General features: G+C 37.9%; 1 protein-coding gene across 1 annotated transcript; it reads left to right on the forward strand.

Annotated features, from left to right (window-relative positions):
* Positions 1–3,722: 3,722 nt before the first annotated feature.
* Positions 3,723–40,906, forward strand: TMEM26 (transmembrane protein 26; the record flags this gene model as incomplete). The annotated part of the gene is made up of 6 exons (XM_081104422.1): positions 3,723–3,913; positions 21,383–21,461; positions 26,120–26,233; positions 27,936–28,156; positions 37,212–37,288; positions 39,606–40,906. The coding sequence occupies 6 exons, from the start codon at positions 3,723–3,725 to the stop codon at positions 40,028–40,030; spliced, it is 1,107 nt and encodes a 368-aa protein (XP_080960548.1). The 3' UTR covers positions 40,031–40,906.
* Positions 40,907–72,089: the final 31,183 nt, after the last annotated feature.

A 72,089-nucleotide genomic window follows, 5' to 3' on the forward strand; every position in this document is an offset into this window, starting at 1 on the left:
AGACACTTGTGTCATCACCATGGTGATGGGTTCCACTTCTGTGCATCACCATGGTGATGACACAGGCATTCTGCACCGCCCCCAGCCGCTCTGGGCCTCTGGGCAGTGTGGGAAGGTGGAAAGGCAGCTCCAGTTGGAGCAAAGGCAGAACCAGAAACCAGGGGAAAGAAGTCCCATTCCTGCATGAATCTTCGTGCATCAGGCCTCTAGTATTATATAACTATACACACATATATGTAACACTAGAGGTCTGTGCACTCGTGGGGTCCCTTGGCCTGGCCTGTGGGGATTGGGCTGAAACTGGCTCTCCAACATCCCCCAAAGTGTCCTGGATTGTAAGAGGGCACAGGCCAGGCTGAGGGACCCCACTGGTGCATGATCAAGGCCGGGGAGGGACTGTGGGAGGGCTCCAGAATGTGTCCAGCCTGTCTCGCCTAGTCTCGATCAGCCGGACCCTAGCAGCAAGCAAACCTACTTGTCAGAGCATCTGCTCTCTGGTGGTCAGTGTGCATCATAGTGACTGGTCCAACGGTTGAACGGTTGGAGGGACAATTAGCACATTAGGCTTTTATATATAAAGATATGTACATGTGTATATATAAGAGTGATGTCTGAATAGGATCAAAATGGGGCTAAGATAAGAATGAACTTTACTAAGAGGCTGTGGCTTTTGAGACCAACCTGTGCTTGATTTCTGCAGGGTTCCATCTCCCTTGTTGGGCTATGTGTACCGTTTCAATAACTACTCCTTTTACTTGAGCTAGCTTGATAAGGACTTTTTGTGCAACCAAAATCACTCTAATTGAAGAGAATCCTGAAAACTATGTTTACTTTGCATTCAGAAAGGAAAAGGGGCCTGTGATTGCTGTCCCCTCAGACAACAGGATGAGTGGGTTCCACTTCTGTGCAAACCCAGCCTATAACACAGGAACTTGGTGCATGAGACTGAGATTACTTTAAGAAAATGTTCTAAAATAATTTTTTTTTAAAAAGAGTATATTTTTAAAAGTGGCTTAATTTATTTTCTTTTTATAAAATTCTTGGGTTATTGGATTAGAGGTTCAAGATATTTCTCAGAGACTTCAGTCTTCTAAAATGGGGTTAGGAGAAAAGAAAAAATAAATAACCTTAACATTCTCTTTAGTAACAGCTTTGTTTTTCTGATCCAGAGATAACAGAACCTAGACTGAATCTAAACCTTCAAAACATGGAACAGCAAAGCTGTGTGGAAGATGTCAGACTGACCCTTCTCCCAGAGAGCTCTCCTAGCAGGCTGAGAAAGAGAAAAGCTACCCGAGAGCAGGTAACTGGTCTGATACCTTCAATCAGGCATTGGTATCCTCCTGTTGAACCCCAAAATTTCACAGAACAGCAACACAGAAGGTCACTTTGTGAGTGTGATGGGTCAAGACAAAAAGAGGACAGGACCACTCTGCAATCATATCTAAATACATATCTAAATACATGATTATTGTCTAAATGACGAACATGAACAAACATTCCTCTACCTAAGAAGTTTTATTAAGACCCCAAATCACAGAATTAAACCCACTTCCTGAAATCAGCCCCACTTTGTTAAGCCCTCCCCAAAATCACCTAACACCAACCGAAATCCTTTCTATTCAGTCCTTGCTGAGCTTTCTCACACCTTTATCTGAGATGCCCCATGGTTCTCCTTGGAGTGTGCTCTTCTCTGGAAGAGTAATAACCCAATTTGCTCAGCAACAGATGTGTTCCTGGTGGTGCTCAGGTGGTGGGTTTTGACAGGCCTTAGGCCTGCCTCGTTTCTCGGCTCCACTCCTATTATTGTCTCAGGTCATCAAAGAGCAGCTTTCTTGGACTAGCTTTCTTGGTCCAGGCAATAATCACCAACATTTATTAAACACTTATTACCTACCAGGTGATTTATATGGATTAACTAATATGATCCCTACAGTGGCCCTATGAGTCCATAGGCTTAGTACCTCATTTATAGATGGGGAAACAGGTTACAAAAATATAAGTGGCTGAGCCAGGAGTCCAAGGCAGCAAGTTGGCCGGGTGCTATGGCTCCCATGTCCATGCCATGCTGCCTTCTGCTGGACTGGCGGTCTACTGTGCTCTAGCACTTCAGGGAACAGTGGGTGGTCATAGGCCACTGTGTCATCAGCCTACATTGAAGGGCACTATTACAAGCAACCCCAGGATATCACTGCCGGGTTTCCTGTAAGCTAGGAGAGAATGCAGACCCACAGGAAAAAGAAAAGTCCCTCCCTACTCACAGTACCAGAAATAAATGAACTTCTTTAAGCGGCTGTGTTATTTATTTATTTTACCTAAGAAGATATTAATCATCTATTTCAGAGTTTTCAACCTAACTTTAAGAAAGAAAGGTATGGTAGGATTTTAAGTTGAATAAACCTAACCAAGAAAGGATTTCCTTTGCATTTTTCTTTCAATTTTACTAATGTAGTCAAAAAAGCATTCTGGCTTGGTAGTAATATGAGTGGTTCTCTCCCTAGAAAATGGGACGCTGAAGCACAGAGCCCTGGAGAGCAATGATTAATGCCCAGGGAGATTTCATTTTATTTACTTTTGTAATTGCCTCTCATCTATAGCCTACCATACTGATTTTCCATTTACAAGTGGTATAAAGTTTCCTTTTAAAATTACTTCATTAAAAATCTGAGTTTGTTTAAAGGAAAATGTTAAGTAAATAGTGGTACAGGTGGTAGGAGACCAAACAGGGAACCAGAAGTCATTAAGGTATTTTGGGAAACCCTGACTTCAGTTTCCTCTTTGCCCCGGATGCTGGAAAGACCAGAGTTTAATTTATTGGTCATTGACCTCAAGGTGCAGTTCATTCGCTGCTCCACGAATTTCTCCTTCTATTCTAACTCCTGGCTCTCTGTTTCTATCTCCTTCCTCAAGTGCCCCTCTGCCCTCTTTTCCTCTACAACATGCTTTCAGAAAAAAGTGGTGGGGGTGGACGATGAAGAGTGGCAGATGACACAATAAAGACTATTTCTTTACTAGCACTGTGTCCAAAGAGTAGAAGTGACCGGTCACCCATGGATGAGGTTCAAGGAGCTCTCAGAAAGCCCGGGTGTCTCATTTCCTCTAGTCCCTGGAAGTTGTAGTTCTCCCTTCTGGGCAGAAACCGTGTTCCCAAAACTGCTGGGACAGCAGATTCTTTGGCTCTCCTACGTTCCAGCGGAGAGTCACCACGACAGCCTGTTCCTGTAAGAAGTGAGTGAATTCAAGCTCTGCAGAGGAAAGCAAGGGGGAGATGACCCAGATGCGTCCTCCTCCCCCTTGCTGGCTATGCAGCACCCTGTCCACCTCTCCTTCCGATCATTCTCCCTCGGAGTAAGGAAGTTCTTCTGGACTCCAGGGAGGCCGGGGTTGCTAGAGGGCAGGGATGGAGACTAGCTCCCGGGAATGGGAGCGGGGTGGGCAGCGCTGGAGAATAACGCCCAGGAGCCTGGGCTGGGAGCCCCAGACTCCCGGGAAAGTCCAGCAGTCTAGAGAAGCTGGGCTTAGAGGCGCCCCTCTTTGAAGAGTTCTCAGGAAGTTTGGGGGAGGGGCGAGTCGCTCTCTCCCGTAGAAAGCGAGCGGGAGGGTGAGGAGGGACCTCAGTGGCAGCAGGTCTCGGAGCTGTCACGTCCCTGCTCACGGGCGGGGCTGGTGCTCCTGGCGGGTCTGCGGGACCGGAGAGGACCGAGGGCAGAGCGCGCGCCGGCATGGAGGGACTGGTCCTGCTCAACGCCCTGGTCACCCGGCTGCTGTTCTTTCTGCACTCGCTCATTGGGGTCTGGCGAGTGGCCGTGGTGAAGAAGGAGCCGAGGTACTGGCTGCTGGCGCTGCTCAACCTCTTGCTCTTTCTGGAGACTGCGCTCACCCTCAAGTTCAAGCGCGGCAGAGGCTACAAATGGTGAGCTCACTCCGGAAGGGATGGGAGGGCGCGGAATCTCCGGGCACTGTCCCCCACGGTACTCGCGGGCAGCCCGAGAGCCTTCCTTCCGAAGCCCACTGACTCTTCACTGGGAATATGACCCCCTTTGTTCACGCTGGGAGCTTGGAAGGAGCGCGAGATGCGCGCGCGTCCCTTGGGCACCTCAGGGTCCCAGGGCATCACTGGGAGGAAGACTCCAATCACAGCCAGGCGTCACCCAGTCCCAGCTTTGGCAACTTGGAAAATGAGAAAAAAGAAAGGAATCGTCTGCAGAAAGTACTTCAAATGGGGGAGTTTGGGGGCAAGGGGATGTCTTGTGACCTGCTTTCTGAATTTGGTGTGTGTGTGTGTGTGTGTGTGTGTGTGTGTGTCTGTGCCTGTGTGCGCGGGTTACTCTGCATACATGCAAGTTTGGGAATGCCCTTCGCTGGCCATCAGGGACTTTGGCAAGAGCTTGTGTGCACGGGACAGCGATGAAGGGCGACAAGACCCTGACCGCACAACAGTCTGTGCTTTCAGCCGCTTAGTTTCCTTCCAGCCCTGGAGGTCAGACATGGCACCAGCTTCAGGTGTCTGGGTTTGGTTGCTTCGGAGCTTGGCTAATGGTCAGCTCATCTGGTCCAAGATGGGTAGCCACGCTGGTGGAGGGACCAGCAGGGGGTGGTTCAGCCTTAACCTCAGTGTCAAGAATTATAGGCTCAGCGTGATGCTCATTTCCTCCCCCAAAGACTTGAATACAATAGAAGAAATGAGAAAAGGATTCCCTTGCCATTTACAAAGAACCTCCACCTTCATCCCTCCATTCCCAGTAGATTTTCATCCCAAAACTTTTCCAAGATTGTTCTCTTCCTGTATTAATTTTTAAATACAGTGAGGCTGTGTTTTCACGTATGTCAATTGGGTAGTTTTATAACCACCCAATTCTATGAGAAAGAAAACATGGTATTAGCCAATTCAAGAATTACACACAGCATGCAAGTATAGTTAGCCACCATACTGAGGGGCTAAAAACAAAACAAAACAAAACAAAACAAAACCCCTCTCTATAGTTTTACCCATCAAACTACAAAAGACTATATTTCATGATAGTGCAGGGGATGAATGTGTTGTCTCTTAAAATGATGTAAATCTTGCTTAAATTTTTCACTGTTGAAAAATTTCTAAAATTACCAATGAAAAAAAGTATTTGAGTAGGATCTTAATTTAATACAATAAGAATTGGAATGTTGTTGCCCCTTCTCCCCCGCCCCACCCCCATTCCCCTCACCCTATGAACAGCTAATAAGGAGGGGGTAGTTAAGGTACTTTCCAGTGGGCCTTTTGGAATATCTCAAAGAAAAAATGGTGTTAGCTTCTCAATGGTATCAGTGTTAAAGAAACAAAAGGGGAGAAAAGTGTGCACCTTCCAGGTCATATGAAATTGATTTAGTTTTTACTGAGTCACTTTAAAATGCTAAGGTAGAAAATATCTTCAATAATAGGAAGAAGAAGTCTGAGATCTGAAAAATGTTCTACCACCAAGCATTAGAGCTTCTGGAAGAAATGTCAACCTCAGAAGAGGGATTAGCTCAGTCGGCTCTGAAATATACCTCCTCCCTCTCCAAGAGTAAACCAGAGTCCTTAGCTCACATTAAATCAAAATTTCCCTCCAGCTGTATAGAAACACTATAGCTAATGGACCTTCATGTCTCTATTATCACTGAGGGCTGATTCAGACTAACATGTAACTTACAACCAAGAGAGGGGAAGAAAGTTGAGGCAAAAATAATAGGTGATGGTCAATGTGTCAATGTCAAATAAGGGCCCAGGGACATATGCAGACAGATAATGGGGTAGAATCTGGGCTTTCCTATTTACTTTCTGTGGGGCATTGAGCAAGTTACTTGACCTCTCCAAGCCTCAGCTTTCTCAGCTATAAATACTTATCTTATAGATTGTTATGAATTAAATGAAATAACATGTTGATGATTAATGACTAAAAAAGGGTGTAAACTCGATCACTAACTCTACATGATGTTGCAGAAGTGAAAGGAACCAGGTTTGCTAAAGTAATTGTGGTGATAGAAATGTATTAGCCTCAGAAGCTACTGAGATGGTTCATTCTATCCTAGTATACTGTAACTAAAAAAATAAAAATGAAAAATAAAAAAGGAATGGTCTTTTCTAGATCCTAGGGTTTCTCTTTTTTTTTCTTCTTATTAAAAAGCATTCTGTGTTAACTGGACACCTATTCTGTCTGTACATCGTTATTTGAGGGACTGGTCAATAAACCATTGGTTCAGAGCCAAAAAGTAGAAAGAAAATTCTTACCTTTATTTTAGAATAGGCTCATGATGTAATTCACAAAATTTTTGCTGGCTCATTATCTAGATTAATACTTAAAAATAAGAAAAAAATTGATAGATTTGGCTTATTATAAAATTTCAGGGACAAATGAGTCTTTGTAAATGATCTAAATTGAAATGTGATTTGTAATACCTTATTCTACTGATGTTATAATTGAATCTGAAAATATGGTAATTTTTGTGGGCAAAGCACTCAGGCTATTCTGTCATCTGAGAAAAGAAATCGGAAGATGGAATGATAAAATATATAGAAAATTACCCCTGATGTAATATAGTAATCATTAAAATGTGTTTGACTTGGGACATATTTCATTCCTAGGCTGATGTTTTCTAGGTAAGGCAAGGCATAACGTTTTTTTGTTTTCTGAGTGTTAAAAGAAGTTTTCATCAGAAAACCAGGACTGATGGAATAAAAAAACACACAAAGTAAATATATGGCAGTACCTATTCATTTATATAGGAAAATGTCAATATAGATCTATACAGAGATCTATATTAGTATAGATATGTATCTTTTTATTTATTGGTCTTATATTTTGCAATTTACCCTGTAGAACCAAAAGTACCTATATGTGAATATATATGTAAAAAATAATAATTTCCAACTTGTTAGAGGAAAATTAACCTAAAAGCAACCCAATTATCCATCAGTAGACTGGTTGAAAATTGTAACATACCCAAATATAGAGTAGTTTGCTGATATTAAAAACAATGAGCTAGATTTGACTATTGACCTGGAGGGATGTCCATAATATGTTGTCAGGAAAATAATGTTACAGAGTTATGTCTATAAGGTCTGGTTTTTTTTGTAGAAATAGAAGTAGGTGAAACCTTCCCATACAGAATATCAATCAGTCAATCAAGTAATGCCTGAATGGTGGACTAAACTCTGTACAACACATGATGTGAAAATTTCTTTTCTAGAACATCAAATCTACAAACTTCCTTTAGATTACCCTGAGCTAGTTTGAACATTGCTCTTTTTACTATATTTGGCACCTAGCCCCAAATAAATCAAATCTACAGAAATCATGGAACAATAAACAGAGCTATAGAGGAAAATGTGAAGAAAATTTTTTGAAATGTAGCAAACATATTACACTGGTCCAAAGAATGTTTCTTTAGCTATTCTTTGGAAAGGAAAATGGAGCTAGAGCTGCTGAGCTCAGCTGTCCAGGGACAAGCAGCATTACATCAACACTGATAACTTGCCAGTTGGAGAAATTTAACTTGTTGGAATTCTATAGGAGAGGGTAAGCCAACAACACACCCCTTGTTAAGTGCAATAAATGTATGCTAGTGGAATTCGTTTCGTTTCACCTCATGTTTATTAATTTCACCTGCCCATTTACTTATATTTCTATAAGACAGAAATTAGTACCACTTTGCTTTATTTTGTTTTTCTATCATCTAGGCAACAGTCCAAAGGACCTGTGAATTACTATTTAGGCAAAAATCAAACAGAAGACAGTATTTCAGTTGCTTTCTAGCCAATAGTGATGACCAAGATTGTGACACATTTGAAGCCTGTTTGCTTGAGAGTAGACAACATTTGAGAATAAGTAGATATATAAGTTGAATTTATTGGCAAAAGTACATAGTTTTAAGCACTGAGCTTTCTTCATTGGAATTTCAAAAACACAAGGTAAATATAATTGAGTTAATAAAATACTTCACCTATTTGGGCACCTTTTGTCATTATCTCTCTTTCCCTCTTCCCTTATTAAGTGCAATCAGATAACTATTAGTTGAACCGTCTAATTAGTAAGCATGATACTATGTTAGACACTGCATGCGCAAGCAGAGGAAACAGAAAACAAAGACTCAAAATTTTAAAATAAAAGGAATCATTTTGATTAAGCACTCAAATGTGTGGGAAGAAGAATAATTATGACTATTTAGCATTTATTAATGTTGAGGTTCTTTCAAGGTTTTATACAGATTATCCCATTTGATACTGATAGAAGCTACAATTATTTTGTTCCTCTATTTTCACCCATTTTTAGATGAGAAAACAGAGGCACGGAGCTGTTAAAAATCATTTTTCTTAGGATCACTTAGTCGGAAATTGGGAGCGGAGGGATATTAAGACTCCAACAATTTAGAGGAGAAAGGATGTGATGGGTACTACTGTGGTGGGGAGGGGAAGGCGGACAAAGGAGACTTCACAGTATTTGACCTGTAGCAGGAAAAATAGGTGAGAGAGAGGAGTGCAAAGACTGTGTAGATACGGGATATCCTGAGGTTGGTGAGTGTAGGGACAGTTGAGCAGATTTCTCTGGAGCAAGTACAGAGCCTTATCATTCTTCATTCAACAAAAATATCTGGAACATCTAATATGTGTTAAACATTGTTTGAGTGCCAAGAATACACAAGTGAATAACACAGGTAAAATCCTGTCCTGAAAGAACTCACATTTTAATCAGGGGAGCCAGGAAATGCCAACGTAAATAAATAAGTGAGTGAATTAATAACATTAAGCAAATAAATAAATGAATTATTAAAACTATGAAGGCCTTAGGGGCATGGCTTACAGAGGGAAGGAGAACCAGGGGGAAGGTTCCACTGGGTGGTCAGAGAGGCTTCTCTGGGAAGCCATTTGAGCTGAGTCCGTTAAAGCAGAGAGGGAGCTAGACATGGAAGAGCCAAGGAGATGAAAATTCGAGGGAGGGACGAGCTAGCTGTGCCTTGGGACATTTCTGACATATCTCCAGAAGACAGACAAACACTGACTTCCTTTTCTACTTTTCCTTATCTCTTCTCCTCCTCATGCATCCTACCTCCAAGGGGAAATTTTCTTCTAAATTTTATATCTTTAGCACATCTCATTTGAACATCATGTGTTATAAATGTCTAGGTGTCTCCCAACTGAAAAACAAAAAGATAAATTAGGAATAAGAAGAGATTCTATCCTAAATGGATTTCAATTCAAACAAATTCTGTAAAAAACAAACAAAAAACCAACAACAATGAACACTCCTCAATGAAATTTGTTTTGATTACTTAATTGTATTTAGACAGTTCAAGAGCAGAAATAAAAAAACCTAGATTTGATGGAAAATATATGAATTCTGATCTTGAACAAGTTTTGTGTAGTGTGGAACTCAATATGATGTAATTCTGTAGTATTTGACACATGTATCTTCCTGATCAAAATTGTTTATAAAAAAGCCAGAGAGGAAGTTGGGAAGTAAAAGCAGTCTTCTCCTGATGACCTTTTTGGGTATCAGGGAAGATGAAATGAAAGGATCGGGAAGAAGACCCTGTGATTGCCAGATGGCCAGCTTGGGTGCTGGAAAGTCTCTCAGCAGATAGACTATTTCTCTCCTTGTTCACACTTGCTGTCCATACTTCCTGAAATATCTCCTTAGTATTTCAGTTATTCCAGTAACACTTTCCACTGTCCACTGAATTTATCCACGCCACCTACTATGTGATTCCAGAGTTGCAATATTCAAAGTTGTATGTGCACATTTTACCTCCTGAGCCTTGAGCTCAATGCAAAAGGGTGTCTTAACTTTGCATCCTTTTGGGAAGCATATGTTGAATGTTATCAGCAAATGACTTTGTTTTTCGTGATCTGAGTCATGGGTTTAGAAAGAAGAGTCTTACGCTACCTTGAATGAGTACTATGCTTCACTCTCAAGAAAAAGTCATATTTTTCTATTTCACAATGGACTTGGGAGGGATCAAAACAATAATTAAGTCTGCTTAATGAGACCCCTGAGAAACTAAACCTTTGAATAATGTCCTTGCTTAGTATGTTCAACTGAGACATTTTGAACTGAAAATTAAGCTTATAATATTCTTTAGCTTCTTTTACCAGACTGGGAGAAAAACTAAGTGTGGGCAGCTCCCATAAACCACTGCTAAATTTCATGCACTTCCCCTTCTCTTGGTGGTGGCATTATTATGCATACAGCATCAGGACAAATCTAAATAGTTTAACTTCTTTACTAACAATGGGAAATTAATCTTTACATCAAAGGTTATTCTCCCCCTGTGCATGTCCCTCACTACTCTGGAAGTACTGGTATGACAGTTAAACCTGGGGGGCATAAACCATTTGTTCAAACCAGTTTTTAAAATAGTTTTTTATATACTGGTATCAAAAAACGCACTTTTTTTGAAACTCATATTCGAATAATACTAAAAGACATCAAGATTGTTAATATAAAATGCCAGGTGGAGACATATTTTCTTTTTTTCTGAATATAAGCCTACTTATTCATAGTTGTTTAGGAGAAGGGGGATTATATTTTATCTTCAGTTTGTCTGACTGACCTTAAAGAGGTTGCTGGGGGTGCAACTGCCTTAATGTTGTTTGTTTATTAGAGTAAGTGTTAGTAATTCTTCATGAATAAAAATGTCCTCTCACCATCAGCGCTGCTGTCAGCCCTCCTCATGCTTTGCAGTATTTCTTTGTTTCTTTTTTATTTCCCTGATTGAGCCTCCTGTCCCACACACCTATTTGATACACCTGAAATAACCTCTTAATAAAATGGCGGTGCCATTTTCTGACAGCCTGTTGATAATAGATATGAGAATGATGATGAAGTTGATGGTGATAATGGAGATGGTAACAGGTATCAGTTATTGAGTACTGACAATGCTCCCAGCCTGCTCTACATTCATTTTCTCACGTAATCCTCACAATGACCCTAGGAGTTAGTTTACATCTTTATCATTGTTTTATGATGAGGACATTGTTACACAGCAAGGCAAGATTGTTTATCTAAGATCACAACTAGTAATAATAAATCACAAATATAATTCCTAGCTTCCGGTGAGCACTCATATTTATTGAATCAGGCATTGGCATTGCACGCATATTACCTCATTTATTCTCCACAATAGCCCTGGTGGAGCTATTCCTGCTCTTACTGACAAATGAGAAAGCTGAGGCTTAGTGAAGGATTCCCCACCCCAGGATCAAATTCCATCAGCCTAATTATTATCCTCTGCTTTTAATAAACAAATTAGATTTTGCCTGTGGATAGTACAACTACATATATTTTTAGGGACAAGGATTCCCTATACTACATAAGGGGTTGCAATATATTTTTCTTTTTCAAAGTTAGGTAGGTTAATCCCAGGTAACCTGCTAATGAGCACTGGGATAGTTCTGCTTTTAAAACAAAATGTAGAAAAGTTCAGACTGCATAGGGACATGGCTCAAAGACACTCTTGCAGGAGCAGACATCTTTTTATAAACCAAAACAGAATGTAAAAGGAAACAGAAGAGGGGAAAAATTCTAGGTTGTCTTTATTTTGGTCCTGAGGTGGAAAGCCAATTTCTTTTATAGGCCAGAAATAAATACCATTGTCTTTTATAGAATAAAATAAATTAAAGTTTTACATACATAATGCCAGCAATGCATTTTGTCCTCCAAAGACCATTAAAATTCCTGTTCACTTATTCATCTATAATACTAAAAGCATAATATGCTAATTAGACTGAACAGCCGAACAACCTTCCAGATGACCTTCCGGATGAAGCCACGGCTGCGAGGGCCGAGACCCTTGCACAAATTTCATGAATTGGGCCTCTAGTTAGACAATAATGTATTGTACTAGGTGCTATGCAGTTGTATGAGAACAGGACAATATATGCAGTTACATGAGAACAACACTCTGAGAACCAAACACTTTTCCACAAATTAAGTTCAGGAGTGCAGAAAGACTGCAGAATAAAGATACACTCAGTATGGTAGAACTTGTTAGACAGAGAAAATTTCTTGTGATTTATTCACTGGCTTTGAAGTAGCTGGTGGTTTTACAAGAGTGGAGAGAAGAAAGAAGGGCTTTTCCGGTTGAGGGACTATGATGATGGCAGTACTTAGGGTTTCAGTTGGAACCAAATCATTTAGGAAGATGTCATGATTTGCTTTGCCTCAGAAATTTTATGAGAAAAATAGTACATGCATCCTAAAACTGATGCATATTTTGTTCCTATAACTAGTTTGCTCATAGCGAAGCATACTGCTGAGGTTTGAATGTGGGCAACTTCAATTTTAATAACGCTTGTTCTTGTTTTAGATATCTTCTTGGGGCATTTGAGGTTAAGTGAAGTCTATAGTACTGCTGCTACTGGTTTATATCATAATTTGGGATTATGATTTTATTTTTAAAATGGGCAACAACAATGACAATTATTATTAATATTCACCTTCAGAAGTAGTTTTCCCTTAACAAAACATAAATGTAGGTATTTTAAAAGAGTGTTGGAAGTATAAAAAATGATTTCATTGCAATGAGTATTCCCAACCCATTTAAAATTCCTCCTCGTCTCTTCTGTTCCTTTTTTTTAAAAAAGATCTGCTTTTATTGATTTTTAGAGATAGCGGAAGGGAGAGGGAGAAAAACACTGATATGAGAGCACATCATCAATACAACTCTATCATCTGATGTCAGCACCTGTTAAAACATACGTACTCCATATTTAATTCTCCATTTGGGTGTAGTTTTCAGGAGCTTATGGCCATTTAAGTCTGGCTTCCCTCCCTCTTTAGCGCCAGATACAGACAGAGTGCTCTGGGAGAGAGGTGGTTGTGAGGGGGCTCTAATTAGGAAGACAAGTGGGTGGTGGAATCAGATTTGTGACTTTGCAAGTATGCAAGGGTTGTGTGTTCTGCAAGAGCATGGAGTGAGTTTTGAGGGAATGAGAGAAGTAGGTCATATGTTGAGGCTGTCTTATTGGCCACTTTTGCCCCTGCATTAACAGAACGGCCTAACTGAGCAGCCCCGGTGGCACGGGTGGGTGTTAAGGCCCCCTTAGAAAAGCACTCTACAGTACATGTACGAAGGACAGATAATTCTTAAATTGTTAAACAGGGTTTAGGGGCCCACAAAAGGGTATCTTGACCTACTTTTTTTATTTCCATGAAAGTAGGTCTATTATTATAAAGTGCTCCAGAAATTTTATTGAGGACACTCAAGGCAGTTTAATGTGAGATTTTGAAACGTAGGTCTAGTATTCTTACAAGTCCACTCCTATTTGTAGAGTAGGAAATACTGAGAAGTTGAAATCACAATTTGCACAGAAATAATTTTGGAACATTATTTTTGCCTCACTTAAATCTTATCTATTTTCAGGTTTATGCATATTATTGGAAGACTAGGATCCTCATTGTTTGCAGAGAACAAAGCTGAACAGGCTAGTCAGTGATATTATGGTTAATTTTTCTCCTATTTGTTTTTTTATATTGTTATATGCTTCTAAAATGAATACATGTTACTTTTCAATAAGAAAACAACAATAATTGTCATATTTAGAAGGATGAAAACGGAATCCTAATTCTAGACTAATGGTGAGTTGAAGTAAATATAATTCATTGTAGGGCTAAATTGCTAAATGTCATGACATAATCATTTTGTGAAAAACATTATAATTTGCTGAAATGACAACTTTGTGTGGTAAATAATATTTTATTTTTGGGTGAAATGAACTGAAAAGAAATACAATGAATATAGCTCTTTAAGAGCTCAGAGCAGTATCTAGCATGTAGCAAGACCTATAAATATATTTTATTAGTAAATTGGTCCATAAAAAAAAGAGAAAAAATCCTTTAAGATGGTGCTCCAGCTGGGTACTTTAGAGAGAACTGGTATGCTGGCTAAGGGCTGTGAAATAAGAAACAAGCAAACAAACAAAAATGTCTGTGGAGAGAAAAAATATATTTAGAAAGGTTTTAATTGAGAAAAAAATGTCTGAGCAAAGGCAAAGTAATTGGGCATTAAAGTATTAATGCTGGGTATCTCTTGTATTCTCATAAGATAGTGGTAATTGGTATTGTAATAAATCTGAGTTTCTAAGGGCAAGATAGCTTATTAGCAATAGAGCATTCCCAATTCTGTGAATATTTTCCACTTGGATGTGTTTTATTCATTTACTCATACATTTATCAGTTTTTGTTAGTGTATGAATAGTATGTCTTCTTTTCATAAACCAGTATCCAGAAACCTAATTTAAGTTACTTTTGAGTTAGTTAGATTCATCTATGGCAGTGGTCGGCAAACTGCGGCTTGTGAGCCACATGCGGCTCTTTGGCCCCTTGAGTGTGGCTCTTCCACAAAATACCACGTGTGGGCGCGCATGTACAGTGCGATTGAAACTTTGTGGCCCATGTGCAGAAGTCGGTATTTTGTGGAAGAGCCACACTCAAGGGGCCAAAGAGCCGCATGTGGCTCGCGAGCCGCAGTTTGCCGACCACTGATATGGTATTAGTCTTCATACAAAATGCTTGGCACCTACTTACTTTGGATGCCATTAAGACAAGAAGACTCAGTAAAATGATTCTGAGAAAGGGCATCTGGTTTCATTAGTTACACAGAACAAGGTAGGACCGGGCCTAGTTTTTAATTTTTAGAATGCATATTTCTCTTTGGTTCCAAAAATAAATTGCACTGACAGTGCACGATCAACAATATGGCAAACCTTCAATATAATAACTAACGGCTAAAATGTAACTTTGAAATATTAAATTTTTCATAGTAGCAGGACAATATTAAATTCACACAAGAACAGAATCATTAGTTTCCTTCAATAACACTTCTGATAAAATCAATTTATGATGTTATTTCAAAAGGAGGCTTCTAGTCAAACCAGCAACAGAGAGGCAAGAAAATAGGAGCTTTAGTCAGCCATGACCTTATCCGATTACTACGTATTTGTGGGGAGCCCACCACCCCGTGCCACACACTGTGGAAGGAGATGAGGATACAATGATCAGCAGACAGACCCAGTTCTTATATTACTTAGAATTGCTGGGAGGCGGCCATGTGCGCGCACACACGTGAATATGTAATTATAAATTTTGAAAATATATGGGGTAAAAGTGAAGAGTGTGATGGGACAAGCATAACAAGCGGATCTAATTTAGATGCAGCAGAGAGGAAATTTTTTCCTGTAGAGTCCCATAGAGCTGACATGAACTATGAGAAAGAAATAATCAGGTGAAAGGTGAGGAAGAGAAGTATTTCAAGAGAGAGGAATATATATGAGTGATGGCCTGAGTTAGGAAGGCACTTCCAGAACTGAAAGAAAAACACTGTTAGAGTAGCATGGTGAGGAAGAATCGTAAGCAGCAGCACCCAAGAGGTACGTAGCCCTGATGGTGTGGCATTTTATAGGTCGTGGTGGGCAAATGGCCCTTGAAAACCACGACCTGTCCAATGAATGTGAAGTTAGGCATAATGTTGTCTGCAGCAGCACAAACAACTTCCCTTAGTTCAAGGAGTCTTAAATAGGCTTAGTTTTGAGAATCGTAGTTTAAAAATAGGACTGGTTATGTTATTTTAAGAGAGTCTTCTAAATGGGTATCCTCTCCGTCCCCTTTCAGCCATGCATGTATTTGCAGAACTGAGCCTGTATAAGGCAACAACTCATGTGTATTGAGCGCATACTGAAATAGGAATTTTTAGGGGCGAAATGGGCAGGGTTAGGGAATTTTTAAAATTATGGGGGTCCATGGAAAAAGCACAGGGCTACAGAGCTGCAAAAGGGTACATTTCCATAAGACAAGGGAGCTGGGAGAGGCAGCAGTTACATTTCCATAAGGGAACTGGGAGTAGCAAAAGGTCTATATTTACAAAATAAAGGAGGGCCTTATGTGTCCCATATGAGGTTTGACCTTTGAGCTCAGGAGTTGCTACAGTGACCAAATCAAAGGGGAGTGATGGCCAATCAGAGGGGATATCGAGGCACAAAAACTGCAGCCTTTATAAACTGGGAAAAGGGAACTCAGTGGGACTCTTTTCCCCTCCCCACAAGGGAGTCTGTGCTGTGAGATTTTTTCTCCTTACCCACGTGGGAGTCTGTACTTGTTCTTCAGTAAATGTCACATTTTCTATACCACCTTTTGTCCATAATTTCATTCTTTGCCTCCACAGGACAAGAGCCCAGGACACCATCTTGCCCAGGGGAACACGGTGCAATCCAGTCCAAAAACTCTGTATCAATACAATATCAGGCACATAAGTCACACTGTCTCATTTAATCCTTACAACCACCCTGTGGGGGTGGATATTATTATCCCTATTTATAGACAAGGGAGTCTCAGGGAAGTTAGCGATTTTCCAACGATAAATGAATGGAAGATGCAAGGTTCAAATTTGGGTCTCTTAATTTTGTGAACTTTCTACTGCACTGTGACAATTCCTCAAGGGCCACAACGACAGAAGCACACTTGGCACTGGGCCTCCTGAAACAGGAATAAAAGGTCCTGGTAGATGCTAGTAGCCTCCATTCACTGCGTTTGTTCAGTCCTTCCTTATTCATAAATTCATGAATTTTAAAGCAAATAAACATTTGTTTAACAAGCATTAACTAAAGACTTAGTAAGACACCTGATACCACTGAGGAGAGGATAAGATGAAGGAAAGGGAAGTGGGGAGCTACATACAGATAAAATAGTCAGGATCCACCTTCAAGGAATTTAGGAAATCTAAGTCTTATATATAAATAATTATAAAACAGTGAGAATGTATTGGGTCCCAGGAGAAATACAAGTTAAGATTAATTCCTGGTATGCCCTTGAAAAAACAGGTATGATGTTGAAGGGTAGAGATGTAAAGGAAGAGCATTCCAAAACAGAAAATTATAATTTGGAGGGACATTTGCCATAAAGTCATTTTAGAACCTCTCTTGTAGATTAACCAAGTGAAGGAGCACAGAGTGCTTTATTCTTAGGGGGACCCATGGTCAAACAAAACATAGATGGCCGAAATGTATTCTTCATAGTCAAAATAACATCCTATCTAATAAAGACAGAATATGCAAATTGACTGTCACATGGTCACAAAGATGGCGGCGCCCAGTCCCCTCAGCCCCACCGAAGGCCCCCAGTCCTTTCAGGCCCGCCGGAAGGGTGGGGTGGGGAGGCGGGTGGCTGAAGTCCCCCAGTCCTTTCAGCCCAAACTGATTACTATGGCAGTGGACCGAGAAGGTCTTTCAACAAGTGAGAGAAGCAAGCCTTGGTGGGATCGAGGGAGAGCCAGCGGGCTCAGGGCCACTGCCACCTGGGAAGGCCCTCGGAGCTTGGTTCTGAACCTGCAGGCACCTGCTCCAGCGCGGGCTGGGGAGGAAGCACCGCTGCTGCCCACCCAGCACCAGGTCCCTGGTTAAGGAAGCGGGTCCAAGTCACAGTTACGATGCCTGGCGGGGCTCTCTCACCCCAGACCATCATGGCTGAGTTCTGGTGGGGGCAGCGAGCGCCTCCGGGATCACTGTCTGTCCCTGGGCCGCCTGTGGACACCGATGGAGCTGGCGCAGGTTGAACATTTTAATGAAAATGGGACGCCTGCACCCCACGCCGCCGCACCCCGGTCCCCAGCGAGGAGAGGGCAGCAGGATCAGAGGTGCAGCCTCGGGATCCCGTTAGGAGGCACCGAAGCTCAGGAGGGCTGGGAGCAGAGGGCCCTGGTCGCTGGGCTGACAGCAAGATGGACCCAAGGTGCCTCCAGTTGCCATCACCCGCCCAGCGCCGGGCCGCAGGCCCTCACCCCGGAGCTCAGCCATAGGAGGCACTAGCCCCGGGATGTTTTTCCTGTTATCTGGCTGAAGTACAGGAGGCAGTTGAATTATAGTCATGATTGTAATTTAATTTCTCCAAACTCAGAGCTACTTTCTTTCCAAATACATCAGGGGCCAGGAAACATTCAAAGAACTGGGGAACCATTCCCAAGTCAGGAAGGGAAGTGACAGGGTGTATACTATTGCTATGAATACAGTATTTCCTACTGCTTACAACATATACAATGTAATGTATTAGATGCCCTGCTATCACATGAAGTATGTATTCGCATAGAGTAATGCTGGTAGATATGTTATAGTTATGGCGGTATGTCATATCCTATCTATACTAATTAAAGGGTAATATGCTAATTAGACCAGAGACCTTCGAGACGTCCTTCCAGACAAAGCCATGGTGGCGGGGCTGAGGCTGAGGCAGTTAGGGGTGATCAGGCCAGGAGGGGAGGGCAATTGGGGGTGATCAGGCTGGTGGAGTGGGAGTTGGGGCCGATCAGGCTGGCAGTGGAGGGCAGTTGGGGGTGAGCAGGCCAGCAGGGTGGGCAGTTGGGAGTGAGAAGGCTGGTGGGGGGGCAGTTGGGGATGAGCAGGCCGGCAGGCAGAGTGGTTAGGGGCGATCAAGCAGGCAGGCAGGTGAGCAGTTAGGAGCCAGCAGTCCCGGATTGCGAGAGAGATGTCCGACTGCCAGTTTAGAACCGATTCCACAGGCAGTCAGACATCCCCCGAGGGGTCCCAGATTGGAGAGGGTGCAGGCTGGGTTAAGGGACACCCCCTGCCCAGTGCACAAATTTAACATTTTAATACAGTGCGGCCCTGACTTACGAGTTTAATTCGTTCTGAGACCGAGCTAGTTAAGGAGCTCATTAACTCAAATTACTCTATCAACTCAATGCAAAAAATCGACCAAGAGACAGCTGGTATCTCAAAAAACTCGTTAGTCGGGACACTCATAAGTCAAGGCCCCACTGTACTTCTCTAGGTAATAGAGACTTTTATTTTCTCCATATTTTTTTTAAAGAATTTGAATTGTACAACTGCTCCAGCCTGCTACTGGGAGTTAGACAGAGAGGAAGGAGAGAAGGAAGCTCCTGATTCTGATTTGCTATTGGTCAGTTCGTGGTACTACATATTGGGTTAAGAGGGTGGGAAATATGGTGAGAAAGACCATGGATTCTGATACTCATGATTTGAATATGATTAATTTTTGAGACCTCAAGGTGATTCCTTCTTTACCCCCTTTTCACTTATATCAAATAAGTCTAATGAAGAGGGACTGAAGTGAGGGCAACTTTCCAAAACATTTTGTTTTGTTTGTTTTAAATGCATAGCAGGTTGGATCTACACAGTGGGTTTCAAGTAGCTCAGCTTGATAGGATGTGGTAAGGGAAGCGGAAGGGGAAGTGGAAATAAAGCTAAATAATGGAAGCTTAGACTGTCAGCTTATGGAATTTAGATTTTCTGTAGTAGGAAACACAGACAAGTTTGGATCTTGACTTTTGTGGGTTGTTTTTTGTTTGTTTGTTTTGTTTTTGGTTTTGTTTGTTTTGTTTTTTAACATAACTAGAGTCCAAGTTAGAGGAAATAAGTTGAAACAGGATAGTACTTTTTATAATTTTAGAAATAAATGTTATACATAGAAATGTTACAGGGCCCTAGCTGGTTTGGCTCAGCAGATAGAGAGTTGGCCTGTGAACTGAAGGGTCACAGGTTCCATTGGAGGGCCACAGGTTCGATTCCAGTCAATGGCACATGCTAGGGTTACTGACTCAATCCCCAGTAGAGGGCATGTAGGAGGCAGCTGATCAATGATTCTCTCTCATCATTGATATTTCTATCTCTCTCTCTCCCTCTCCCTTCTTCTCTGAAATCAATGAAAAATATTTACAAAGGGAATGAAAATAAAAGAAAATGTTATAGGTAATTGTTTGTTTTATTTTTAACCTCTTTCAAGAGCTGTTATATTTTCAATCTATGCTTTCCATAGATTATTATTGTAACAGTATTGTCAGGGAGTTAATCCCAAAATCAGTCTCAAGAGGGTCAACAAAATTGCAGTCTAGCTAACATTAGAGGTATCCAAACATTTACATATTGCAACTGTCCCTCTGACTAGAATTTATTTCCTGTCCCAATCTCACAAAGGAAATAGTCTCTCCTGATGTTTCCTTTGATATGGAAAGTCACAAAATTAATTGTTTCTTTCCTTTTTAAGAGCATGTTCAAACTGGAGGCTTTTGATATCTCTCTGCAGCCCAGCCATCTCCCAAGTCAGATTTTAATAAGGTGACCAATAACCTTTTGTTTCAAAATTGGATTTTGCAAAAAAATCAAAGGTGGAAAAGTTTCTATATTAAATATTGACTATTTTTAAAGAGCTCTCTTTCTCTTATCCCTCCTCTCTTCCTCTCCCCATAAGTTGAGAGATATTAGTGAAAGGGTTGAAAGCCTTTAAAAAGTCCATTCTAAATGTTCTTTTCCATTTAGATTTGTTCACTTTTCTCTCCTGGATTATAATAGTACAGTTTTAGTAGCATTACATCTCACATAATTCTACTTGTTGAGCAATTAACATTTCTATTTTTCAGGTCATTTAAAACTAGTACATGTGTGTACTTCAAGTATTTTAATAAAATTACATTTACTTACAATTTTGACTTTGAAATGGTCTATAAGAGTTCAATCTAAAATAAAATGCAATTTGGTGGCTATCCACAAACTAGGAAGAGATCCCTCACCAAACCTCAACCATACTGGAACCCTGATCTTGGATTTCCAATATGAAAAACTGGGAGGAAGTGAATTTCTGTTGTTCATGTCACCCAGCCTATGTATTGTGTTATGCAGGCCAAGCTGACTAATACACTGACTGTCCTCATTTTGTGGATTAGGATGCAAACTGAGAGGTCAAAATTGGCATTTGAACCTGTGTATAATTTCAAAACCAACTCTTTGGGTAGCCCTCTGAATTTTGAGCCAGAAAATACTAGTAATGAATATAACCAGTCTTTAAAAAAGATACAAAACCCTTCCTCTATTGCCATGTGTATTTTTATTTTTAGCAGATACAGATAAAACCAGTTGATTTTGCTCATTTCTATTCATTAGCATCTTATTTTTGTGTTCTAACCGGATGTTATTATTTGAGCTTTCAGAATTCCAGGTTAATGTTAAAAAATGTAGTCAATGCTCCTGAAATTGCAATGCTGAAAAATCCAAGAAGATTTACTCATGCTGTATTTGCTTTTTGTAAAACATATTAAATACAAAATATCCCGTTTTGTGCCTGAAATTAATTGGCAGTGCCTCATTAAACCATATTAAAATTAACGTCTATTAATTGGATTAGAAATTCAGTGAGAATGACAGCTGCTAGTGCCTTTTACAGTTACTCTGTTTTTCTATAATCCATATGGCAGAAATCACATAATGTTTTTTTCTTCCCATTGAAGTAAACACTTGAGATGAAAAGATTTGACTCACTGTGGTCAGGGTATGTGCATTTATTTTCTTTCTTTCCTTTTTTTTTTTTTTTTTTTTTGTAAAAGCTGAACTATCTCCCCCCCTCTTTCACAGGTTTTCACCAGCCATATTTGTGTATCTGATTAACATCGTCCCATCATTGTGGATTCTTGAAGTGCAACATGGGAACCAGGTACATCCTTTTGGAAAATAGAAAAGTGGAACATTCAGCAATAAACTACTTTCATATTCTAATCTGATATGTGTCAGAAATGTACTTTTCTAAGGAACTGGGTTTATTAAGAACTGAATAAAAAGAGGTCATCAACAAACAGAAGCTAATTCGTGATCTGTCAAAACCAATAAAAATAGTACATTCAAGATTTAAGATTATATAATTAATTAACAATTTGTATTAGGATTTGTTCCTAAGACACCCCCCCGCCCCCAATATGCTAGAGTTAACATGAGGGTGTAAACATTTGTTTTTAACCCTTGCAGGGTCAATGAGCACCTATATGGAGCTAGAAATACGCAGGGCTCCATAATCTGGCATCCTACAAAATGACATTTTTAGGAACCACAAGAACAAAAACAAACCCCATCATCTGTACCGTGCTATATAAATGCAATCAAATTTGGAGGGTCTATTTGAGATTATCTTAAATACAGACAGATTGCACGAGATTCACTTTCGAGGGCCCCATGAGCTATTTTAAGGAAATAGGAAATCTGCTCTAGAGCCCCAAAATAACATGAAAGATGAGGACTCATGAGACCCACCATGAGGAAATGTGGACTATATGTATTAGAACCACAGTGATCTAGAAAATAAACCATGGCTTTCAATCAGAGACCCCAGTCTATATACAGACAGAGGTTCTGACTTTTAAGTGAGTTGCTTCTTACTTGGGCAATCTTACGCAGCAGGCTCTAGGCTGGATTCAGCCATTTCTTATCATTAATGTGCCTGTACAATACCAGGGAGGTCGTTAGTAACATCCATCAGACACCAGCCTGGACTTCACATCTTTAGGGTTGGGGTTACAAGACTATGTTTTACAGATAAACTATAGTTATGATATAATATTACCTTATTACCTTCACTAATAAAATACATTTGGTAAGATCTGTGAGAATTTGCCCCTCCGCAGATTTATTTGTTGCCATTCATCATTTTATAGCAAAGTTAAGCCTCCTATATATGTTTAAGATATGATATTGGAACCTAGAAAGAAAATACTCCAAATTTTAGGCACACAGAGGGGAAGTTAGCTCTGTGGACTGTTTTTGAAAAATTCCACAAGCATGTACCAATAATACAGGCATTAAGGAAAACATTGATCTGCCTTAAATCTCCTGCTTAAAAAAAACATTAAGGTGATAGGATATTTCTATCCCTGTAGAAAAAAGTATTTATGTAACTGTAGATTGGTTGGTTCAAGTTATCATGACTTTTAAAAACTGTACCATAGGGAGTTACGGGACTGTTTCAATTTTCTTACTGCTTACTACTTTCAGGGGTATGGAAATAAGTTGGCGATTTGAATCATTTTTTCCCTTCATATCCAATTCTATGACATGGCTATCATCCACAATAACAATGCATTTCCCCAAATGCTTTTATAATATAAGTGTATGGCACAGTTAATTGATATACAGGTCAAATCCCATTACAACAAATAGCCTGCAACCAAAAGCTCTCTTTTTAATAAAAAAAGATTTTCTGAGCCACAGGCAGTACTTCTCTCATTTTTATACTACAAAAGAAACTGGACCTTTAGTAGTAATGCAATTGGCTTATTTTGACATGAAGAATTAAAGTGAATGCCCAAAGACTGGATTGGGCAGGGTGGGCAGAGATGGAAATACCTGGTAGAAAAAAAGTGAGAGAAAAAGAGACAAAAAAGTATTGGAATTGCATTTAAAGAGATAAGAGATGGCAGAATAAAGGAATTCTCTTTGTCCATTCATTTAAGAAATTTTGGGTTTAATAATAATCACTTTTCCTGTTTATGTCAAAATATTTTGAGGCATGTTTTCTCATTTATAAATCCAGCAACTACATGAGTTCAGCACGGTATATACACTTCTGTTTTATAGAAGAGGACCCCAAGACTCAAAAAGATTAAGTACTTTTCTCAAGGCCATACAGCTAATCAACAACTTTCTGGGGCTTAGAACCTATGGCTTGATCCCGACTTGGTTAACCACACTGCCTTTCTCAGTTATGTGTTCCATGTTTTAGAGGACTTACCATCAAAATCATCTAAATTCTTCTTGATGGGAAAGAGTAATTTAATTTCCTTTCACTTTTTCCATTTACTTTGAATCCTAAATGTTCTAATCTATGACTTGGCATTAGGAAAACATTCTGACCTACTTCAGGCAGACATTCCTCTTCAATGATCAATTATGTACTTTTATTTCTGAATCTGCCAAGGTCTGCATGAATGGAAACAAAATGGTTATGACAACAATTATGGCCTTACCTCTTAGGTTTCCTTATGAAGTGGTACAGTTAAAGCAATGGAAACTTGCTGGTCTTGATGGAGTCAGTTTGGTTTGACCCAAAGGAATATTTTTGAAGCTAGTAAGAGTTTTTAAGACATAGACCATAAAAAAGTGGCTTGTTGGCACCCAGATCATCTACATGAACTCACCTACATGGTGCTAATGTAAACAATCCTATATAATAAAGAGCTAATATGCAAATGATTGTCACACCCTCATGCCCTCATGTCGGGGCTGAGGGACCTGAGGCTAGGCCAGGGGACCTGAGGCCGCACCTCCCCCAGCCGGCGGGACTTGATGGTGGACCTGAGGCTGAACCCCCCGCCTGGTGGGGCTTGACGGGGGACCTGAGGCTGTGCCCCCTGCCCTACGGGGCTTGATGGGGGTGGGGCCGGCTGGGTCTGGGTCTCGCGTGATTTCAAGGCTCACGGGTGAGTGGGGACTTGACTCTGGCGTGCCCCAGACTCTGACAGGAGGGAGATTTTCATATACATTTTACTAATTTTCTTTCATCTTGGACACTTCTATTATAAAGAAAGGGCAAATAGCAATATTAAAATATTTCTTCTAATTAATTCCCTTTTAATGTGCATGAATTTCATGCACTGGGACACTAGTATTACCATAAAAACAATACAGTCAGATTAGGTTTAAGGAGTCAAACCAGTTGGTCTTTGAAGTCCTAATGCAGCTGCCACTTAAAGGGAAGTTTTATCAATGTATTCTAAGCAGAATTACGAGAGTGGAGAGGGACTCAGATGGTTATAACATCAAATATGGATGACAGCTGTTTGCTACTAAGTTATCTTGTACTGCAGTGCAGGTAACTTCTTTAAAATAAAAAGATGTCTATGGAGTTTTAGTGACACGGATATAAAAAAAACTCAAAGGTTTTTGGTCAAATTTTTAGTTTTTAACTAGTCACAAAACTACTCTGCAATTAGAATTTATTACTTGGTTCAAATATCTAAGTTTTTTATCTTTATTATCTTTTCTTAGAGCCTTAGCAATATATAAAAAGTGTGCAAACAGTTGTATTTTACTCTTAGAGATATGGCACATGGCCATTTTTCTTAATTATTCTTGTCATCTCACCCATAACACTAGTATTTTTGATAGAGGGTAGGAAAAAAAATAGCCTCTTGACAGACTTTATTTTCTACCTTTTAAGAGAATGATTATTAAGTATCCAAAATAATTAAGAAAAATACACTTCTTACAGCTTTAGTATTTAAAAAATAGTTTCTCTTGCCGTAGCTGGTTTGGCTCAGTGGCTAGACCGTTGGCCTGCAGACTGAAAGGTCCCAGGTTCGATTCCGGTCAAGGGCATGTACCTTGGTTGTGGGCACACCCCTAGTAGAGGGTTTGCAGGAGGCAGCTGATCGATGTTTCTCTCTCATCTATGTTTCTAACTCTCTATCCCTCTTCCTTCCTCTCTGTAAAAAATCAATAAAATATATTAAAAAAATAGTTTCTCTCAAAATCCAAATGTGTGATCATGGATGAGTGGTGGTGGTGGTGGAGTGTGTTTCACAAGTATGTTAGCCCTGCAGCTGTTTAAAGAAATTTTAAAACTTTATTATTATAATTTTTTTACCCATTTGTGAAATAATCATAGGTACAGTTACATTTTTTAAGTGCCACCTCTTTCCTCTCTTACTTTTTCTACCTCAGATTCCTAGCATCTGGCTGGATAAAAATCATGCACAACTCATTTGCAGAAATTTACATGCAAAATCAAGGAAAAAGAAGGAGGAAAAAGAAATCTACTTTAGGTCTATTATCAAAATTTCTATAAACTTAAATTGACCTCTAAGCTGATACTAAATCTATATTTTGGTGGGCTAATGTTAATTTTTTTTATTGTTTCAGTGCTTAACAGGCAAGATGGAAAAATAATTGGATCTACTTAAACAAAATGGTATTTAGGTAAAGAGGCTTCTTGGGACAAGAAACAAACTCTTAGAATGCTTTGACCAGGATCATGCATGTTTTAATGTTGCCATTGATTGTTGGCTTATTTTACAGTTGTTCTAGGTATCAAAATGGAACCCCATTGATCAACCGATGAATTCTAGAGTTCTCTACAATGAACTCAGAGAGTCAACATCCTCATAGACTTGTGGAACAAAAATACATATAGTTGACCAATTAAAAAGTGGTTTTCGATCTCAAGCATATAATCTGAGTTTTGGGAATGTTTATGCATACTATTTAAATTCCACATATCTGCTCATAATTCCTTAGATATATTGCAGCCATTTTCAATTTTACCTATTGTGGTTGTTTTTTGTTTTGTTTTGTTTTTGACATATTGCCTTTTTACAAAATTCTTAGTATTGTGGTAGCCAATCGGAAGGAATGTCGCAGAATACCAGTAGCAAAGAAGACTTCAATCAAACTCTGATGTCAAGTGAACAAGCCCATGGAGGCGATAGTCTCATTGAGACGGTAAGAGCTTCCCCACAGTATATTAAAAGGATGCAGCAAAGCTTCTCACCTGGCAAGGATAGTGTGCTCCACACCTTTCAGCTCATTCTAAGGAAATTTGCTCATTGTTTGTTTGACTCAGGAATTTGCAAAATAATTGTATTTTTGGTTTAATTAAACATAGTTAACATGCATAATAGGCATATATATATATATGTATGTATGTATATTTACACACACACACATATATCAATAGATATGTTTAACTTGCAGTATTAACAAACCTTTAATTCTGAGGTCAGACAATATACGTATAAAGTGAGATACATATATTTGTTGAGGGATGATATAAGATTGGGATCTGCCCTACACTGTTCTAGGTGTTCATATTAATAAAATAAGAAAGGTTTCCAGCCAAAATTGAATCACTTCTTTGTTATTCACATGCTTGATATTTTGAAAACTAACCATGGCCCTATTAGAAAATAATGTATGGGAGAGATCAAGGCCAAGACCCCTACCATTGAACCACATTTCAACAATAAGATAGGCTATTGATTCTGTGAGGTTTAATAGAACTAGCCTTGGGTTCTAATTAAACTCCAATCACAACTTACCAATATCACTTTGAACAAACCACTTAAGTCTCTGTATCTCAGTTTTTTTTTTTAATCTGGTAATTGAAAATATTAATATATTCCATGCTAGTATGCTCCCTGTAAGAAATAAATAAGATGTATGTGAGGTCTCATAGAAGAAATATAAAGAAGTGTGCAAATGAAAGATTATTGATCTTCATGCATGGCTTTGATCAGGTTAGCATTCTGACTTGTCTTTTATTTTCCCTCTACCCTTGCACTTGACATCAGCAAGTGATCTAAAGGGATAAACAGATTTGCACAAACATAGTTAAATTACTGCATAAATCAGTTGGAATCACTATCCAATCCACTTGAGACCTATGCTTTGTAGTCTTTAAAAGATCATAACTTTCAGGGTCAATGATATACTTTCAAAACTTTTTGAGAAGTTAAGTGGGCAAGAAATATTATGCAGAATACATAAATGGAATGTAAATTTTTCTTAGAGTCCGAGAATAAAGGTAGACTATAATGTGATTGTTAGCTTCTGAACTTTTGAATAACATGTCAAATATTCAGAAAAAACTTTATAGTTATTCTCTTTATTTACACTTAGGTAATGATTAAACATTATTATATATTTTCTCATTTGATATAATAGCACTTTAAAACAATAAAAACAAGAGAGAACATTTGTACCATGCTAAGATATTCCCAGATTTGTAAATTCAGTCTTAAAATTGAAAGAAAAATATAAGGAAATTTTTAATTTTAACATGGGCATTTTAAAAATTTGATATGTGTTATACTTAGTTACAGAGAATAATAAAATAAAAAATGATCTTTAAAACATTATAAAATTGGCCCTTTAAGTATCATTCCAAAGAATCCTACTAGCGAGTGTAAGGTTTTAAGTACTTGTAGTCATAAAGCTTCTCATTTCAAGGACCACATTAGCTTTTTAAAACTTTTCAGAGTGTTCAGTTAAAGGAGTTTTACTTTCTTTAGTAAGTGAAGAATCATCCTCTGAAAGTAACCTTCCACAGAAGCTAACTCTTGATTGAAAGCCATGGTGAAGAAAGTATCTCTCTCAAGGTGGCAACTCATAATCCTTTTATCTGTATGGCATTTCTGTTAAACAGGCCAAAGTGTTTGTAAATAACTTATCTACAGTATGTGAGAAAGACTGGACTTTGGGACTCCATCAGACATTCCTGCTAATGCTAATAATTGGAAGATGGCTTCTACCTATTGGAGGCACAATCACTCGGGACCAACTCTCTGAACTTCTCCTTTTGTTTGTGGGGACAGCTGCTGACATACTGGAATTCACAAGTGAGACCTTGGCAGAAAATACTGTGAGGTAAGCAGTGAAAGGCCCTGCAAGGGAAAGAACTTCTTTTCAAGGTCAAAGCCCACACAACTGTCGCTTTGTTCCATCATTTCTATTCTGAGAGAGAGAGAGAGCGCTGAATCCTAACCACTAGACCACCAGGGACTGTATCATCATTTCTATTCTGCATGAATAAGGATTTTTAGTAAACTATATGCCAAATGGTAGAATCATAGAATTTGATGCTGTGCATATACATATTGGGTACCAGCCCAGTGGAGATGAGATAGAGATAGAGACAGAGATAGACTTTAATACAAAAAAGAGTTTTCTGCCAAAGAAAAGGGGCAAATAGTATTTTCTACGAGTGAGACAGAAAAGCTCTGCATGTCTGCAGGCCCACAGGTTAGGCAGGACCATGGTTATCTAAACATCTTCTGGAGATGGATGACCATCACTAGCTCCACTTTCACACTTTCAAGTGTCCAGGAATGTAGTAAGATCCTCTTCTAGAGCATAGCACAGCTATAATTCCAAGAAAGCACCTAGAAGAGACTTGGCAAAACCTCTCCCCTACCCAGCTGGGAAATTTATATTCCCTGGTGTGAATGGAGAATGGGGAATATTAGGTTTCATTTTACTAAATTTTATTTTTAGTCAGTTTTTTTCAAAGTGCCCAAGGCTTTCTGGAGTAGATGCCTATAAATTAAAACTTATTGAGTTGGTACTTTATTTTTGCCACAAGCAAACAAACTCAGAATCCATGATCACAACTGTTTATGAAACTACTTTCTTACCATAAGGGATTTAAATCTCAGTGCCTGAATGTACTTTCAGCTTGGTTTGCTTTGCACTATGCTATAAAAATAAATTGCAATGAGGCTGGCTTTTAATGCTATAGTTTACTGTATGCTGTGTGTTTCTCAAACAACAAAACATAAAGCTGAACAAAATACACTAAGTGAGTAAAATAATACCCCAATTATAGTGCAAAGTATATTTATAACCACAGGTTACCTTTACATGATTATTTCTTGTCTCACTTATACTTATTTTTCTTATACCTCATTAAGTGGGCATAGAATTTTAAAAATAATCCAATCTAAGTTGATCTAATATCCTCAAAATGTTTATTTTAGTTTCATAGTTAATACCTTCCATTGGGTCAGTGATTTTCATCATAGGACTAATTTTCAGAACTTTAGGACACAATACAATGGAGTTACAACAAAAACACAAAGAAATCCCTACCAAGTACATAAAAACAATAAATAACTACAGGTACAGTGACAGGAACATGAGAATATAAAGATAATTAACTACATCTCTATAGAAATAAACACATAAATGCTAAATATCAAGGGGGTAGGAGGGATATTAGGTAGGAAATGGGGTATTCAGGAGGGATACGAATGTCATGATTCATTGTGTACATTCATTTTTCCACCCACTGTTGACTGATTATCTAGTATGTGCCAGGCAATGTATTGGTCAGAGATTGGGGAACAAAAGGTGAGCAAGTGATGAGAGAAAGGGCATACAGTTCTATCCCAACTGAGGCAATTTCAATTCAGCAATTTCTTCTGATCAGAATGTTTCATAAATCTTGCCCCCCCCCTCATTTTAAGCTTGTATCATGTCCTGAAGATGGGATCAAATAAATTATGACATGGTTTTGGTTTTTAAATTTCTTTTCAGATGGAAGCAACTTTACTTTTAATATAACTGCATTGTGTCCGTGATCTTCTGTAGTCTCTACTCCATTCCTGCATGTTTCCGTCATTCTACTCAAAGACTCCAAATTCAAGGCCCAGAAAGAGCCTAGAGCTTTTTCTCTCCTAAAACTCACCTCCCAAATTCTGATTTCACCTCAAGGCCCATCTATATTGCAAGAATTGACACTGCTAATCTCCCTTTCTTCAAAGGAGAGATTTAAATCCCTCCCATTACGGCATAGCTTTTCCCTGTGGTCTCAAAAAGACAATCATGAAGAATAAATTTAATATACACAGAAAAAATATTTACATGTAGTACCAAAGGAGGCTACTTTATTATAATTTACTTAGTGTTATCTATATTAGTACAATATTTTATTTTCTATTTTATTTTATTCCATAGTTTGGGCTGATTAGGAAAAAGCCTGCAATGATATGTACATTCCAATAATATCTACCTCTTTCCCACATCCTGACCAAAAACTCAAATCCAATTTTTTAACCTAAATCAATTTCCTTCATTATGCCCATATGAAGTTAATCTGCCTTATTTTTATAAATTTACATACTGTAATTTTTTCTTAATTACTTTATATAGCATAAAAGTCAACTACTATAATTCAATGGTTCAATGATATTTACTAAATGAATAAATGTATAGATTTGTATAACCATCACTATAATCTAGATTCCTTATGGCTCTTTGCAGTCAATTCTCACTCCCACTAGCAATCCTAGGTAACCATTGATATGCTTTCTGTTGTTTTTTAAACTTCATGTAAATGGAATCATGAAATACGTAGTCTTTTGTGACTGGCTTTCTCATAGCATAATGCTTTGGGGTTAACATTGTTGCATCCATCAGTAATTTTAAATTGCTGAATAGTATCCCATGCATATACCATATTTTACTTATCCATTTCATAGTTGATATACATGTATTGCTATTTTCTTGCTATTAATAATGATATTGCTATGAACATTCACCTACAAGCCTTTGGATGGATCTGTTTTCTTTCTATTGGATAGATAACTAGAAGTTATCAGGGGGCGGGGGGATCCCTCAGCCCGGCCTGCACCCTCTCCAATCTAGGATCCTTCAGGGGATGTCTGAAACTGGCAATCGGACATCCCTCTCACAATCTGGGACCGCTTGCTCCTAACTGCTCACCTGCCTGTCTGCCTGATCACCCCTAACTGCTCACCCCTGCTGGCCTGATCACTCCTAACTGCTCTCCTCTGCCTTCCTGATCACCCCTAACTGCTTTCCCCTGCTGGCCTTATCACCTCTAACCGCCTCTGCCTCGGCCCCTGCCACCGCCACCGTGGCTTTGTCCAGAAGGACATCTGTAAGGATGTCTGGAAGACGTCTGGTCTAATTAGCATATTACCCTTTCATTAGTATAGATGTCATTTGAAGAATACTTTAAAAAGTTTTGATATAGTCCCATGTATCTATATTTTTTCTTTTATATAGTACTTTGGGTGTCATATCTAAAACATATTTTCCTCACCTAAAATTAGAAATATTCTCCTCTGTAATATTTTTACTTATTTCTCTTTTTTTTTTGGGGGGGGGGGGGTAATATGAGGTAAGGTTCTAAGTTCATTTTTGTCTTGTTTTGTTTTGGGCATTGTTCCAGTACTATTTTTTTCCCCAGCTAGGACCAATCCTCTTCGCACCATTTGTTGAATAGACTATTCATTCCCTATTAAATTGCTCTGGCATCTTTGTCAACTGATCACATACGTAAGAGTTTGGGTTTTTTTATGGACATTCTATTGGGTTCTATTGCTCTATATGTCTATTTTTATGCCAGTACCCCATTATTGTGATTACTAGAGTGTTACGGAAAGTTTTGGAACTGAATTCTGTAAGTCTTCTAACATTGTTCTTTTTAAAAATTGTTTTGGCTACTCTAGGTCCTTTTTATTTCCATAAATTTTTATAATCAGTTTGTCAAATTCTACAAAAAAATCTGTGGGAGTTTTGATAAGAACTGTATTAAATCTAAGCATCAATTTGTGAAGAAATGACATCTTAATATTATCTTCCAATCTATGGAAGACATTATCTCATATTTTATTAAAATGCTCCCTAATTTTTTTCAACAATGCTCTGTAAAATTTTTTATTAATCCTCACCAAAGGCTATTTTTTTCCATTGATTTTTTATTTTTTTTTAGAGAGAATGGAAAGGAGGGAGAGAGAAAGAGAGAGAGATTGATGTGAGAGAGACACAATGACTGGTTGCCTCCTTCATGTACCCCAATCAGGCCAGGAATTAACCCGTAACCCAGGTATATGCCCTTGACCAGGAATGGTACCCATGAACCTTCGGTACCAGGGAAGGCCAACACCTTAATCTCTGAGCCACATCGGCCAGGGGTGCTTTGTAATTTTTAATGTACAGGTCTTACACTGCTTTTCCCTCTCTACACTAGTTCACCCAGTGCTTAACATCTCTCCTGTCTTTTGTTTCAGTAGGGGTGAATTCAGTCTCTCTCCACTATTGCAACAGTCTTGAATACAGTCTTCCTTGCCTTATTAACTCGGTTGGGTCCAAATTGTCTTTGACATAGCCGAGCTGGAAGAATATGGGAACATCCCATGGGCAAGAGTGCCTCAGACTCCACTGCTCGTAACTGAAGTTCTACCAGATTCTCATGAACAAATGTTACTCAATTTATAATCCAGAGATGTAAAGTGGTTTTTGTTTTGTTTTTTTAAAAACAATTTGTCCAGCATTAGGTATGTTTGTTGGGGAGAGGATTTGCTGACTTTCTCATTCTGCTACAGCCACCCTCCAACACTGTAACAAGTCTGAATTTAAATGTCATTGCCAGGAAGAGTTAAGTCGTCATTACATCTTTGGTGATCAGTCTATTCAGTCTTTTCCGAGCACAGATCATTTATTAAAAAGAACAAATTTGTTCCGATAGCATTACTGTTACTTTACTGTGAGTATCTGACCACACAAAGGAGGGTTTTTTTATGTTTACACTATTTTCCTTTTATTTGGCTCTTTTTGCCTGGTGAAACATTTCTTCCAGGCTAAATTAATGATTTCATTTTCTTGTGGTTTTTTTTCTTCTCTCTCTCTCCTTTATCTTCCACCTCTCCAAGAGGTTTGTTTGTAAGAGCAAGATGAATTTTATTCACTGATTGTCTTTTATCTATAGGAATATTTATACTTCCAAACAGAAATAGTTAAGCAAGTTAGCAATGTATGACTTTATTTTTATTTTTATCACTTAATAGATATGGTGCACTGATGCACCAAATTCCAGTCTTTTACCTACTCAGTTTTCCAAGTATAGAAGTGATGCCCACATCTACAATTATACGACTCCAGAGCCTTTGTCTCTTTATGAATAGAGTCCATTGTCTGCTTACATGCTTTTCAGTTGACATTTATGGAGACAGATTATACATGAGAAAATGGGGCAAGACAATTGCGGGAGACAGTTACATAATGTAGATAATGTTGGACAAATTCACTCCAAAATTCCTGTACAATTTTTTGAGTGTTTGCGATTTAAATTCAGTGATTTATTTGTATCCTAACCTTTAACCTTTCTGAGTAACTTTTACTGTTTGATTTAATAATATAAATTCTTGTCTGCTTCAAAAATTATCTGGCCATCATTTTCAAAGTTATTTTAATAACTTTACTAATAAGTTTCTCAACACACACATTCTCCCTTATTTTGTGTGTGCTCAAATAAAACTTGCATATGCAAAAAACATGCATTCATTATTTTAGGATTAGAATTTGGGTTACTTAGGGCTAGGGTTAGTATATTTTTTATCCCTATTTTGTATAATAAAATTAAAACACGAAGAATTTAAGAAGTATGTTCATATAATAAAAATACGACTACTAGATAATATTTATTTATTACTTGCTGTGTTCCAAGCACTGTTCTAAGGATTTTAGTTGTGATAAGTTATTTAGTTTTTATAATAACACTATGAAGCAGATACTATCATTTAAATCATTTTTTAAAAAATATATTTTACTTTAAAAATATTTTTATTGATTTCTGAGAGGAAGGAAGAGAGAGAGATAAAAGTATCAATGATGAGAGAAAATCATTGAATGGCTGCCTCCTGCATGCCCCACACTGGGGATTGAGCTCACAACCCAGGCATGTGCCCCGACAGGGAATTGAACCATGACTTCCTGGTTCATAGGTCGATGCTCAAAAGCTAACCCATGCTGGATGGACATTTCCATCATTTTTTAAGCTGAACAGTAACAGGTAAGAGAAGTTGAGAAAGTCTCAAGCTCAAATGAAAATAAAGGCAGTAACTAAGTTGTAGTGATCTTTCATAGTCTTTATGGAATATTTATATGGAGAGCTTTATATGTTTAATGTATTTAAGCAACATACTTAATAAAAATATCATATAAAATACAATAGCTATTATTGTTACCTTCATGTCAAAGATGGGTATACTATAGCATATTGTTGTTAAGTTAGTTCTTCATATTCATGTAGCTAGTTAATGATCAGTCTGGGATTGGACGCCCAGATCTCTCTGGTGAGGGTGGAGCTAGTATTTGAACTTGAGCAACCTAGTACCAGAGCTTATGCTTCCCCAACACTTTCTGCTGCCTTAAAGAAAAACTGTACATGAGTTTTTGGTAGAATTATTGAAGTTTTGGATTAGAAGAAACTTCAAAAGTGACCACTTATTTTACATCTATTATAAAATCCTTTCCAAAAATTTCTCAATAAGTTTTGTCCAGCCTTTCTTTGAAATTTTTGCTAACAGAGAATACACTACCCCAGGGGCAGGTTATTCTATTTTAAGTTAATATTATTAGAAAGAATTTTCCTCTATTGGGATGAAATTTGGATTCTTATAGGTGCAACTGAAGTCCTTTCAACCTGAATTGGCTCCCTGAAGTCACAAGAAATAAGTTTAATTTATTTCCCACATGATAGCCCTTTAAATGTATGAATAAAGTTTTAAAGGAATCTTCTCTAGTTTTCAGTTTCTTGAACTACTCCACATATAACATGGCTCTGAGTTATCTACCATACTGTTTCTCTCCTTTGAACCAAAAAGTTTTTAATTGTTTCTCCTAAAACAAAGCACAACATATAATATTTCAGATATATTCTGAACATTGTAGAATAGAACAGGAGTAAAACTTTCCATTTCCTTCATGGAAATAGTATAGTATAATGGCTGAAAGGGTGGATGCTGAAATCAGCTATGTAGTTTTGATTTATGCACCCACCACTTATAATCACATGACTTCAAACAAGTTTCTTCAACTCTGTATGCCTCAGTTTCCCCACTGGTCACGTAAGAAAAAGTGTGTACTATGTAGAGTTGTTATTAGGATGACGTGTGATCATAGAGTTAAACACTTAGAAAACTGCCTGCACATAGTTCAGACACTATAAGCAAAATTATTTAAAAATGCAGGTACTTGTTGAAGGTCTACTATAGATAGACATTGACATTGCAAAGAAGGAAAAGTAATTGATTGTGCTCCTTAGGCATTTCCACTTAAAATGCTAGTCTTTATTCTTCTTGTAAAGCAACTTATGATTGCATTTGATTTTGGAAAATCATAAATCATGTAGCACTGTACACTCATAATTAGATAATAGTAAGGAAACATATTTGAGTGTTTTTATGACTGTTTCTGTGAAATGCTACCTCTTTTATACTATTCTAGATTATCCAGTCAAGATCTTTTGGGATCCTGACTGTGTCTCCTGGAATTTTAGCTTCCCATCCAACCTCCATGTCGTATGTGCATATGGGGAGACTTCCATCAATGTTGGCAACCAAGTCATTGGTGAAATACAAAGCAGAACAGGATCAAAGCCAGAGCCTGCCGCAACCCATTAGAGAGCTCCCTTTGGAGAGTCATTTTACGCAGTTAGGATGCCACCTAACTATACTCATACCCAAAATATTTCTTAATCTTCTTAATAGGAAAACTATGAGAGGCTTTCCCTAAGCTTTGGTAAAATCCCAATGTCAATCATTAATTTATATATCATTACCTGCCTGGTAATCCTACTTCTATTTAAAAGAAAGAGAGAGAAAATAATCATAGTTGAGTGCTAATTATTCTTAGGTTACCTGTGCTGATTCCTAGTGATTGCTGTCTTCCATAAGGGCTCTCAGAAATCTTTTAAATAGTCACCTATAATCTAACTAAGGATTAATAGTAAGTGTGCCTTTTGTAGTTTAAGATATCCTTCTGCTTCATTTTGAAAGTTAGGACTTCAATTATTTATTTATTTATTTATTTATTTATTTAGTCACCAACCTTGTCTCCACCATTAACTGCCAAGACAGATAATGATGGCTTAGAATTCTCATTTCCAAACTCTCTCTGAGTTTTGAGATCTAATTTTTGAGCCACTCAATACTTGACGCATTTAAAGGTATTCCTTACAATTACCTCATGCAGTTTGGTTTCAATTACTCTTCTCTGATGCTTTTTTTTTTCTCTCTCTCTCTCCAGTCTGAAAACCCCTCTTGACAGGGAAGTTGGCAACAAGATCTGTTATTACACCACTAACCTGAAAATGATCACTGATATTTTTGCTAAAAAAAAGTGACTTTGCTACTTTGAAATATGTTTTTTATTTTTGTAACCTCTATTATTTATGACTTTAGTCTTCCAGACTATTCTTCTAGATCTAGGACATTTGTATATTTGCCAACTGTGGGTCCTTCTTTTGTACATTCAAAAGTTTCTTCCATAGATATTTGGTGAGTGTCTATTATTGGCCAGGCACTATTCTAGGCACTGAGGATACAGAGGTAAATAAAACAGTCATGTTCCTTGACTTACATTCTAAAATCTGGTATAAATCTTTGATAATTGGATTTATCTCCCCACTTGTTTTCCAAATGAGGATAGCTTTCTTTTAATGCTGAGCTTTTACTTGTTGGGCATCATCTAGCACTTCTGAGATATATTTTAAAGTTTGAATCTTAGGATCTTAGAATTTTCACTTTTTCTCCTTGAAATTTCTTCATATCAGCCCTCTGAGTTTCCAGGTCAACATCTAACATTTCCCCCAGATTTTCTCTCCTTTAATGTTGGCATGATTTTGCAAAACTAAAGATAGCAACATGGCTTTGCCATAATTCACACAGATGTTGGCACATGTGGTGGTCAAAGCCAACCTTTCTGACTCTGTGTTTTCCCCCTTCTTTTACATTATTCCATTGTAATTATGCATGGATTTTTCATGGATTTATTATATCAGCAAAATATAGTAAGACTTATTAGGGTATACTAAAATATGAGAAGAGAAAAAGAGTTCTCCTTTCTGCATGTGATCATATTTTAATTGCTAATTTAAAATTTGTCTGCATTCTAGGAATAACCCTATCCTAGTCTATGGCATCCTTTGTATTTGGACCTGGAGCATGCTGCAGTTTCCACTTGACCTGGCAGGTAAGTGTCTTGATGTTTTCTCAATGAAACAGAAAATTACAACTCTTGATCATAAATTATAATAGAGCTAAGGAGGCATTTAAGAGAATTATCATTTTTATCTTTTGATATCTCAGTGTTAGTTCCAGTTCAGTTTAGATGAAAAGTAGATTAAAACTTAGGAAAGCCATCTGCAGATTTCATTTATATGTGGAATCTAATGAACAAAATAAACTAACAAACACAATAGAAGCAGACTTAGAGAGACAGAGACTAGACTGTCAGCCGTCGGAGAGGAGGGACTGGGGGAATGGGTGAGAAGATGAAGGAAGTGAGCAAAGAAAAACGAATACATTGACACAGAAAACAGTGATTATCAGAGGGAAAAGGGGGTGGGGAGAGGTAGAAGAAAGTAAAGGGGGAATAAATAGTGATGGGAGTAGAGTTGACTGGGTGGTGAACACACAATACCATATGCAGGTGATGTATCAAAGAATTGTACACCTGAAACCTATATACTTTTATTAACCAATGTAACACCAATAAATTCAATAAAATAAACATAAAAAATAAAATTTTCTGCATCTTTTTTTGGCTCACTTTGATAGCCCTAGACATTTCAGGGGTCATTTTAAACCTTAGCATCTACGTTTCTGAAACAAAATTGTCACTAGGATAGATGGAAAGAGTGGCTGTAGCTTTTTGGAAATACCAAAAACCTAATTACCAGTTAATAATTACAAACAAACAAATGTATGCCAATAACACGAGAGAGAGAGAGAGAGAGAGAGAGAGAGAGAGAGAGAGAGAGAGAGAGAAAGAGAGAGAGAGGGAGAGGAAGAGGGAGAGGGAGAGGGGAGAAAGGGAGAGAGAGAGAGGTTTTGTCATAATGTGCCCTGCAAGGTGTCCTATACCCATTAATTGGCTGGTGTCTTTGGACAGAATATTAGGCACCATCACTCTACATATGGAACAATAATACTCTTCAGAAGTCCGCTGGGAGCCTTTTCCTGACTCTCACTTCTTTGTAAAGACTATTATTGATCTTTTGTTATTGTTGTTTATTGTCTTTCAATCTGCTGGTCCTCACCCTCCCATATCTTGTGGTTTATAGCCTTGCTAAAAAAATTTTTATTTAAGAAAGAAATTGTGTAAACTTTCAGAGGGTGATAATGTTATGCAGCTGTTTGAAAAACAAAGACCAAATGTTACTTCTGACTAAATTACTATTGTATTTTCCAGGGAACAACATTATGTTCATATCAAAGCAGCTTCATAATATTTGCAGGCTTTAGCAGACAGGCATTCTTTGTTTGAAAGCTCCAAATGGAAGGCTTCGTTATTATTAAAGAATTATTTTCTGCCCTTGACCCTAAATTAAATTCACATTTTAGAAATTAAAACAAAAAGGTTCATTTGTTGATTAGACCTCATTTTATTCAACTGGAAAATCAGTAATTATATCCAGTTTTTCTTGTAAACTGTGAAACAAAACCATAAGGAATTAGACAAAATAACAATGGCTATGTTTTTCGTTTTTTCACCACCGTTAGAAAAATATGTTGAACAGGAGTTAAGTTTGAATTTGAATATAAGTGCTTGAATTTTCACAACACAATGTACACAGAGGATTAAGTAAGTCCATCCATAAATAGGTAGCTCTCAAGGAGAAGAGGCCAAAGGTTCTGGGTCATGCTTACTCTGTTGCATCTCCAGACTTGGCAGTCAGGGAAGTCACTCATTATCCCAAGGAGAAGATAATGTGAGAGGGGAGAAAGGAGCCAAGGGTGTTATTCTAATGGAAACAAACAAGAATCAGTGAGATGGCGACATTCCCCTCACAGATGTCATTGTTACCCCATTTTTCAAAGCAGGAAAATGAGACTCAGGCAGATGAACTTGCCCAGCATCTTCCTGCCAAAGAATGAGGAAGCCAAGGAGAGGCAGCCAGGCCCCCTGACTAGGCCCAGGGCATCCGCTGTGCGGCCTCCCCACACTGCAGACCCAGGGACTAATGTGGTGGTTTCCTCTGTTCTTGAGTCTCTCTATCCTGGTTAACTGTGCTTTTCCCAGTGTGAGGACTGGAAGGTGATCTGAATTGCTAACATGCACATAAACTAGAGGACTGGCTTTCCTTGGTGTGCTTTATTGGAAACATAGCATATCGTTGCGTATACAATGACCAAGGACGTTTCCCCTGTTCAGACCGAATGGAATTCCAGCCACTCTCAGTCGTGAACTAGGAGGGCAGCCAGTGTCGGAGACTTGTTCCCTTTCATTCTTGTCTTCCTTCCTGACGTTTCAGAGAGACATTAATCGGTGTGTCTTGTGTTTTCAGTTCAGCATGTCGTGTGCCCCTGGTCTCTGAGGGCGAGGGGGTTCCCCAGCCTGTTCTTTTGCCAATACAGTGCCGATCTGTGGAACATTGGAATCAGCGTCTTCATACAAGACGGTCCCTTCCTCATCGTGCGGCTCGTCCTGATGGCCTATTACAGAGTTTTCAACCAGATGCTGGTGTTCTTCGCTGTAAAGAATTTCCTCGTGGTGATGCTACACCTCTACCGCCTGGTTGTCCTGGCCCTGGGCGCCCGTGCCTCTCTGCGAGGGCAGCCAGAGGTCCTGAAAGGAGAGCGGGGCGGCCCTGCCGAGCCCCTGGAGAGTGGGGTCTCCCCTGGGGCCTGGGAGGGTGGCTCCAAGGAGGGCGTGGCTGTGCCTCTGCGGGCCTCGCCAGGCGCCTCGGAGGACTCGCCCCCCACCCCGTAGTTAGTTATGGGCAGCCGCATGCTTGACGCCTCAGTTCTTTGTAGGAACAGAACCTCCCTCTGTTCTTCTAAACCTTACATGTAGTAACTTTCAAAAGAACAACAGAAAGGGGCCTGGACCCCTCGAAATGCTATAAGCAGAGCCACTCTGGAATGGGCCAGGAGCTGCCAGGCCACAGGAACTGCCTTGCAGGTCACGTGCCTCACACTTTGGGATGCTAACACAGGACAAAACAGCCTCTGGACCGAGCCTAACGCAACCACTTGTCCCAAAGAAGTGTTTGCAAGGACAGTAAGAAAGTAGGTATTTTGACTACCGGACTGAGGGCGACCTGACCAAAAATCAAAAACATTTTTAGAATTAGCGACACTATACTATCTGCACCAATAGAAAGGCCTCTCTTCTATTGATGTAATTGTTCCCTTTTCCTTTCTCATAAATACCCTTTGCCATTGTCTCCTAATCAGAGCACGATTTGGGCTTCGGCCTGAATCAATGCATTCTGAGGAGCTTTTTTTTTTTTATTGATCTCAAATAAATGCTTGTTGCCTTTCACTTTGAAAGGCTTTTACTTTTAGGTAATCAAGCCAAAGCTGAGAAGTTCTCTTTCTTAAACTGAATGAAAAGAACTTTGATTAGTGGCTATTGTTACAATTTGTGTGATGGTATCAGATGTTACAGTTGTTCAACAACTAAGTGATTTGTTTGTCTTGAACTGTCTGACAAGCTATGGGCAGGGTTACAACGACATGCCCTCCAGAGGCTGAGTGCAGACAAACCGTCCGGGGCCGTTACCTCAAAACAGAGGAGCTTCCAACCGTGGCTCCATTGTCAGACTGTCTCATCTCATCTTTTCTGCACTGTCCCTCTGACATTAAAAAAAGGAGAGAAAAACCTACATTCAGTGAATGCAGACCAAATAAAGGAAAATGTGCCTTTAACATTACCTCACTGGGGGCTGGAAACAGTGAACATCTCTGCCCAGCTTCTCTGCACAGACCTTCCCGGGAAAATCATTCTTCTGGGCTGACGTGGCATTCTGTCATGGCGCATATGCTCTTACAGAAATTTTATCGCTTCTGGCTGGGGCACTGCAAAATTCACAGCAAGCCATTTCAGTTACAGACCCACCGGTTGCGAGGCAGGGAATACTGGTAATGCCGCGAAGTCACAATTTCCACTCGGAACGTGATTGGCGGCATTTGTCAGTATTTTCTTAACTGCACGTCACCGTTTTCTGCATAGCCAAGTCCACTCATGTGGGCTGACGCGAGGAAGCACTGCAGCAGTGCGGATGGGGCTACAGGCCCTTTCAGGGTGACCCTAGTTTCTGGGGCCTGCCGGCAGTCTGAACTGCCACTGCTGGCGATGGCCTCTGGTCCCAGGGAAGACATTGGGGACAGGGCTTACGTCAGTTCTGCACACTGCCAGCAGCCCTTGATTAGTGGCGGGGTCAGAAGTGGTGTGGCACAGCATTGCGGAAATCGGGAAATTCTCCTTTCTGCCCTGCGTTAAGAGTTCATTTCCCCAATATTGTCATAGTCACACTTTTCCTTTATACACTGCTATACATTTCAGATGGAGGTGATTCAGAACCTTTTAAAACAATGTTTGCTTTTAAAGATACAGTGGGAAAATTTACCTGGCTGTATCACAGTAATTATATGAGGCAAACAGTGCCAAACCGTCCTTTTGGGGTTCAAAGCACAGTTCCTCCTGTTACTATGCTCAGGAACTCAAAGAGACCCTGCTAAAGGTAAGGCAGGGTATGTCCCTAAGGTGGGTGGGACTTAATGCCAATTAATTGGGACAATTTGATCTATAAATCTCTATGGCATGACATCTGTTCAAAAGATTTGATTAAAAGTTCCATAGGCATTTTTTTGTTTTTATAAAGAGAAATGAATAATTTCCAATTATTGGCTTCTTCAGTGCCTAATATCATGTTCTTATTTCTTTCTTTTCTCCCATGTGTTTCTAATTTTAACAATATGATTGTAAAATTACACATGAAACTAATGGGATCCATTTATAATTTTCCATAATAATTTTATGAAAGATCAGGAAATCATATCTATCTAAAGGAAGAAACTTGACAGCTTTTAAGGGCTTGTTATTTAAAATGCTTCACAATTGAAAGCAAAATAATAGCTGCTATTTATAAAACCGCCTCCGCAGAATCTGTTTTTATGTTGACTGTTTCATGGTGAATGTTTTCCTCCACAACATGTATGTGCTACTTATTACTGCAGATTTGCTCATGGCATACTTTACATGTTTTAATTTTTTCTTCCAGCAAAACAAACATTGGGGCTCTAAAAATAGATGAGTATAAAGTAATACGGGCTGTTGCAAGGATATTTTTAAATGCTTTCAAATCTGAGACTTGGCTTGGCTTTGTGAATGAGTTTCTAGCATTTTAGTAAAGTATTTTGTAATTAGCACTCCTCCGAAGGCCTGGAAATGTAAAGTCCAGAGTCTAGCTTCATTTGGAGTCCCAAGAAGGCAAAGCGCACCCAGAACCATCTCAGCAATCAATGGTGAAAAAACAGAAACATGCCCCAGCAACATTTTCCAGGAAAATCCGCCAAAGGCATCCTTTGTTCACCTAACTGCCAGCATTCCCACCCTTTTGAATTTAGTGTTTTTATTGCAGAAAGAAAATCTCTTTTCATTTAGCTTATTTAAAAATAAAACTTAAGTCCAGGTTTTATCTCTAGGACCCCTCATGAAAAATTAAAAAGTTATTGTTACTGTACTTCTTTATTGTAGATTGCCAAAATGGTAATGTTTGAAAACATCAATTGTTCTCTATGAAGTGTCTAGAACAACAGTTACATCCCATGTGTTGACATCCTGGGACTTGTCTCCTTGTAATTTGCAATAAGTGCCTCAGATCATCTGTATACTGTGATGCAGGCCATACCTCTGTACCACCCCCTACAGACACACGCCAATCCCCCAACCACTGAAGAAAGTGATTTATTTGTTATTGTTGTATTTTAACTGCTTGATGAAAGCTCAATCAAATGTCCTCCCTCAGAACATAGCTCACTTGTGAGAAAATACAGTGTGCATGTTTTACATATAGTGTGCTGTGTAAAAACTCACCTCGCAACCACCTTGTTGGTATTGTTCCCCTCCCTAGCTGGGTCTCAGAGGACCTGACTTGGCATTGCAAGATGAGTAATCTGTTTTTGTCTTTGATGACTTTGTTAATTTTTATTGAAGCTAATACAGACAACATACGAAAATAAAAACTTGCATTGTCAATAACATTCTTTTTAATCTTCCAAAATGAGATTGTTATACAAATGTGTCAATTGGCTTTGCAGCAGTTCATAGCAGCACCTCAGGATTTGTAGACCAGAGGGACATGGCTAAGAAAAATCAGGATTCGCTATTATAATATTGGTTCTTAGCTTAAGAGCAAATTTTCAAAGCCATGGGAAGGCGTGAGTTGTAGGTGTGCATGCTTTAGGATTTCCATCCAGGTTTCAGAGTTCAACACTGACTTTTATTATCTTTGGCATTTCATCTCAATGACTCTTAATCAACTCTCCTGTTAAAAGAAACAATTGCAAGAAGCCAAGTCTCTGTCCAGGCTCACTCTACTGCCAGGAAAATGAGATACTGAAATATTACAGAGCCTCAGAGAAGTAAGTGAAAAACCAAACAATCTTGAATTGTAAGAGGAGATTGTTACACTTTTTCTAATTTCAGACTTGGCTTTTTTACTTAAAGGACATTCTGATCCACTGTCAGAAACATCTGATTTGGGGTTAAACTAGGCAGCTGGAGGATGTTTAAATCTCCTAGACTTCAAATAACGTTTCATATGATGGGAGTTATTCTAAACAATGTTTTAATAATCAACCGCTATAACCTTATATCTTATGGATGTTCAGTCTCTGAATATTTTATATGAATATTTTCTCTTAATTACTCATATTTATACTATTTTGCAATGAATGACATTTGTATTTTATTATATATACATTAAATAGTTTGTTTACAACTTTATCTCAATGTTCATTTTTTGTTTGAATTACTTCTCTTTGTTCTCCACTGTAATTCATTTCATTTAGATTGTAAGCTCTGGTTTAAAAAAACAACAATGATCTATTTAGAGTATGACTAAAGTGGCATTTCAAACTAGTGAGGAAAGACTGACCAATTTTATAAATGATGTTGGGAAATTTTGCAAGCCATCTGGAAAAAATAAAGTTAGATTTTTATCTCACGCAATATATAGAAATAAATTCCAGATGGATTAAAGAATCTAAATGTAAAACTGAAAACTATAAAATATTAGAAGAAAACATGAAATGTGTCTTTAGCATTGCAGAATGGGAAATATCTCTCAGAGAAAGATGTGAATCTCAGAAGCTCTGAAAGCAAAGACGGACAGCTTTTCTTATGTAAAGCTGTAAAATTTCTGAATAGCCAAAGGTATCACGAATACATCACTATTTTTTTTCCTTTTGGTGCACTCATACAAGAGAAATGAGAGGTACAGAAATTAGAAAAGACGAGCCAATTTGATCATTTCTTTGTTGAAGATTGAGTCTTGAATAACCAAAAAAAGCACATAAAAACCAAAGGAAATATATGTATATGTTTATGTATGTGTGTGTGTGTATATATGTGTGTGTGTGTGTGTGTGTGTGTGTGTATATATATATATATATATATATATATATATATCCCTAATATGCAAATAGACCAAACAGCAGAACTGAACAACTGAACAACCAATCGCTATGATGTGCGCTGACCACCAAGGGACGTGCACGGAACATGGTGGGCGTCGGCAGCAGGCAGCAGAGCAAGCAACATGGTGGGCGTAGGCTATGGCAGGATGGTGGAGCAGGTGAGAGGTGGCACCAGACCAAGGCCAGTTGCTGTCATCGGTGCAAGCCTCTGGTGGTTACTGAAAATTCTTTGCTCTGGCACACCAGAGTCCCGCCCAACACTCACACCTGCTGCCAGCGCCGGCCCTGCTTGAACCCGCTGTTGGCGCCCATTGTCGGCCCCCATCGCTCGGTGCCGTCAGCGTGTGCGAGCGGTGGCTGCCAGCCCTGATTGTCCCTGAGGGCTTCTCTACCGCCTCCTGCTCCTGGGGGGCAATCGTGGCAGCAGCTGCCACTCGCACCCACTGCTGGCACTGGCCCTAATCATTCCGTGCTATCAGCAGGTGCGAGCGGGGCCAGCGGCATCAGCTAATGGGAGCGGTGGCGGGAGTGGGGCTGCCAGTAGACAGGGGGCTGGGGGGGGGGTACAGTGGGAGGGGCCAGGCGGGAGCGTGGAGAATGGGCCAAGACCTGCTCCTGTGCCCACCGCAGCCTTGAGACCAATAGTTCCTTTCAAGGTGCACGAATTTGTGCACTGGGTCCCTAGTTAAAAGTAATCTAAAATCCTGAAAAAAATCAATAGCTTTTCTCTCTATAAACAAACATCACACAGAATATGTATTTGAAGAAGAGATTTCCATACAAAATGAACTAGAACTGAAAAATACACAGAAATAAATTTAATTTTACCTAATAATAGACAAACATGTTAATTGACCCCCCCCCCATGCTCACCAGCCAATCAGGAGAGTATGCAAATTAACCCAACAAATATGGAAGTTAATTTGCATACATAGGGGCGAAGCGGCAGAGAGAAGACTGAAGGCTCCGGCCGGAGCAAAGGCCTGGGTCCTGGGTGCCGGAGGAAAACCGGTGCCGGCAGCCAGGGGAAGGGAAGGCCTATTGCATGAATCTCTTTGTGCAATGGGCCTCCAGTCTATATAATAATAGAGGAATATGAGAATTAGCTGGGATGCCGTAACATCATGACCAAACAGCAGGGACCTGAGGCTGCATGGCACATGACCTGGGCAAGGGAACTCATTGACAGGGAACCTCAGGCTGTGTCCCCTGCCTGGTGGGGCTTGATGGGGGACCTCAGGCCATGTCCCCCCAGCCCCAGTGCTGGGCCAGGGGACCTCAAGTCGTGCCACCCACCCTGGCGCCAGGCCGGGGACCTGAGGCTGTGCCCCCCCACCCAGTGGGGCTTGATGGGGGTGGGGCCGGCCAGGTCTGATTCTCACCCAATAGGGGTGGGGCTGGCTGGGTTTAGGTCTCCAGCATTTTCTAAGCGCATGCAGGTGGTGGGCAGGGACTTGACTCTAGGACCTGCGGCGTGCCCCAGACTCTGATAGGAAGGAGATTTTCATATACATTTTACTAATTTTCTTTCTTCTCTGATACTTCTATTATAAAGAAAGGGCAAACAGCAATATTAAACTATTTCCTCTCATTAATTTCCTTTTAATGTGCATGAATTTCATGCACCAGGCCACTAGTGAATGTATAAGATCCATGTAAAGAAAACTTTAAAATTATTTTGAGGACCATTAGTGAATAATTTAACAAATGGAAAGATATATTCTTTTGGGGAATAGTAAGAAGATGATATTTTAAAATGTATTAATTTCTTCTAAATTGATGTATAAATTTAAAACAATCTTTATAGTGATATCAATAAAATTTCAATTTAGCTGATTTTAAACATTTTATAATAAAAGTAGAGGCCCGATGCATGAAATTCATGCAAGAGTAGGCCTTCCTACCCCCTGCTGCCAGCACCAGCTTCCCTCTGGCACCCAGGACCCCGGCTTCCCTTGCAGCCCCAGCTTTGTTCGGAAGGACATCTGGTCTAATTAGCATATTATGCTTTTATTATTATAGATAAGCATGAAGGATACCTGGAAAATACTAAAAGGAGAAAAAATGAAAGAGAGCTTTCAGTATATTAAATATACTATAGAGCTACAATAACCAAGAGAATTTGATTCTGTCAGGCAGAAAAATGGAAAAGAATAAGGTCAAGAAATAGACTAAATTATATAAGGATTTTGCTATGTGATAAATCATGAGGGTGTGATAGAGTATTATAGCTGGTTTAAGGTTTTTAGAATATCAAAGTGTACCCTTACTTCAATCCTTTTATCCAAAACACTTTCAGATGGATCAAAGAATTAAACATTAAAATGAAAAAATAAAAACCATAGAAAACTTTGTTTTTATATTTACAATATTGAGAATGTTTTCTAAGAAAAACATAAAACTATAAACCTTTAGACGATTCATAAACTTTAAGTTGCGAAGTTGAACTTTTAACATCATAAAAGCACCATAAGTGAATTCACAGGTTGAATTAACTGACTAAGTATTTTTGCAACAAATGTAACAAGGCATTCATTTTCTTGATAAGCAAATGGGTTCTTACAAATTAGGGAAAAAAACAACCCAACACATTGGAATAATGAGCCAAATATATAAGTATATGGTTCACTGAAAAAGAAATAGTTAAGGAAATGCAAATCAAATCACAATGAAATGCCATTTCTGAAATGCAAACTAAACCACAGATACCATTTTTGAATCATCGGGTTGGCAAAGATTCAAAAATATTTTAGAATGTTGTATTAGAAGGGATTGGGGGAAGCAGACTTTTTTATTCACTGCTAGTGAAGATGCAAATTGGTACAACTTCTTTGGAAGACAATTTGGCAATATCAGTCAGAAATAAAAATTCATTTATCATCTGAGCCAGCAACTCAACTTCTAAGAATATATTCTACAGATAAATGTATGCAAAAATGTGTGTATAAGGCTGTTCAAAGCAGTACAGTGTCCACCAATAGTAATTCCTATAGTAGCACCAACAGGGTCATCACTGAGTTGTGGAGTGTTTATACTACATATGACCATGCAGCTTTCAAAAGGAATAAAATAGATCCATAAGTGCTGAGAAGGAACAATTACAGATATTGTAAAAGTAAGAGCACAAACCTTGAGGTTAGTATGTCACTCTTTTTATAAATACCGGTATAATCCATAGCTTTAAGTGTATGAAATATGCTCATGTTTCCAATGATCCTGGACATTCCACCTTTTCTTTCTTTCTTTCTTTCTTTCTTTCTTCCTTTCTTTCTTTCTTTCTTTCTTTCTTTCTTTCTTTCTTTCTTTCTTTCTTTCTTTCTTTCTTTCTTTCTTTTTTTCTTTCTTTCTTTCTTTCTCTCTCTCTCTCTCTCTCTCTCTCTCTCTCTCTCTCTCTCTCTCTCTCTTTTACCTTTATGCTTTTTATAGTTTGCAGGTTTTAAGTATGTGTTCCTTTCATAATTTTGAAAATAATTATTAATAAAAAGAAGCCTCATCAACTTACAGAGCCTACTGCTATGTACAGGGTATTCTGATATCATTTTGTAAATAAAGACAAAACACATCACTTTCACCAAAGCAAAAGACTACTTTTATAACTTAGGATTATTTTCAGGTGCTTTAGATAAATCAAAAGTTTAACCCATGCCAAATACTACTTACCTTGGGAAGCATCAAGCCCAGGGAAGTGAAATAATGACCTTTAAGACCACAGGAAAATCAAACTGACCAAAACACTTCATTGGATATTGATGAATACCATGCGATACTTTGTGACAACTGCTCTGACACTTTCACCTTCCGACATTTATGGTGCCACTAAAACAAACCATAGAAGAATTTCACATTGAATTTCATAGTCAAGCTGATTTCCCCGGGAGAGATAAGGAATGAAGGAACCCTGAAAGAGAAAACTTCTGAAAGAATATGTGCATCTGTTTCCAAGTTTGTAGCCATAGCCCATCTAACTTGTGTGTATGTAAGCTTTTTTAGATTTCTGTTAAATATTTACTAAATTTACAATTGATTGTGGTAAGTGATCAAATGGATCATATGCAAATCTGATCAAATTATTGAAGAAAACAAAAATTCCTAAACCAACCATATGTCAGATATCATATAGTCTTTCTATCCAAACTAAGAATTTGGGCAAGGGAAATTGGATCTACAAGTCAAAATATGTTTTCTCTGTGGATGCTGTTGTTCAGCTTCTGCCAAGTGCATAGCAGGAGAATTCAGATGGCTCTGTTTCTGGGATCTTGGGGGTTGTTTCTACCTTCTGGCAAAGAATGTTCTTCCCTATTATTCAAAGGTTCCCATATGACCTGAGTGACAGCTAACAGCTGGGTCAAAAGCTGTAATTATATTATCAGCCCTATTGTTTCAACAAACTCCTATAAGTTTTGGGTTTTTATTGCGATCTAACTTCAACCTTTCCTGGACTCCATGACTGAATTTGCAGCCACAGTCTTGGATATTCTTTAAGTATCATACACTCTATATATAGAATACATATCTTTTAAAAATATATACATATTTTTATTGATTTCAGAGAGGAAGGAAGAGGGAGACAGAGATAAAAACATCAAAGATGAGAGAGAATAATTGATTGGCTGCCTCCTGCATGCCCCACATTGGGGATCAAGCCTCAACCGGGGTATGTGCCCTGACCAGGAATCAAAACATGACCTCCTGGTTCATAAGTCGACGCTCAAACACTGAGCCATGCCGGCTGGGTTAGAATACATATCTTAATATGCCCAATGCCTTATGTGCTCCCCTCCCCTCCCGCCTCTGTACCCCATACAATGTTAGCAGCATCTCCAGCCACTCAGGCCCCTGTGCTAAAACTGACCCTTCGCTCTTCTCTCTTATCCCTCCTATGTAAGTAATCCCCAAATTCTTCCAGTTATGCTGCTTATAATTCCTTTCAGTCTTGCAGCCACCCTCTCTACATCAACTGCTACTCTCCTAATTCAGTGTCTCATCATTCCTTGCCTCAGTGACTGCAGTCATTTTTCGACTGGTCATCCAACCTCCTGGTTTTATACCCCATCATAATATTTCAAACTGCATTCAGAGCTGCTCTAAAATGCACAATTGAGCATATGTCTCTTTTATTTAAAACACTTGGATGATGCCTCAGTGCCAACAAGATCAAGCATGAAGTCCCAAGGAAATCATTTAACACTTTTCACAGACTGGTCACAAACTTTTAAACTTTGTTTCCCACCACTGCACACACACATACATCCAGCTGCCACCATAATGTACTTACTCATGGTCCCCTAAACTTGTCTTTAATCTGTACACTGCTATGTGTTTGGGTAAACTGCTGTTTCTTTTTCAGCAATGTCCTCCACGCCACCACTCTGTTACCAACTCTTGTTTATCCATCCCTCACTTCTCAGGGGTGGCCCATTTCCCCAGGCAGAGTTGATGACCAGGGGAGGAGGAGACTGTTCTATACCCTATGGGATCCCCAGGAGGGTGAGTGGGTGAGTGTGGGCATCATCTGATAGCAGAGACATTCTCTAGTCCTGGGTTCCTAATTTCTAGGGCTTCCTTTGAAGAAGAAGCAATGCTGATGAGAACACCAGGTAAGACAATGCAGGTGTAGAGCTATGGGATTTATCACTTATCATGGTCTTGGCCTAGGGTCTATAGGATAAGTAATAGGTCAAGTGGTCCCAGAAGATTTCCCCTCTTCTCCTCTTCTTCTTAGGTCTGGTTGAACTACGCAGTTTCTCCTGTATTTACTAACCTAACAGCTTCTATTTATATTGCCTTGGTGACACCATCCCTGCTCCTTACAAAAATTCTCCCTTCTAGCAATATTTCCCACTCAGTGGTCACCAACTTGGCAACCCTCCCCAAAAGCTTCAGAAGCTTAGCTCAACAATCACATCTGCTTGCTTCCAGAGCTGACTCTTCTTTCATAGCACTTTGTACTTTTCTCTGCTCAGTATTTATCATAATATATGTAACAATTTGTTTATATGTCTGTCTCCGCCAAACCTGTCATCTGTCTGAGGGCATGCGCCATATCTTATAATAACCATGTAGCTCCAGACACACTGAAATTTTGTCTGTTCCCAGAATTCACAAGCTTCTTTCTGTCTTGGGGACTTTGTTCTTCCTGGGACAGCCCCCAGCTCCAAGTCCCATTTTCTGAGAGCTGGGCTCTTCTTTTCATCTGGATTCCAGCTTAAATGCAAGGCCCTCAGAAAGGTCACCAATTTCCCCCTTTCCCAATGATCTCCATCACATCAATCTTTATTTTATTCATAGCATGTTTTGCTAGTCAACATGATCTTTATATGTGTATTTGTTCACTGTCTCCCCTACCTATAATGTAGAGGCCAAGGGTACCTGTCTTGTTCACCTCTTTCCCCAGTGGCTAGCTGCTCCCAAACTACTGCTCAGTGCATTCTTTTTTCTGTGCTTATTTATATCTAGGATTCTTTTACAAAACTAAATCCATACTATACATATTCTGCTTTACTCATTTATTATCATTTCTTAAGCTTTTCCTAATTTTAACTATTCTTGAGGACATAATGCCCACCTACTCCTCAGTGTGAATGTAGAAATAGGCCTAATCATCAAATACCACAGGCCCATTATCCACTTAACCCTCTGCCTTTGGTGCTATGAAATGCCTTTTCTTTGTGGCCTCCTCCACTCCCATGGTGATAGGTCCTTTCTATAGCTATGGGTCTGTTTAATTCCTTATTCTCTAAATGTACAACTTTAATTTTGCCCATTTGGATTAATCTCTCCCTTTGCCATTTCACTCCCACCAATGGCCCCTTAAGTGTATATCACCAGCTTTTCCCAATCCTCTCCCACATTTCCAAGGAGATGCTTTTCTAGCACTTCCAGTTCAACATGTGCACAGTTGGATTTGGAATATGTCCTCTCCCAATTCAGTTCTTTTTCCTGAACCCTCAGTTTCTGTTATGTTAATAGAACCACCATCCCAGTTATTTTGGCTCAAGCATTTTGACTGACTTGCCTCATTCACACATTTGCTGAATCCTATTTCTTGTTTTGCATAATGAACACACTTTTGTTGCTTTGATTATATGTCATATGTGTCCTATGTAAGATTTCAAACATACAGAACAATAAACTATCGGGTGTAATAGAGTATTATAGCTGGTCCACCTTACTTCAATGGACATTATAAATACTTTGGAGGCCATTCTTTCATGAATATTTTATTTCATATAAAATAGATAGAAAATGATAGATACTAGGTAGATAAAGTTTACATAAGTGGGATAATTTTTTAATTAAATATTTAAAGATAAAAGACATAAAAATGTAACAAAAATTGTGGCTTAACTTAAATTTGTTTGATGAACAACTTCTCCCAATCTGATCAGTATTACTTCTATGAAGGCATTTATATCTTCATTTGAAGAAATGAAAAATGTCTATGGTTCAGACCTTTTATAAATTTGAAGTCTAGACCAAATGGTGCTGTGATAGATTCTGGAATTGGGACCTTGTTTTATTCATCTTTCTGTGTCCCATAGACTCTAATGATACATGTGAAATAATGGTTTATTCTGTGGATGATCAATGGCATCAACAAATATCCTTTAATGCCTTTTATATACAAGCCACTGCTAGCTATGTGAGGGATACACAAATGAATAAGATATTGCCCTTGCTTTTGAGAAAATTTATATCCATAGTCTTTCGGGGAAAAAAAAATGCTGCTATAACCTCCATAAACTTTGGTCTCTACCACCTATCTTCATGCCAGTGAAGGGCTTGTTTTGGTTCTCTATGGGTTTTGTGTGGAACCTGAAGAACCCAGCCTTGCCCCCAACATGCACTTTGAAATATGAGAGGGATGTAAAAAAGAAAGGCGATCTGAGAGGGCTGATTTGAAAGAAATGAAAGTTATTTGTTTTTTGAAAATATGTTTTGTAGGTTGATAGCTCTTGATCTCTGTGGGCTGGCCGCTGTAGGATCCCTCAAACATTGCCAGAGCTCATCTTGCACCTATAACGATTTTGGCTATAATCTGCTGTCTTCTTTTCAAAGGATGCAGCTATTCTGGAGAGACTTCTGTTTGAACTCAGCCACAGTTCTATGCTCAACCTGGTGGGACACTATTCATGTGAAAGCACCACGGAAATCTTAAAAGCATTGTATGGACCTTCACAACAATCTAAAGTGTATTCCTAGTAGATGCCCAAGGTAGAGGATGCTTGTTTGTCACATGTGAGAGGCAGTGAGCTTTTTTTTTTTTTTTTTTTTTTTTTTTTACACAGATTTACTGGGCTGAAGGAAAGAGTAGTTGGGGTCATCACATTCTAGAAATCTCAATGATAGCCAAAGGATCTTAGAAGAAAGACATATTTGGTCTATACTTGAAGATTACAATCTCTTTCATGAGAACTCTTTGCAAGTACTTTTTCAAAAAAGTTTAAAATTATACTTAAGTGATATGTGGCATAAAAGCCTTAGAGAAAATGCTAGGTTGGGGAACATGCCAGTCATTTTTAAGAGCAGATGTCCACCACTTTTCTCTTTGGGGAAGCAGCCCATTAAGCTACATGCTGCTGAATCAGACGTGACAAAAAAAAATCATCTAGCCCAGTTTATTCTGGCTTGAGAGTCAAAGGCATGAGTGGCAACGGCTGGTATTTCTGGATCCTCCATAGCTTCCACTTTGGAGACTGTTGAGTCAGACCTGACTGAACTCAGACATCTCTGGTTCTACTGCACATACATCCTGAGCACTGGTTATCTACAACATCCTGGTAATTTGTGTTTTAAAATCGCACACCCACCTGCACTGATGTAAAATCAGCACCAAGCAAAATAAGCTTACCCTCAAATCTTTGTGTTCTTCCACAGAAGACTAAACATCCAGGCACTGATCCATTTATTAGACAGAACATGGCATCTCTGGGGATGACAGCCACATTCATCAAAGCTCCCATCCCTCGAAAGGGATAATGTTCAGGAAATATTTGAGCAGCTATCACAGAATTCAACCTTGCCTTATGGCTTTTCTAAAACTTAATAAAAACCTTCTTTTCAATCAGAACCTTCCAAAGAATACAGACCTCATTTCTCCAACTTTCTTGGAGAAGCCTGAGCAAATGATTATAATTTCTATTTTTTAGCTTTCAAGTACCTAAAAAAATGCTCTTTCACTTCGTATCATGCTATTGACTTCCTTTCAAATGTTGCCCACACAGGATTTTACTCAAGATAGATTCTGCTCTTTATTTGTATTTTGAGTCACATACCTTTGGAGCCTTTGAGCTTGAAGGGATGTTAGATCTTACCTCTTCCAAAGCCGAGGAATAAAAGCTGGGAGAAGAGAAGGGTCAGGTCGTCCTAGTTGTATTCCAGTGGATGGCAAACTCAAGACCAAAATGACCTGTCATAAGAGCAAAATACAAACAAAATCACACAATAAAACAAAAAAATTAAACATGTTCAGTTTTCTGCTAATAACATGTAATATCTATAATACCCTTAAAATAATTTTACCTGCCCAACATTTTAGAGTTTATAGGCTTTCGCATCAGTACTTTCTATCTCACAACCACTCAGAAGAAAAGCTCTTTGCTTTTTAGTCCAATGAGGAAATGAATGCTCAGAGGGGCCAAATGATTTGCAAAGATCATGTCTTTGGGGCTGATCAGAGGCTCAAGTCCAAAGGTTAAGATCCCCAGGCAGGAATTCATTATGAAATGATCCTGTTCCATCAGCAAGCACAAACCAACTTAAAAAGCTGAAAAGATCTGCCTTTCCCATTGGTCTGAAATTTTCCAAAGTTAGCTTTGACTGGCAAAATGGGTCCTGCTGTCCCTGAAAGTGGGTCCAAAGCCACTTTCATAAGATGACAACATCTATTGGCATAATTGAAAGGTAATTAAATTACCACTCTGTTTCATTGGACATGGGCTGCTTTGCTCCCAACAGCTTCCATCTTTAGGAATGTTAGAGGAATCAAAGAGAGATGTAGGTTGTGCACATTTGTTCAAAGCAAACTGCAGCTGTGTTTCTGTGGCACTGGGATTCATTATGTCACTGTTTTCTTTTCTATATTGAATGGAGCTGGGAAAAAGAAAATCATTTTTTTTGTCCTTGCCACACTGAAACCCTTACCATATTTTCTAAGACAATTAAGATAATAAAAGAAAGGCACAGCGACATGGAATATGTGGGGTGTTTTACAGAAGATATTTTCAGTTTCCCTCTTCCCTTCCCAGCTCTTCCTCTTTCATACCAGCACTTTAGGTCACTGGGGACAAGAGTCTGCAGCAAGTCAAAGTGAAACTGAAACAGTAAGTCCTCCTTTCTCTTCTTTCTCTGACTTCTTCATTTGCATAAATTAAAACCTATTCTAAACTGGCTTCTTTCTTTGGCATGAAAGTAAGTTCTTTAAGTGCTCATTAAATGCCCTGTCACAGCATCCTGTCTTCTAATTCCTTAACTTTTTGTCCCTCAACTTCCCATGGATAGCTTTCGTCAGAGAGATAGAATTTTTTTCTGTAAAACCTGAATTGGTAACCTTGGAAAGTCTGAATCACATCCAAAAGGAATTCATTACTGAGTGGGGTGACTTTGACTTTCATGAAAATGAATGCTCTGAAACCATCAGCTTTGGAAAATAATTCATTACACTTTTTTTTTTTTGCTGGTGGGGTGGATAAAATGCCTTTCATGAAAGTACCTCTTGTATGAGTATCCTGCATGACCTATCTCTTATGAAAGAAAACGTTAGGACAGTCAGCTATTTGGAAACATTGTACATATAAGCTTTTATGCTGACTTTTAGTGAGAACAAGATGAATCATGAATACTTAAATTTTTTCCCCATGGTTCTGCTTAAATCCTAGCTTAATTGTTTCAGAGTATGCACCTGGGAGACATTGTATGCAATATGAGTTTGGGATTTGGAGCTTCCAAGAATTGTCCAGTTCAGTGGCCAGTGGGACTAGAGCTCCATGAATTTTCATCTCAGTCTCTCCTCTCATTATTTGGGAAAATACTTTCATGTCTCTTTTTCTCTCAAGGCAAAAAATGTTTACCACTAGCCCCAGTATTTTGAAGGTTAACAAAGGTTGTGAGATTTTCCTTAATGTTAAAAAATTACAGAAAAGATAGAGTGTAAGACTCATGCATCTAACACTCAGATAATAAAACCTGTATTATTTAGGCCCATTTGCTTCGTTTTTATACTAAATACATGAATAAAACAGGAATCAAGTGAAAATATTCTTTGTACTCCTACTCAATTATATTCCTCTTTCTGCCTTCCTAGAAGCACACACTTTCGTAATTTGGGATTATATTCTTCCATTTTTTATATCTGACTATTTATCTTCAAACATTATGTCATATTTGAGGCAAAAAATTCTAATTGCCCACCTACTCACTGTTATTCTCTTTTTAAAAATTTTTTATTGATTTCAGAGGAAGGGAGAGGGAGAAAGAGATAGAAACATCAATGATGAGAGAGAATAACTGATCAGCTGCCTCCTGCACACCCTACACTGGGGATCCAGCCTGCAACTTAGGCATGTGCCCTGACAGGGAATTGAACTGTGACCCCTTGGTTCACAGGTCGACACTCAACCACTGAGCCATGGCAGTTGGGCTGTTATTCCCTTTTTGCACTCTATCTGAGCACTGGTCTTGTCCAGGAAACAGTGGCCCAGGAAGTCCACTCATCCCTGCTCCCAGAGTCTGTTGCAGCTAAAGTGTGGAGGGGTGGGTAAGAAGAATGTGATCTAGGTTTGGTCAAGGGGCTAAAAAAAGAAGCTGAAAAGGTGGGGCTATTAGAAAAATCATTGTTTTCTTGATAAGAGGGGGTATATTCAGATTCATCTTTTATGGTCTCTCTCTTTGGATCTGAAGCAAGGATGCAATGTGAGGCCAAAGCTATTGTCTTGTAATCTTGAGGATGAAAGAGAAGAAGAGAGAATGAGCCATGAGCCTTCAGAAAGGGAAACTGGTTTGCAGGTTTGAGTCCATCTGGGAGTAATTTTTCAGGTTCCCCAGCAAATGTAGACTAAGTAAGCATATTTACACGTGTTATATACTCTGTTCCCCTTCTGGACCATCAGACATGGTTAACTGTCTGAGTGCTCACTCCCTCCCCTGGCGGGACCTGACAGATGGCATCTTGGAGACACCTTCATATGGATCACCTTCAGTTGAACTCTTACAGGACAAAATTATAAACCCCTATTTGGTTAAGTCACCCTTGTTAAATTTCTTCAAATTCAGCCAAACACAATCCTAATTGGCAATGAATTATTTTGTTTTTAAGATTTTTATAGAAATGGTGTTACCCTTGCAGGTTGTCCTACATCATGCTTTTTTTCACTCAATATTGTGTTTGGCCTCTCTCCATTTTGATAGATATCTAGTTTATTTACTTTTAAATTTATTTTTTTTTCATCCATTTCTCTTTCTTAATTTTAATTCTACTTTTCAATTATAGTTGACATTCGATGCAAATATTAGTTTTAGATGGACAGCATAGTTATTAGGCATTTACACACCTTATAAAGTGATCACCTCGGTAAGTCTAGAACCCATCTGACACCATACATAGCTATTACAAATTATTCACTGTATTCCCTATGCTGTATTGTACATCCCCATGACTATCTCTTTTTTATGGGTATTTAGGTTGTGTGTTATGTTTCACCATTATCAAAGGGTATTATTCTGCATAGCCCCCCGCAGACTCACAAACACGAGTTTATCTAGGATATATGCTATATGTGGACTCTGATGGATCTTTTGGAGATTCTTAATTTGGGTGTAAGTGGTTTTTTATTTTTTAATAAAATATATTTTTATTGATTTCAGAGAGGAAGGGAGAGATAGAAACATCAATGATGAGAGAGAATCATTGATCAGCTGCCTCCTGCACACCCCCTACTGGGGATCGAGCCTGCAACCTGGGTATGTGCCCTGACTGGGAACTGAACCATGACCTCTTGGTTCATGAGTCAATGCTCAGCCACTGAGTCACACCAGGCCTAAGTGGCTTTTTAAAAATGAATTGTTTGTGAATTTAGAGGCAGGTGGTTAAAGCAGCCTCCAGCACTCTTTAAAATATGTATGTCACATTTCCTTATTTTCTCCCCATATTTGTCAGGCTTCTGACAAAAAATGGAAATGAAAATCTGGAAAAAAAAATCCAGAAACATCAGTAATTGAGTAAGAAAGACTCTGATTCTCACCAGCTCCATGACAGCCCCCTCTGCTATTCTCCTTTTAGCCATGGAACTCTCTCCAACAGGGATTTTCAACTGTGGCACTGTAGACATTTGAGGCTAGATCATTTTTTTGTGGGACCTGTCCTGTGCATCATAGGATGTTTAGCAGCTTCTCTGGCCTTACTTATGGGCCTCGAACTCGGGACCATCAACACTCCTTCCCAGTTGTGACAACCAAAAATGACTCCAGACATTGCCAAATATGGCTCCTGGGGGAAGAGGGAATCTCCCCTGGTTGAGAACTACTGCTGTAACAGCAGCTAAACTTGTAGCATTTAGGGACAATGTAAATAAAGACTCTAATGAAGACAATGGTGGACCATGATATAATTTTTAAATGGCCCTTTAAAGTCCATTTATGAAAGCTACTGTAGTTCATGATTTAAGTAAATTTATGTTTTAAAATCTTAAGTTGAAAAAAAATCAATTTAGGATATTTTCTAGAGGCCCAATGCAAGAAATTCATGCAAGGAGCTTGGCCCTCGCAGCCCCGGCTTCATCTGAAAGGTTGTCTGGGTGGTTGTTCTATTGTTCAGTCTAATTAGCATATTAGCTCTTTATTATATAGGATAATACCTCTGTAAAATAAAAATACAATAATAATAGTTGCATTTATTCTGTGCTGGAAATTTTCCTAAAAATAATATGCATGCCTACTTGTTTAATCTTCATAACCTGTTTGTGATATAGGTACTATTTTATACCCATTTTACAGGTGAGAAAACTGAGAAACAAGGTTCAGACTTACTCTTCATATAGATTCTCTTTAAAGTTCTCACAACAACTCTTCAAGGTACATGCGACTACCATCATTTTATAGATGAATAAGTTGAAACTGATATTAAGAAACCTAGCAAGAATCCCAAAGTATTAAATTGTGAAGTGATATATGATGTGGATTAATGTATTATACCCACAAACATGATACAAATTAGAACTGACATCTACTATCAAAGCTATTTACCATTAGAGATATAGATCCCTCAAAAGGAACTTAGTAATTTTTTTGTAAATATAGAAAAATTTGATTGTATAATTTATCCTAGGATATAATTACATCTGAGTTAAAAATTTTCAACTTTTTTCCTTAATCCCCACACTCTTTCCAGTGGGGATTTAGATAGGGCAACTAAATAGACATATAAAGCTAACTAAACATAATAAAATGTGGATTCAGAAATGATGATGAGAAAACAGTATAAGGACTTATAGATGGCTATGAAAAGGCTGTGAGAATTTTCTGTCTCATAACCAGTATGAAAAGGAAACCTGGTCAATTATACAGCTCCCAGTGCCCACTGGAAAAATAAAATTAACCAAACTTCATTACCCAGAAGTACCACTGTTCCTGATACTCAGATCAGAGAAGAATTTCTCTCATTGTGCCCAACAGAGTTACACTGAACACAGTGTACTGAACAGCATCCTCAATAGCTTTCAAACAGTAAATGTATGGTGACAAGACCAGGTGTTTGTATGTCCAGCTCAGGAAAAGCATGATTATCAATTGTGAATTGTCCTTTTTATGTTATTTGTAATTTTATTCTCTCATAAATATTTCTAAAGTCATCAAAGTATCAAATGAGAATTTCACAAATTATCCTTATGGGAATTTTTGTATGCTTCTTTGGGATCACCATCAATCTCCCCTTGACACTCCCTTTATAAGCCTTTAGACAAGGTTATTTATTTTTAATATACTTTGTTTTTTGAGGGTTTGAAATTTCCTTATTGTGTCTGTTCTCCTGAAATTACTATATTGAGCCATTATAGGGTCACTGTGGTTTGTGCTACTAATTTAATAGCGATTTACATAACTTTATTTCCCCAGCCTGCTCAGTTGCTTATATTCTGTAAGGCTCAGGGCACTTTATAAATTAATAATTTTTAAAAAGCCTACAATAATAGTTGCAAAACCAGCAAAACCCACATTGGGGAGATTTTACTTTTCTGTTTCAAATTGTTAGCACAGGTCTATTAGCAACCTGAACAATGGTGAGAATTATAGTGGTTTTTCTTGCATTGCATCTTGAAAGAAGATTCGGGGGGGGGGGGGTGGTTTGTGAGGTGACAATAGCCAAAACTTCTTGTTCTTGCTGTAATTCAGAAAGTACTGATATTTATTATTATTATAATTAATACTATTATTATCATTACAAATAGTGAAAGTAGGGATGCATAAATAAAGTCTGCCCCAGGGGCAGCCTGAAGCTATATTCCAGCAAGTTACTGTGCTTCAGTATTATGAGAATTTTTATCCATCATCAATAAAAAATGAGCAGAGCAGTTATTATGGCAGTTGCCACAGTCAAGACAGTTTCTGCTATTACATCTCTGAGTAAAAGGGTGATATACTCTCCATTATACGATGTCAACTCATCCACCTTTCTGACATTAAAGTATAATGTACAATCTTTACATGGATTCTTCCCTAGTGAAGTCACATTTCCATGAACTTGGGGCAAGGACACAATGGGGCTAAATTAACTGTGGGCAGAAAGTAAAGTACATTACTTTTATATATATATATACCAATAGCAGCACTGAGCTACCTTCATTTCTTTTTTGCAGAGAAATGAATTTGAAATACATTTGATAATATAAATATTTTACAGAGCAGGCTGATGCTCACCAGTGGTGGGATTATGCCAGACCAATGCCCTTGATCCTCCACTAGGTGGGCACACACTCTGGAAGCACAAAAGAAGCAAATACTGGTATTTCTCTCACCCAAGTTCTCCAGTACCACGATATGCAAGAGCACGCTGAACAAACTGGCTGCTGCAGATATCTCCCCAGAAGCAGGGCAACTGGGGGTGGTTCTCAGAATATCAAAGGCCCCATCCTTATGCACTGATATTTTTCTTCCCCTAAGCCCGTTTTATCTTATTTTGAACTATTTAAAAATAAAAAACCTAATTATTCTCGCTTATGATCATTAAAGGGATATACCAGTAGAAGCTTCATGGGTAACTCATTGGAAGATCAAAAAGTCCAAGATTTGGAAAGGAAGACCCCTGCTCAAGTCCAGCCTACTTAGATGTGTTACTTGTCTTTCTCACTTTTCAATAGTTTTAATAGTTTTTGATCAGTTCAGAATGATCCCCACTTCTTTGGGAACTATGTCTGTCTTGTCTGCATACTCTTTAATCATAGTTAATTGGATCTTACCCATCAGGTTTTCTCCCCCAGAAGGGTTGATAAAAGGAAAATGTGGAAAGCTTCATCCTGCCATGTGGGCAAAGGAGCAGAAAAGCCTACTCTGCAGAGAGAAAATAATGTGGCAGAAAGGAAGAGGAGAGAGAATATAGGAAGGGAGACTGAGCTTAGTGCACTCTTGAGCCATCCTAGGCAAGGGGGAGAGTCACCTTGGCAGTGTTCCCATCCTACCTGAGAAGTGAGATCCCACCTGGGATTTGGCTGCACATGTATAGTCTGGTTTGTGAGACACCCTATGTGATAATGCTGAGTTCTTTCTATTGTTTGTCTAGATCCTGTGTGTCTTTGTTTCCTGCAATCACAAGAGTACCAAGACACACTGAAGTCTTGGTTTTTCTTTTTCTACCACAGAACCAAGAATTCCTGACCCACTATCATCACAGGCTCATTGTGAGGAGAAATTAAGTTGATAGACAAGGCCATTCTTTGTTTTTAACCATTGACAAGCTCATTCATTTGGTCAACAAATGTTTAATGGGCATCCATCATGTGCAGCCTCAATAATGTAATAACATCTGAGACATGAAGGAAATTAGGGAGTGAGACAATAGCATTCCAGCAGAGAGAAAGGAAATTCAGAAGCCCTGAGGAAGGGGTGACAGTAGGAAATGAGAATCCGTAGTGGCTGCTATGTTATGGTAAAGACTTTAGTTCTACTCCAGATGAGATGGGGAGCTATGGGAGGCTTTTGAGTAGAGGCATGACATGATTTGACTTCCATTGTAAAGAAATTATTGGGATGCCAAGTTAAGATTAGATATGAGAAAGGAAGGTGAAGCAAGGAAACCTGTTCTGAAGCCAGGTCAGAGATGTTAGTGGTTTGGATAAGAATGGTGGCTATTGAGGATAAGGAAGTGCAAGATTCTCATTTCAAGGCAAAACCTATAGAGTTTCCTGATGGCTTAGAGATGGACTTGAGAAAAGACAAATGTAAAAAAAGAATAAAGATATTGGCCAAATAGAAAGATACAGATGTTGTAAGATGGGGGAAGATTATAGGACCAGAAATGATTTAAGTGGGAGGAAATAAGTGGATATGATAACTATTAGACATCATGTAGAAAAGCCAAGTAAGAATTTGTATATGTGAGATTGGAAGTTGGAAGAAAGCTCTAACTGGAGATATGGTTTATATTCCTGCTTCCTTCCCACAATCCCCTTTTACCACCAAAGGAGCATCCCACATAGGCCTGCTAGAAGATTAATATTTTCAGTCAGTGGGATTAAGAATTAAGGAGATTAGATGGCATGATACTTTAAGATCAAAGTGAAGCAAGAGAATTATTTAAAGCCCTGAATGACCTTTTCTGGCTCTCTGTAATTAATTTCGTTCAACAATTTTTTATCTTTAAAGAAACTATGATGAGTAGCAAAATATTTTATATCTCTCTCTATATATATATATTTATTGGAAATACTTGGGACTTCTGAGTCAGAAAACAAATAGATCATATCTGATAATAATTAACAAATTATTCTTGATGCATAAATTATTAGGTGAACATAGCAGCCATTGAACATTTATCAAGCACTGATTTTGTGCTGCTTAGTACAGCCTAACAGAGCTAAGGCTAATAAAACTCAGTCCCTGCCTTCAAGGGGTTTAGAGCAGAAAGAACGAAATCTGGCATATTCCCAAAGTCAACTCAAATAAACTGTAAATTTGCAAAATGTCTTTGTTTCTTTTCCACCACCATATTCAGAATTTAACTTACAGCATATCCACTCTCCAAACCAATCTGTAAACCAGAGAGATTGTGCAGCACGGCATACCCTGAAAATGCGTGAAAATAAAAATCACTTACATTTGAGATATAGAATATAGCAGAGAACCATATGGCAATGAAGTTTGGGATAAAGAGCACCAAAACAGAGCCAACTTCTTATCTTACTTAGTATGTCATTTATCAACTATGTCATGAATGATAAATACTATCATTTATATGGAAACCCTTCAATGCCTCATAGGTGCAAGAGAGCAATTATCCTGCACCAAAGTCTTTAGAAATTTCTATCTCCAAGTTTCCAAACCTTCTTTTTTGCTTTACATGGCTTAGTTTTTCCAATCCTTATTTTTGTGCACTTTAATTACCCTTCAAAATATTTTAATGTTATCACATATGATACTATCACAAATGACACTGATGAACCCAGTAAATATTTTTTTTAAATATATTTTATTGATTTTTTACAGAGAGGAAGGGAGAGGGATAGAGAGTTAGAAACCTCGATGAGAGAGAAACATCGATCAGCTGCCTCCTGCACACCCCCCACCGGGGATGTGCCCGCAACCCAGGTACATGCCCTTGACCGGAATCGAACCTGGGACCTTTCAGTCTGTAGGCCGACGCTCTATCCACTGAGCCAAACCGGTTTCGGTGAACCCAGTAAATATTAATTGGACACTTACTGTGCTCTGCAATGGTGACAGAAAGAATAAGATGCAGCCCTTTTTTTAAACAGGGAGGAGAAACCACATAAACATAATAAATTTCATAAATTGCAAATATTTGCATGAGATATTATGAGAGTCAAGAAAAGGTACTTATCAACCCAAGCCTTTGGTGAAGGTTTGCTTAGGGAGTCTTAGAAGACAAGCGGGAGTTCCCTAGGCCAAGAGACAAGAAGGTCATGGTAGGAAGAAAGATCATTCCTATTAGATGGAGCAATAAGAAATGTGTCAACTGCCTGAGATTAAGTCCTGTTAGAATATAAATTTCATGACAGGGGTCATGAGAGTTGCAACTGGAAGGTTAAGTTATTGTCAGATCATGTGGGGGAGGGGGTTGTCTGATGTCTAAACTTAATTTTTCCTTAAGCCAACTCAAATCCTCCTTTATTTGGGGGGAACTAGGGGGAGATTAGGGGAGTGAGAAGAGCATATTAAAGAACTAAGAACTAAACAAATGACTTTATACATCTATAGTGGTTTCTTCTTTTATGTTTTTCTGATGCCTGGAGAGAAATTATGCAAAAGGCAGGAAAATTAATCACAAGAAAGTGTTTGTTTCATTTAAAAGTCATCAGAAATAGCGATACATGTTACAACCATCTTTTAATTGATTATTACAGGTTATAATAAAAGCATAAATATTTAGTCAATGACCTCTGGGGTCCGTTATAACAGTTGTAAAATTCTGTAATTATGACCTTGTTTTCTGCCTCATCTGTAGAGTTACCAGAGGGGAAGTATCTCTAAAGAAGGAATTAAGAAATCAGTCTCAGCTTGTGTTGCAATAATATCTCTCTGTTCTTCGAGATCATTTTAGAACAAATAATGAGGCTATTTACCAAAGGTTTCTCAGAAATGATTTCAAGTTTCAAGAAAGTACATTTAGGAAATCATGCAATTAGCCAGACAGAAGCTTAAAAATATTAATTTAAGTAATATAACAAAGTAAGTTTACTATAGGTATATATATATATATATATATATATATACACATATATGTGTGTGTGTGTGTGTGTGTGCGTGCGCGCGTGCATAAACATATATATATATGTTTATATGTGTGTGTGTGTATATATATATATACATATATATATATGTATATATATATATATATATGTAAATATTTAGGCCATACCTCATTAGTGATTTTTATGATGCATGTCTGATTCTATGACTAAAAATGTATCCGATTTTAGTCATAAGTTTTTAATCTTTTTTAAAAAAATTTTAAAATAGATTTTTATTGATTTTTTACAGAGAGGAAGGGAGAGGTATAGAGAGTTAGAAACATCGATGAGAGAGAAACATCGATCAGCTGCCTCCTGCACACCCCCTACTGGGGATATGCCCGCAACCAAGGCACATGCCCTTGACTGGAATTGAACCTGGGACCCTTCAGTCCGCAGGCCAACACTCTATCCACTGAGCCAAACCAGTAAGGGCTAGTCATATAGTTTTGATCTGGTACATTTTCATTTGTAAAATTATTCCCCAAATCTTATAATTACGGAGACTGCTGACCAGAGCTATTTGAAAACTCTTTGTAGTTCAGGTTACTTATCGTCATGTTGGATAAAAATAGGCAAATGACATCTGCTCCCTTTTAAGAAATAGAGTTTCCAGCTTCATCTAAGCCAATTAACTGGTTAGAGTAACCATCCATAAAAACAGAAGCTAGCACTTCAAGGTCCATTAGCAGGGCCCCATGAAGCTGCTCTCCTTAGCTGGCTGGTAGCTCTTTCTAAGACTAAGGATCCTAAATTTGTAGATGATTTCTAAGATCTGTTCCAGCTTAATTATTCCTACATTTTCGTCCAAACCGGCCAGAGCCAAATCATCTCATTGTTAACCAAAAAATTATTGGTTATTTACCCAATGATATTCTGAAATACTTATCTAGAGAAATAATATGCTTTATACTAGATTTGGAGTGAGAGAATATGTATAATTTTCTATCTAATAAAAAATTTCCAAACACAAGCAAAATGGAGTGGAGCTTATATTTTTACCATACACACAGTTTCAAAATCATGGAAGTAAGAGTTAAAATATAATATTAGGTATTGCAAATGTCCTAATGGGGCTCACAAGGATAAATCCCTGCAGAGATGAGAAACACAATGGAAAAGCAAAGTGGTAAGCAAGACTGAATCCATGTCTATATTCAGTTGCAGTAGCTACTGATGGAAAATTACAATAATTATAGATGATTTTAGGACCAAAACTAGAAACATTACCTGAAAACGAGGGGCCAGAGGAAAGTTCTCCTGCTCATGAAAAAATAAAGCTGGGAAAATAAAAACAAAAACAAAAAAACAACTGCTGAATTGCTACCTGGAACTACGGCATTATAGAAATGAGGGAAGGCCATGACATAATCTCAAATGAAAAAATAGCTCCAGTTTACTATAACAAGAATCTATTAACACAAAAACATACACAAATTAATCAGGGCCAAGGAGAGATGAAACAGACTGAAGCACAGACTGTGGAAATAAAAAATATAGCCAGTAAAATTTTAAAAATAACAATACCCATTAGGTAAAACAATTCTAAAGATGTTTTCTAAACCATCTAAACAATTGTAAACACTGAAAGAGAGGGAGGGAGGGTAGGGGAGAGAGGGAAGGGGGAGAGGGAGGAAGGGAGGAAGAGAGAGAGAGAGAGAGAGAGAGAGAGAGAGAGAGAGAGAGAGAGAGAGAGAGAGAATGAATTAGATGACTATACTGAGGAATTCACAAAGAGAAACATGAATTTCTAAAGGACAAAGACAAGCAGCTAAGAACTATGAAATTAATTTAAAAATTCCAGAATAAGAGAATAGAAGAAATGATAAAGAATATATGAACAGATATAACTGAATTATTCAAAAGTGAAGAAAGACAAAATGTTCATAAAAAATTATTGAATCCTGAGAAGTGTGCAAAAGAAACATAAAGCTAGAACTAAAACTTTGAAGATATTACAAACAATTCTAAAAGCTGGAGGCAAAACATTATCTGCAGAAAGCTGTCAGGAGAGTTGACTTTAGCATAAAAACAAAACAAAACAAAACAAAACAAAACAAAACAAAACAAAACAAAAAAAGAAACCCAGAAGACAATGGAGTTATATATTTAAGATGCTGAGGACAATACATGTGACTCAAATTTTATACCCAATTAAATTATAATAATGAAAGCAAAATGAAGACATTTCCAATATACAAACACTGAAATTGTTAACTACCACAAATGCTCAGCTTAAAAAAGAAATGAAAGATTATCACCAAGCAGAGAACTGAACTCAGAAATTGATCAAATATGTCATTCAGTTTAATTATTTATTAACTGCATAGCAACTTTACTGTTTTATGTATTTTTAGAAATGTAAAATATAACTTTAATTGAAAATACTGAGATGGTAGGTTGATATGATTAATGTATAGGTTCTGTGTTGTCTGAGAGAAGGGAATAAAAGTTGCATAGCTGTAGAATTTGTTAGAAAATAAAATTATATCTGTTTTTAAAATTCCAGAATATCTAGTAAAATAGTAATAAAATTTAGAGCCTCTAAACCTGTAGGCAAAAGTAAAATGGAATTTTTATCAATTCAAGGGAAAGCAGGAACAAAGAATTAGGATGTAAACAGAATACACAAAATAAGATGATAGAAATAAAACTAAATAGACCAATCAATATATTAAATGTAATAGATTTTACATTTAACAAAGTTAACAAACAACAAAAAACTGTGATTTATAAAATTAGGTTTGGAAAACAAAACCCATATAAGACAAAACTACCTTTAGAAGTGAAAAATATTATAAATTATACACTAAACCTTTTGCCTTTCAAAGTCAAAAGATGTATTTAATTTTATATATCATATATAATTTATATTATATAATATGGTATATATACTATACTATTATATAGCCTTTATATTTTATGATATATAATTTATGATATATAATATCTTATATATGCCATATTGTGCTGTTCTACCACTGTTTTTTTACTTAGCCTTATGTTTTTAGAATTTATTTATCTTGATATATGTAGCTCTAGTTCATTCATTTAAGCTTCTGTACTTAATATTTGTAGACTATTATTTTATATTAATAATAACTACAATAATTATCATTTATTTACCCATTCTCTTTTGGAAAGCTTTTTAGGTTATTTCCCATTATATTGCTCTTATACACCATGATATAATTCATAGGTAAATATCATTTTGCACATTTTATAAATTTTTTTCTAGATAATATACCTGAAGGAGGAATCATAGCATCATTAGGTATACATTTCCTCAATTGTACTGGATACTACCCAATTGCTAAACAAAATGTTTATAGTTGTAGCAATTGACATTCCCACCAATGTTGAAAATTCTAAATTTTGCAAGCTTTGTTTCTGTCAATATTTGATATTGTCATACGTCTTAAATTTTATCAACCCTATGTACATAAAATGTTTTTTTTTTTCATTTTTGTTTTGGTATTGTGTATTTTTCCCTAAAGTATTAGTCAGGTTTAATATCTATTAATATGTTTATAGGTTTTCTCTTATGTGAATTGCCTTTTCATGTTATTGTCCCATTTTTCTACTGGATTCTTTTAAAGTCGAACTGTTCTTGATTTATTAAACAGGGTATTATTGTGACATGTATATTAAATCATTTAATTTCTCTTTATAGTATTTTATTTAGAAACTTTGTATCTATGCTCATAATTTTCACTTTCTTTTTAAGTCCTTGTCTGGTATAGTTTCAGTTATTATTTGTCTAAAATGCACTGGTAGCTGATTTTCCCTCTTTACCTATTCTGTTAAATATTTTGTATGTTGGTTTTTTTGAAGGTTGGACAATATTCACCTGTGAGCAGACCGGTTCCAGAGTTTATTCTGTTTTGTTAGAAGAGAGGAAAAGAGAAATGGGACAATATTTTTATTATAAATTAAATTTATTTAAAAGCTAATGATTTATTACACTTCTGTTCTTTTTTAAAATTTGTATATTATTCTAGAAATATTTATACTTAATCCAAGTTTTCATGTTTTTAACTTCACTTGTAGTATGTATTCTCCTATGATTTTAAAAATGGATACAGTGTTTGCAGTTGTGTCCCTTCAAGCTCATACTTTAAATTTTTTTCATTTTTCTTGATCACTCTATTTTACTGGTTCATTAAAAAACTATATTTATGTCTCCTTCCCCCCCCCCACATTGACCTTAATGGGGAGAAAAAAAAGAAGACATATGTAGTACTCTTTGTAATTCTTTAAGCAATAAAATAAAATTAAAAAAAAAAATTCTCAGATGCAAAACTAAAAAAATAAATTATATTTAATTTTGTTGATCCTTTCTTTTGTTTCTTTGTCACATTATACTTTAATTTTTTTAAAATATATTTTATTGATTTTTTACAGAGAGGAAAGGAGAGTGATAGAGAGCCAGAAACATCGATGAGAGAGAAACATCTATCAGCTGCCTCCTGCACACCCCCCACTGGAGATGTGCCCGCAACCAAGGTACATGCCCTTGACCGGAATCAAACCCAGGACCCTTGAGTCCTCAGGCCGACGCTCTATGCACTGAGACAAACCGGTTCTGGCTTAATTTTTATCTTATTTTTGAAAATTTCTTCTCCCTAATTAAGAGTTTGTTCTTTGTTACTTTCTTAGCTTCTTGAGTTAAAAGCTCAACTCATATATTTTCAAATATTATTGTATATCTGTAATACTATAATAAACATATATATTAAAAGAAAATAAAGGCACTTAAAACTGCAAATTTATTCTAGTTATAATCTTACATAATTTTATATTTAATATTCTTATTTTTTAACTCTAAATATTTTTAAATCTCTATTTTAAATTTAGAAGTGCCTTCCTAAATTTCCAAATTTTCTAATTTTATCAATTTATTACTGAACTATTAGTTTAATTTAATTTTAGTCAGAAAGAGTGGAATGTCTGAGCTCAATTTTGATACTTATTTCCTGCGTACTTGAAAGTATACTTTTTAATTTTTGATGTAAAGTTCATTCTCTCTCTCTTTCCCTCCCTTTCTGTGTGTGTACACAATGTTTCATTCAAAACATCTATATCCTAATTATTTTTGGCGGCTTGGCCTATGAAGTTTCTTATAGACTTGAGTTAAAATATCCCATCATGAGTGTTAGCTTGTAAAATTTAACTTTCAATTTTATCAGCTTTTGCTTTATAGGTAATGAGTATATTTTTAATTGCAGACAAACTCATGATTCTTACATATTCCTTGTGAGTTATTTTTTATTCTCAGTTATTCTTCCTTTAAGTTTTGTTTGTTTACATTTCTGTAATTCAAAATTCTTATGACACAAACAAAAACCACTCAACGAGGTGGTTATCCTAAGTTGTATGTTCACAAATACAAGGACACTTCCAGGATCATGCCATCATGATCTCCAAATTGCCCTCCGAGACCAGAATTGTAGCATGTGAAGTGCTGTTGAAGACTATTTATTACATTTCGCAGAGCGTACTTTATTAAGTCTTGGGAAAACTTTTCCCTGGACAGAGTACTGAGAATATTTGGGCTTCCCTTCCCCTAAGGGAAAAATTCTGAGTTATCATATTTGGTACAGTTTTTATTTTGTATTATTTTTAAAAATATATATATTTTATTGATTTTTTACAGAGAGGAAGGGAGAGGGATAGAGAGTTAGAAACATTGATGAGAGAGAAACACCGATCAGCTGCCTCCTGCACATCTCCCACTGGGGATGTACCCGCAACCCAGGTACATGCCCTTGACTGGAATCGAACCTGGGACCTTTCAGTCCGTAGGCCGACGCTCTATCCACTGAGCCAAACCGGTTTCGGCTATTTTGTATTATTAATTGAAAACCTTAGAGCCAAATATGTGGTCCTTTCTCTATAGTATGTGTTTTGAGTACGAATTGAAATCTTTTTTTTTTAAATATATTTTATTGATTTTTTACAGAGAGGAAGGGAGAGGGATAGAGAGTTAGAAACATCGATGAGAGAGAAACATCGATCAGCTGCCTCCTGCACATCTCCCACTGTGGATGTGCCCGCAACCCAGGTACATGCCCTTGACCGGAATCGAACCTGGGACCTTTCAGTCCGCAGGCCGACGCTCTATCCACTGAGCCAAACCGGTTTCGGCAGAAATCTTAGCTTAATTTTATTTATTTTACTTATTTTAACATAAATTATTATTTCCCCATATGTACTTTTTAATTTTATTTAATATTGAATCAACTTCTCAAAGCCTTCCTGGACTATAACTAGATAAAATGTATTAAATATGCAATAAATTTGATCCAGTGATTTTTGTTTAAAATGTTTTGTTTTGTTTTAAGTTATTCTGCTATTTGTATCCAAGGAGAGATTTTCATGACAAGTGACAGCAAGGTCCTTTTCCAGTCATAAGTGGCATCTATTCTGCAGCCTGATGTACTATTCTGTTCTTTGTAGGGGAATGTGAAACCTTGGTGACTCTCACTAGGATATTCTGCAGCCTGATGTACTATTCTGTTCTCTGTAGGGGAATGTGAAGTCTTGGTGACTCTCACTAGGATAAGCAGCTTTATGAACCTTCATAGGACCCCAAACCCCTTCTGCATGAAAAAAAAACAAACACATCAAGATGTAGGTGAAGGGGAAGGCAAAACAAGTTTTCCAACTCTCTTTTCTGAGCAACTTGTATTGAAGTGATGTTTGCAGGTTTCTTACATTTGTGTCATATTTTATTTTATTAGGATTATTTTATTTCATTATTATTTCATTATCTTTTACAAGATTGACTTAATTGCAATTAAGTTATAATTGATAGAAGCTCTGGTTTCTCTTGCCCTCCCCACATGCCTTTCATCTGTACACACAGATCTTTAAAATAACCATGAACAATCTGCAAACTACTCATCCTGCTTTCCATTTCAGTCTCATTAAAATTTCCAAAATCTACTCCAGAGTTCAAGTTTTCTCAAAGATCAGTGCAGACTTCACTTACCATTGGGTTTTGTTGATCTATCCTTCAAGAAGCTAATTTAAATTTCTCCCTGCTCAGTAATATGGTAAGTCACTACTCTATGTCAATATTTGCTTTGAGTTCTTTTCCACTTGATGGAGTTCGTGAAATGTGTAAAGCGTTTTCCTGGTTCTTCAAGAGTGAGTTATATATGTATGTAAAAACAAAAAGGAAATGAGTGTAAACTTTCCAAACGCCTTTCTAAAATGAATGATCATTTTATTATTTTCTCAGATAAAATTAACTCAGTCACTTGTAAGAATTACAACACTCATATTTAATGCAAAGTATTGAGATGAGAGAATGAAATATATCTGTATTTATAATTCATCATAAAATTTTATATTCAATTTTCACTTTGCCAAAATGCATTCATCACT

The sequence above is a fragment of the Myotis nattereri genome (genome assembly GCF_964212035.1).
Source record: "Myotis nattereri genome assembly, chromosome: 13".
NCBI classification, from domain to species: Eukaryota; Metazoa; Chordata; class Mammalia; order Chiroptera; family Vespertilionidae; genus Myotis; species Myotis nattereri.